The sequence below is a fragment of the Oreochromis niloticus genome, unplaced genomic scaffold, assembly GCF_001858045.2.
Source record: "Oreochromis niloticus isolate F11D_XX unplaced genomic scaffold, O_niloticus_UMD_NMBU tig00000402_pilon, whole genome shotgun sequence".
In the NCBI taxonomy this organism is placed as follows: domain Eukaryota; kingdom Metazoa; phylum Chordata; class Actinopteri; order Cichliformes; family Cichlidae; genus Oreochromis; species Oreochromis niloticus.
In genome coordinates, this window is record NW_020327153.1 from 7,330 (window position 1) to 79,418 (window position 72,089).

Below are 72,089 nucleotides of genomic sequence, written 5' to 3' on the forward strand. Positions count from 1 at the left end.
GCTTGCCAGGTTTCAAACTCATACATAAAACACAGAGCAGGGGCTGTTGTTTTGAAATTTTGTAGGGGCGCTGTGGAGCCATTTTGCGCTGTTCAAGGAAAATGAACATATAAAAGAAATCCCTCATCACATTAGAGGTGTGCGCCAAATTTCAAGACTTTTTAAACTTTTCAAGCCCCTCAAAAGCCACTTCATCTTTCATGGTGAACTGCGTTGCCACCAGGGTGCGCCGTTCAGTTTATAGTCACAATTTTCTCACTGAAGCATCAAGAGGGACTGATGGTGATATTCACCGCTTTTGAGGTGGCCACGATGAACCTGTGAAATCAGTACAACAAAATGAAAGACATGACATTTCCTGGTGCCACTAGGTGGCGCTCTACGTATTCCTGACAATGGGCATATCAATCTGTTCAGGGTGGGTCTGACATCATCCCTGTAAAATCTGGTACTGATCAGATTGGATTTCATTGAGTTACACTAATTTGTTTCTTCATGGCGAGACCTCAATGTTCGCCATGCTGCTGGGGTCACACCCTTCAGCGAAAACTCACAGTTTTCTCTGTAACCCAAGACCAACTCCTTAAGGCTTTCCTGGAGAAATTTGAGGCTGCAGATGTCACCCATTACAATACTGTACCCCAAAGTGTAAAACATGACATTTCCTGTTCCCACTAGGTGGCGCTGTCCCTGATGTCAAATATGGCAGTTGAAATATGTTCAGAGGTGGAGCCTTATCATATGTGTCCACTTTGGTCAAGGTCGGACAATGTATGACAGAACGAGAGGCAATAAGATTTCATGGCGAGTCATCGAAATTCGCCGTGCCGCCACGGCCTCACCGTATCCCGAAAACTCAAAAGCTCCGCAATTTAACATGGCCCAGGTGTGTAGTTGACACTGACCAAATATGAAGCTTGTACGATGAAATTCCAATGAGGAGTTCGAAAAAGTTCGAGGCATGGAAATGGCAAAATTAGAGCCAAAATGTCACCTTCACTTCCAAATGGCGGACTTCCTGTTGGGTTTAGGACATGGCCATAATAGACTTTTTTGTGCGTCTCCGAACGTTAGATATGTGTTCCGAGTTTTATACATGTAGGTCATACCCATCTCGGGGCTCGCGTTTCTCATTTTTCTAGGTGGCGCTACTGAGCCAATTTTCCCTGGACATGTCTACGGACATTAAAATACGTAAATTTTCACCAGACCTGACGCGTCTGCAAAATTTCATGAGTTTTTGAGCATGTTTAGGCCCTCAAAAAGCCGATTCATTTGCCGAAATAATAATAATAATAATAATAATAATAATAATTAAAGCTGCAAGCAGCGATATGAGGGCCCTCGCACCCCGGCGCGTCGAGCCACGCCCAACACGTACAACCAGCGCTTCCGATCTGATGTCACATTGATGGAATTCATGCATTTAACCACCAGCTAAAATTTCATCTCATTCAACCATTATTATAGTCGTCCCACTAGGTGGCGCTCTAACCATTACTGACAAATGGCATAACAAACATTTCCGAGCTCGAGTCTCATCACGCCTGCGACCTTTGGGAGAGATTGGACATTGTGTTTTGAGCGACAGCAGGTTACTGCTTTTTGGCGAGTGATTGAAACTCCACGTGCCGCCATGACCACCCCGTTTCCCTGAACGTAAAAAGCTTCGCAATTTAACATCACCAAGGTCTTTAGATTCCACACACAGGAGATCGCGTAAATCTAATGAAATCCCTTGGAGGAGTTCGTCAAAGTATGAGGCCTGAAAAGAGGGGAAAATGTCGCCAAATTTACACATTGATTTTAAAATGGCTGACTTCCTGTTGGATTTGGGATATTGCTCCAAGAGACTTTTTTGTACATCTTGATATCTCCAATAAGCTTGCCAGGTTTCAAACTCATACATAAAACACAGAGCAGGGGCTGTTGTTTTGAAATTTTGTAGGGGCGCTGTGGAGCCATTTTGCGCTGTTCAAGGAAAATGAACATATAAAAAGAAATCCCTCATCACATTAGAGGTGTGCGCCAAATTTCAAGACTTTTTAAACTTTTCAAGCCCCTCAAAAGCCACTTCATCTTTCATGGTGAACTGCGTTGCCACCAGGGTGCGCCGTTCAGTTTATAGTCACAATTTTCTCACTGAAGCATCAACAGGGACTGATGGTGATATTCACCGCTTTTGAGGTGGCCACGATGAACCTGTGAAAATCAGTACAACAAAATGAAAGACATGACATTTCCTGGTGCCACTAGGTGGCGCTCTACGTATTCCTGACAATGGGCATATCAATCTGTTCAGGGCGGGTCTGACATCATCCCTGTAAAATCTGGTACTGATCACATTGGATTTCATTGAGTTACACTAATTTGTTTCTTCATGGCGAGACCTCAATGTTCGCCATGCTGCTGGGGTCACACCCTTCAGCGAAAACTCACAGTTTTCTCTGTAACCCAAGACCAACTCCTTAAGACTTTCCTGGAGAAATTTGAGGCTGCAGATGTCACCCATTACAATACTGTACCCCAAAGTGTAAAACATGACATTTCCTGTTCCCACTAGGTGGCGCTGTCCCTGATGTCAAATATGGCAGTTGAAATATGTTCAGGGTGGAGCCTTATCATATGTGTCCACTTTGGTCAAGGTCGGACAATGTATGACAGAACGAGAGGCAATAAGATTTTCATGGCGAGTCATCGAAATTCGCCGTGGCGCCACGGCCTCACAGTAACCCGAAAACTCAAAAGCTCCGCAATTTAACATGGCCCAGGTGTGTAGTTGACACTGACCAAATATGAAGCTTGTACGATGAAATTCCAATGAGGAGTTCGAAAAAGTTCGAGGCATGGAAATGGCAAAATTAGAGCCAAAATGTCACCTTCACTTCCAAATGGCGGACTTCCTGTTGGGTTTAGGACATGGCCATAATAGACTTTTTTGTGCGTCTCCGAACGTTAGATATGTGTTCCGAGTTTTATACATGTAGGTCATACCCATCTCGGGGGCTCGCGTTTCTCATTTTTCTAGGTGGCGCTACTGAGCCAATTTTCCCTGGACATGTCTAGGGACATTAAAATACGTAAATTTTCACCAGACCTGACGCGTGTGCAAAATTTCATGAGTTTTTGAGCATGTTTAGGCCCTCAAAAGGCCGATTCATTTGCCGAAATAATAATAATAATAATAATAATAATAATAATAATAATAATAATAATAATAATAATAATAATAATAATAATAATAAGAAACAGAGCAGATACAATAGGGCCTTCGCACTTTTGTGCTCGGGCCCTAATAATAATAATAATAATAATAATAATAATAATAATAATAATAATAAGAAACAGAGCAGATACAATAGGGCCTTCGCACTTTTGTGCTCGGGCCCTAATAATAATAAGAAACAGAGCAGATACAATAGGGCCTTCGCACTTTTGTGCTCGGGCCCTAATTAAAGCTGCAAGCAGCGATATGAGGGCCCTCGCACCCCCGGCGCGTCGAGCCAAGCCCAACACCTAAAACCAGCGCTTCCGATCTGATGTCACTTTGATGGAATTCATGCATTTAACCACCAGCTAAAATTTCATCTCATTCAACCATTATTATAGTCGTCCCACTAGGTGGCGCTCTAACCATTACTGACAAATGGCATAACAAACATTTCCGAGCTCGAGTCTCATCACGCCTGCGACCTTTGGGAGAGATTGGACATTGTGTTTTTGAGCGACAGCAGGTTACTGCTTTTTGGCGAGTGATTGAAACTCCACGTGCCGCCATGACCACCCCGTTACCCTGAACGTAAAAAGCTTCGCAATTTAACATCACAAAGGTCTTTAGATTCCACACACAGGAGATCGCGTAAATCTAATGAAATCCCTTGGAGGAGTTCGTCAAAGTATGAGGCCTGAAAAGAGGGGAAAATGTCGCCAAATTTACACATTAATTTTAAAATGGCTGACTTCCTGTTGGATTTGGGATATTGCTCCAAGAGACTTTTTTGTACATCTTGATATCTCCAATAAGCTTGCCAGGTTTCAAACTCATACATAAAACACAGAACAGGGGCTGTTGTTTTGAAATTTTGTAGGGGGCGCTGTGGAGCCATTTTGCGCTGTTCAAGGAAAATGAACATATAAAAAGAAATCCCTCATCACATTAGAGGTGTGCGCCAAATTTCAAGACTTTTTAAACTTTTCAAGCCCCTCAAAAGCCACTTCATCTTTCATGGTGAACTGCGTTGCCACCAGGGTGCGCCGTTCAGTTTATAGTCACAATTTTCTCACTGAAGCATCAAGAGGGACTGATGGTGATATTCACCGCTTTTGAGGTGGCCACGATGAACCTGTGAAAATCAGTACAACAAAATGAAAGACATGACATTTCCTGGTGCCACTAGGTGGCGCTCTACGTATTCCTGACAATGGGCATATCAATCTGTTCAGGGCGGGTCTGACATCATCCCTGTAAAATCTGGTACTGATCAGATTGGATTTCATTGAGTTACACTAATTTGTTTCTTCATGGCGAGACCTCAATGTTCGCCATGCTGCTGGGGTCACACCCTTCAGCGAAAACTCACAGTTTTCTCTGTAACCCAAGACCAACTCCTTAAGGCTTTCCTGGAGAAATTTGAGGCTGCAGATGTCACCCATTACAATACTGTACCCCAAAGTGTAAAACATGACATTTCCTGTTCCCACTAGGTGGCGCTGTCCCTGATGTCAAATATGGCAGTTGAAATATGTTCAGGGGTGGAGCCTTATCATATGTGTCCACTTTGGTCAAGGTCGGACAATGTATGACAGAACGAGAGGCAATAAGATTTTCATGGCGAGTCATCGAAATTCGCTGTGGCGCCACGGCCTCACCGTATCCCGAAAACTCAAAAGCTCCGCAATTTAACATGGCCCAGGTGTGTAGTTGACACTGACCAAATATGAAGCTTGTACGATGAAATTCCAATGAGGAGTTCGAAAAAGTTCGAGGCATGGAAATGGCAAAATTAGAGCCAAAATGTCACCTTCACTTCCAAATGGCGGACTTCCTGTTGGGTTTAGGACATGGCCATAATAGACTTTTTTGTGCGTCTCCGAACGTTAGATATGTGTTCCGAGTTTTATACATGTAGGTCATACCCATCTCGGGGGCTCGCGTTTCTCATTTTTCTAGGTGGCGCTACTGAGCCAATTTTCCCTGGACATGTCTACGGACATTAAAATACGTAAATTTTCACCAGACCTGACGCGTGTGCAAATTTTCATGACTTTTTGAGCATGTTTAGGCCCTCAAAAGGCCGATTCATTTGCCGAAATAATAATAATAATAATAATAATAATAATAATAATAATAATAATAATAATAAGAAACAGAGCAGATACAATAGGGCCTTCGCACTTTTGTGCTCGGGCCCTAATAATAATAATAATAATAATAATAATAATAATAATAATAATAATAATAAGAAACAGAGCAGATACAATAGGGCCTTCGCACTTTTGTGCTCGGGCCCTAATAAGAAACGGAGCAGATACAATAGGGCCTTCGCACTCTCAGTGCTCGGGCCCTAATAATAATAATAAACAGAGCAGATACAATAGGGCCTTCGCACTCTCAGTGCTCGGGCCCTAAAAATCACAACGGAAGTGTTTCTGGGGAAACAATAACCCGACGGACCAGTTGCAGGAACCCAAAACATGGGGTAGACGTGTTTTATCATGATTCATATAATACTGATTACAGATTTTTAGGCTAATAGTTAGGCTAACACACCTACCTCTCATCTTTCCTCACAAAACCGATAGATCCTCCACTTCTTATAAGTGTCTCCCAGAGCTCCAGGAGATGACGTCACACAGGTTCATGGCAGCAATCGGCTGACTACCGTGGTGAAGGAGGCTAACCATGGTTGATAACTGTTCCACCCCGGGTTCAGTGCTTTAAGTGGCCCAAAAGAGGTGCCGGTACTCTAATTTTTTTTCCGCCTCCCCTGAGGTAACAACAACTATATTGAATGGGTTTTATATACAACAGTCAACAGACAACCTTATACAAAATAATAAATCATTTTATTAGTTTGTGGATTTGCTTGAGCTAGAAAGAGCTACTGAACATAAATAAAATGTGCACAAGGTTATTGAAAAAATACCCTTAGAAAGAGCTACTAGAAAGAGCTACTGAACATAAATAAAATGTGCAAAAAGGTATTGAATTTTTTTTTTAACAAAATGTACATAAAATAAATTATAAACTATTTTGTATTTTGCTCTCTCTTGAGTCACTGCTGCTATCAGCAGCAGCACTTGTAAAGTGTACCTGCAGAGCTTGGTAGTTCTCCCATACTACTTTCACTGTTCTCTCACTTGAAGCAACCCAAACATAATAACCATAGAACAGTAGAACATAATCTTGAGTCTTGAAGATGGTTCATTTCTTTACCCCTGAAAAATATACAATCACAGTACACCAAATGAAAAATGAGAAATACTGTACAAATCATTTTACCTAGAAAAGGCTCCAGCACGTTTTGGGCTTCGCAGTTTGTGGATGCTGCACTTCTCCTCCCTAGTGCCAGCCATGTCTGCACATATGTTTGTGCGTTAAACTGATCCAAGGGTGGTCCATTGCATTTCAGGAAAATCAGATTTGAAAGCCTTTTGATGTCGAGAGAGTTTCTTTTATCTGTCAAAGTATCATTCATTGAGCTGAAAGCTCGCTCGCATTCACTTGTTGATACTGCAATGGTGTGGACAGCTGTAAGAAGCGGCTTCACGGCTGCTGGTGTCTTGGAAGCTTTAAGGTCTTTATACTCCCTAAATCCTAGGACACTTTCCCTCTCCCCAACTCTGAATCTCTGACATAAACGTCTGACCGCTGCATCCCCATATTGAATATCTAGAGATGCAGGCCAGGAGTCAGACTGGAGGACCTTGATGTCTGAGAGGAGGTGACTATCTGTCTTTTCAGATGAGGTTTTACTGACATGCAAGGAAGTTGTTGGAGTCATCCTGCACTTAACATTTTCAGCCAGGCTACGGAAAAATTGGCCATGGTTGATTTTTATAACCCTCTGATTTTCATGCAGGCATACATTTCTGAAGATTTTCTCCTTTTCAGCTTCAATGGCAGTTTGTGTGTAGGGACCAGGTGTGGATACCATTGACTCAAACACCCGGATTTGTCGGTCCAGCTGCCTGTCGGCTTGATCCAAAGTCATGTCCCGTCTCTGGAGCATTCTTGAGAGGTCACTGAGTTCTGTGAGAGCGTCATACATGATGCCAAGATTGACCACAAAAGAAACAGTAGTGAGAACATCATTGAGTCCTTTGTATTTTGCTCTCTCTCTTGAGTCCCTGCTGGTATCAGCAGCAGCGTTTGTAAAGTGTACCTGCAGAGCTTGGTAGTTCTCCCATACTGCTTTCACTGTTCTCTCACTTGAAGCAACCCAACGCACTGATAAAACACGGCCTATCACAAGGAGACGTTGTCCAACATTGTGAGCACTCTCGGTTAACTCCCTTTGGTTTTTTGGTGATGCATGGTAGAGGGAGTAAAGCTGATCTAAGAATATTTTAAAGTGGTTGATTCCTCCTACCTCCTTCAAAACATCACAAACTGCCAGTTCCAGTGTGTGATTGGAACAATGCCAGACAAACAGGTAAGGGAATTTGGAACAAAGCTGCGCAGCAACTCCTGCTTTCCTCCCAAGCATCACTGAGGCTCCATCACAAGCAAATGCCAACAAATGTTCCTGTAGGTAGTGAGGGTCAAAGCCATTATTATGAAGACATCCTAACAGTGCTTCAGTGATGTCCTTTGCTGTGGTCCCCTGCAGCTCAATCAGTTCAAAAAATATTGTGTCTGGATTTTCACTGGAAATAGCTGACCGCAGGCACACGACAAGCACAGACTTTCCACTTATTGTAGTGGATTCATCAATGAGCACACACAATTTTCTTTCATTCATCACTATGTCATTGACTACCTTCTTTTTCATTTCAGCTGCAATGTGATCCAGTATATTTGCACATGAGTTATTAGAGTGCAAAACTCTGCCCATCTTGACACCATTTAAGACTTGCAACTGGACATCTATTGGCATGTCTGTAAAGGGACGCCCATGCTTGCCAATCTTATAAGCTGTTCTAAACACATTGCAAGTTGAAGCGTAGTCAGCCTTTCTCATATCTTCAATGTGTTTTTGCATTGTATTTTGTGTTGCCTTCTCTTTTATTTCAACTGCTTTCTTGTGATAAATTGAGTCTCTGTGCTCTTTTATTTTCTTTCATAGTGAGTTTTGTTGTGCAGCCTTGTCCCTTCCAAAAGACGAGATTAAGCACCCACTCCACTCCTGCGACACTCTCTGCCCTTGCTGCATGTCCACGCGAGCACAAACTTGACTACACACACTACAACTCAACTTTTGATTTCTGCTGATCAGCCACTTGTAATTTGTGGAGAAATACCGGACTTGTGCTTGGGACCAACATTCTGGCCACTCATGCTCGCTAACGCGGCTGTTGTCATCGGTAGAAATGGTGTCATTCTTGTCCTCGTCGTCGCCAAAAGTGCCGTCGTCCGCGGCTGCGGCACTAGTGCAGCTTTCATTAGCTTGCGTCTGACCTGCAGCGATATCATTCTGGCTTGGTGGGGTGTCAGCCAGCGAGTCCTCTGATTCTGACCTTGTTCTTTTACTACTCAGAGTCTGAAGCCAGGAGAGCATATTAAGTGTTCATTGTTTTTGTATTTTAACCGAGCAGCTGTTTGCGCGTTTTACACACCCTCTCCGGACCACGTTGAGTTGTTGACATGACAACGGCAGAAGCGACGCATGCGCTTTTCACTTGTAAAACACATTGGTGTATGGGTAATGTAGTCTCTGCTCTCGGTGGGACGAATTAGGAAGCGTGCTTGTGAAGGGCGCTCTGAAAAGCGGCAGCGCAGCCAAACGATTATAACAGATGTGCAAATGAGAGTACCGGTACGCTAAAAGCACGTTCTGGGCGCATGGAGAGGTGGCGGTACTCTCAAGAGCTATATTTAGAAGTGGCGGTACTGAGTACCGGCGCGCACCGGCCCACTTAAAGCACTGCCCAGGTTGTACAAATAAACAAGGAAAAAAGAAAGGTACGTCGTTTTACCACATTCCCAAAGATATGGAAAGGCAAGCTAAATTGATTAGCGCCATTAAAAGAGGCAGGAGTAAGCAAAACAAGACTAAGAGATGGAACCCTCCAGCCGTCGGATTCTGCTTGTGCAGCAGTCATTTCATATCGGGTAAGTTACCAAATACAAGCTGATGAGTGCAAAACCACATAGTTGGATGCTATAAACGCAGTTGCAGTCATCTTTCAGCCGGCAATGGGTCAGGATTCCATCCGGCAGATCTGACAATGATGAGGCGGTAATGTAAGTAGCTGTATCTGTCATGGTCCTGGGTCACGGACCCAGTGTTTTGAGTTTATTGTTATTATTTTCTAGTTTCTTCTGTTTTTGTATTAGTTCTTAGGGTTTGGTTCTTGTGTTTAGTGTTTCTGTTATCCCTACCTGTGTCCTCTCCCAGTGTTCTGTTCGTGTCTCTGAGATTGTGTTTGTAAAACAGCTTGTGAGTTTTACTTTGAAGGTTTGTGTCTCGTTGTGTCTACTTAGGTTCAGCTGTGTTACCCTCTGGTGTGTCATTCCCTCATTACCTTGTGTGTATTTATAGTGTGTGCCTGCCTGTGTTCCTTTTCAGTTCTTCTGTGTTATTTGGTCATCTCCACATCTCTCTGCTCCACATTCTGCTCTCCATTCATCCCCTCCGTAACCTCATTATGTTTCCCTTGCATGTGACTTTGTGAATTATGGTTTCGGGTTTTGTTTAATATTAGTTTTCCCCAGTTTAGGTATATGTTTAGTTCTGCCCTCGCCTTTGTTATTTATTGTTCACTGCAAATAAACTCACTCACATCACCGCCGCTGTCTGCAACTTGGGTCCTCCTTAACTTCACCACACGACTGCTGCCCAAACCGTGACAGTATCTGTACATTGGTTACACTCTGGACTCATGCACAACGCTAATCAGCTGTAACATGTTATCTGACACACAAAAACAACAACACACTTTATTTATATCAACTTTTATTAACAAAGTTACAAAGTGCTTCACAGAAAGACATTCATAATGTGTTAAAATCAGAGAAATAGCTAAAAAGATAGACAGATCTACAGTACATTAAAGTCCATTACAATTATTATCTAATGGGAGAGAAACAAGCGAAACACACTGAGCGATTCTTTCTGAAGGACACATAAACTCTGTCAGGATCATTGCTTCGAATTCAAAATCTTCTCCTTTTCACTCAAAGTCACTTCGAGTTTTTAAGAGACATTAAAGAGAAAAAGAGAAAAACAGCTAAAGAGCTGCTGTTAGGATTTTAGAGCTGTGGCTGAATTTGGATTGACATTATTGTAGTCAGAGCTCTCCTCTGGGTCACCACGTTGCCCTGTTGAGGTGATCAAATGAAGGCATTTACAAACAAACTCCCTCTGTTTTGTCCACAAATGCATTTATTATCATTGAGAATAATTACCAATGTATATTTTGCATTTCAAATCTCACATTTTGTGCACTCACTTGTCTTGTTAATGACTTTGAGCTGAATCACAGATGTGACATTGGTGTAATCACCTTCTGCTGGACCTGAAATAATAATCTGATTGACTTTAATGTTAAACACAGTTATTGTATAATCATCCAGCTTCCACAAGCTCTATATAAATGAAAGTGTAAACTTTACCATTTTCAGTGTTTTCCCATCTTCTGACTGTCTCATAGACACAACGATCACCTGCAGGTCAGAGAAAATCAGTCACCTCATGTCTGTGATACTAATTTAAACACAAATATTCTTGCAAATAACATTTATATTAAAAGCTGCAGCAGATGTAATAAGTACAGTCTTGTTGCAAATAGCATCAGAATATTTAAAACTACATGAAAAACTAACCATGAAGAAGAGAGGAGTACACTTGCTGCTGATCTTCATCCTGACTGAGCGTCTGCTCATTAACAGCACCTTTATTAGAATATAAAATGTGACTTGCTTGATTGCTTTTATATGGACCTCATGATGCATTTGTGTGTGTGAGTGTTTGTAGTAAATAAAGGAAAAGGTCTCACCATTGGTTCTTCTGCAGTGATACAACAAGAGCAGGAGAATAATAATGAGAGAGACTCCACAAACCAGTCCAACAATCAACCACACAGGAGATGAAGAGCTGTCAGCTCCTGACACAGTTACTGTGACAAGAAAGATATTATTGATAAACTTATTTATTTTCATAAAAGTCTCAGAAAATAGAGCCAGTTGACTTCAAATCTTAAAATAAAAAAATCATTTACAAAAATGCATCAGATGTTTTGATCCTGCTCACCTTTAACTGACATCCAGCTCTGTGCTGACTCTCTTCCTGAGTACTGACACTTGTAGAAACCTTCATCAGACTTTGACACTGCAGAGATCTTCAGCTCCCCTCGGGTATCATTTTGAATAAGTTTGTCATTGTGATAGAAAAACACATTGGAAAGTATTTTTTGTGTTCTCAAACTGCAGCTCAGACTAACAGAAGCTCCCTCAGTCACAGGATGAACAGGACTCACCAGGATAGGACCATTACCATCATCTGTGAAACAATCACACACAATTGTTTCAGTCACATCAGCTGCTGCACACTTTTAGAAAAGCTGACAAACAATAATAAGAACAGATTGTACAAATGTTTTTCATCATGAAGATCTGATCTTGTGTATTTAAAAACTGCTGTTTCTCCAGATAAAATTTCTTCACATACAGCAAAGCTGGGACAAATGTTCACGTGACATTTAAATCATTCAAATCCAAGAAGTAAATGTATAATAACATACTCTGTACAGTGATGTTGACTGCACTGCTGAACTCTCCTGATCCAGACTCACACCAGTACACTGCAGTATCTGACTTTGATGTGTTGATGTTACATGTGGATCCAGTCATTCTCCTACAGTCAGAGTACAGTCGGCCGTCCTCAGAGAACTTCCTTACTCTCCACTCAGTGAAGTTTCCCTCACAGGTCAGTGAGACAGAGTCAGAGGTGAAGTGTTGCACTCTGTCAGGACTCACTGTGAGAGACGCTGCTGAATGAACATCTGGAAACAACATGCAGTGAAGAGACAAAGCTCACAGATGTTAGGATTCAAAATATCACAGTGAAAATATACATATGACTTTTGTGTGGTTCACAGGAGTCCTGCTGGTTATGCAGCCAGATTTACAGACGTTCAAATCATCAACATGAAGATTAAAATTCCTCAATCTGACCTGCAGACCAGACAAACTTTGGTTGACTGTGATCAGTGTGATACTCTGGGTCTCCTCTTCCAGCTCTGCACACATATCCTGCTGTGTGTGTCTGTCCATGAATGATGTAGGAGTCCTGTGCAGTCCCACTGCCATCAGGTAGCAGCTCATAACTGGAGGATTTCTCTGATAGATCAGGAACAGCTTTATACCAGTAGAAGCTCCATCCTGCAGACGGATGTTCAACCTCACAGTTCAGAGTTACTGAGGCTCCAGGACTCAGCCATGATGGAGACACAGTGAGGACAGGACGGGGTTTATCTGTTCAACAAAGATTTTCTCTCAATGTTTCGTCTCTTAACTCTGAATTCAATGTCACTAAAATGTTGACTCACAAATATTTATGATGAACTTTAAGAGTGAGACTATCTAAACATGTCAAATATCTCAACATGTACTAATAAAAACACATTTTTACAAACTGTTTCTATTTCCAGCTTAAATGAACTATGACTCTACTTACTGTCAGAAACTGTCAGTGTGACTGAATCACTCCACTCTGTTGTTTTATGCTGTGAACTTTTCATTCTGCCCTTACAGCGATAGTTTCCACTGTTGGATGATGAAGCAGATCTAATCCTGTATTCATTTTGATTTGGAGCTTTTATCATGCTGTTTGTTTCCCCACTCATAATCCCACTCAGTGTCTCCTTTCAGTCTTATTTGACACAGTCCAGTTCAAGAATTGCTCAACATCATAATGCCAAACAGGTTTAAGAAATATGATGCTGTTGTGTCTTCATCTAAATGCTGAGTCGTGAATTTATTTTGCATTGTTCTTTAAACCCAAAATCAAAACTTCACTTATTCCCTGTTGTACTCTGTGTAGTAAAATGGGTTTCCTCTTCTTCCTCTGCACGAAGGAAGAGACTTTCCTGTGAGACACTGTTTTGTCAACTCGCGTTGAAAACTGCAAGGCTTAAAAGATTTCAAGTCTCATTACCAGTAATTCTATCATGACTCACAAAGATCACTTGTAACAGTGTGAGCTCCAATGTGGATTTTTTTAAATATTTAATTCACTGTTTTAGGAATATACAGTGGCTTGCAAAAGTTTTCGGCCCCCTTGAACTTTTCCACATTTTGTCACATTACAGCCACAAACATGAATCAATTTTATTGGAATTCCACGTGAAAGACCAATACAAAGTGGTGTACACGTGAGAAGTGGAACGAAAATCATACATGATTCCAAACATTTTTTACAAATAAATAACTGCAAAGTGGGTGTGCATAATTATTCAGCCCCCTGAGTCAATACTTTGTAGAACCACCTTTTGCTGCAGTTACAGCTGCCAGTCTTTTAGGGTATGTCTCTACCAGCTTTGCACATCTAGAGACTGAAATCTTTGCCCATTCTTCTTTGCAAAACAGCTCCAGCTCAGTCAGATTAGATGGACAGCGTTTGTGAACAGCAGTTTTCAGATCTTGCCACAGATTCTCGATTGGATTTAGATCTGGACTTTGACTGGGCCATTCTAACACATGGATATGTTTTGTTTTAAACCATTCCATTGTTGCCCTGGCTTTATGTTTAGGGTCGTTGTCCTGCTGGAAGATGAACCTCTGCCCCAGTCTCAAGTCTTTTGCAGACTCCAAGAGGTTTTCTTCCAAGATTGCCCTGTATTTGGCTCCATCCATCTTCCCATCAACTCTGACCAGCTTCCCTGTCCCTGCTGAAGAGAATCACCCCCAGAGCATGATGCTGCCACCACCATATTTGACAGTGGGGATGGTGTGTTCAGAGTGATGTGCAGTGGTAGTTTTCCACCACACATAGCGTTTTGAATTTTGGCCAAAAAGTTCCATTTTGGTCTCATCTGACCAGAGCACCTTCTTCCACATGTTTGCTGTGTCCCCCACATGGCTTGTGGCAAACTGCAAACGGGACTTCTTATGGTTTTCTGTTAACAATGGCTTTCTTCTTGCCATTCTTCCATAAAGGCCAACTTTGTGCAGTGCACGACTAATAGTTGTCCTATGGACAGATTCCCCACCTGAGCTGTAGATCTCTGCAGCTCGTCCAGAGTCACCATGGGCCTCTTGGCTGCATTTCTGATCCGCGCTCTCCTTGTTCGGCCTGTGAGTTTAGGTGGACGGCCTTGTCTTGGTAGGTTTACAGTTGTGCCATACTCCTTCCATTTCTGAATGATGGCTTGAACAGTGCTCCGTGGGATGTTCAAGGCTTGGGAAATCTTTTTGTAGCCTAAGCCTGCTTTAAATTTCTCAATAACTTTATCTCTGACCTGTCTGGTGTGTTCTTTGGACTTCATGGTGTTCTTGCTCCCAATATTCTCTGAGACAACCTCTGAGGCCATCACAGAGCAGCTGTATTTGTACTGACATTAGATTACACACAGGTGGACTCTATTTAGTCATTAGCACTCATCAGGCAATGTCTATGGGCAACTGACTGCACTCAGACCAAAGGGGGCTGAATAATTATGCACGCCCCACTTTTCAGTTATTTATTTGTAAAAAATGTTTGGAATCATGTATGATTTCTGTTCCACTTCTCATGTGTACACCACTTTGTATTGGTCTTTGTTGAAAGATTTTATTATGTTTATGTTTAGAAGTACACTTTGTTTAAGCTTTTCTAGATGTGTTTGCTCTTCTTTATTAGAGAAGTTACGTTGTGCAAGCTTTGTGTGCATTCCAGAGCTCTCTGACTTTCACACACACATCCTGGGAGCATGAGAGAGGTTGTACCTTCTCTTACTGATTTATGGTATAGGAGGACACCTACTCTGTATCTGTTTTAGTCTAAGAGCCTTTTGTTTAGATGGACCGCTAGACTCCTGGCACCAGCTTTGGGGAGTCTTCACGGGGTCATATCTCGACCACACACACACACACACACACACACAAGGTATACGTCATATGTTAATGAACCTATGCATATTCATGTAACCACAATAAAAGAGCAGTGTTACGGGAGAGCGGACGAGAGCGACTGAGGTCAAGCGAAGGAACAGCGCCTGTCCAGTTCTCTCCCGTGCACGTTAATTTGTAAAACCTGTCTGAGTGTCATTTATTCCAATCTGAGTTGCATTACAGGAAAACTCCTTACAGTCTTTCACGTGGAATTCCAATAAAATTGATTCATGTTTGTGGCAGTAATGTGGCAAAATGTGGAAAAGTTCAAGGGGGCCGAATACTTTTGCAAGCCACTGTATTTGTTATATTGATAGTAAATATTATATTTGAAGTGTGAAATAATATACTGATCTGACTCTAAAAGAAGCAGATGTTCTACTGCTAAGAAATGAACACTTTCTAATCCTAATCAACATTTGTGGATTTGTCTGGATGTAAAGCTTGTTTTGACTGTAGGACACTGGGGTACCCACAGAGGCCGTCACAAACTTGGAGAGAACAGTCCATTCAAATCCAGGACCAACTTGCTGCGAGGTGACAGTCTTTACCACCACTGTCATTGTTTGATCATTCATTCATTTGAATTTTTATTGTGATACACACTATTACTATTATTAATAATAATCTAAATTGAGAAAAAAACAAATGATAATAATATAGGCAGCCAGTGTTGGTCAAGTTACTTGAATAGACCTTTCAGCCCAATTCTACTTTTTATGCATCTATCATATAAAATTGAATCAAATGGAAAGCCTCTTTCTACAATTTATGCACATTGCATTAAGCAAAATTAAATTATATGCAACCATATTCCAGCATATTAAATAAAATATTGTTTTTTTGTTTACACTCACTCTTTCAAATAGATGCAAGTAAAACACAGCAAAAAATAATTAAAATCAAATATTCAGTGGCACTAAGTCCTGTCCCTTATAAATCTATTTTCACTTGTTTAGCAGGAGTGGGGAGGTTTGCCCGGTGCTGCAGCGGTCATGTCAGTGGGAGGATCCGGGTGTTTCTCTATGAACTTCACATTCCCGTGGCAGCGTGCTAGGTGCTTGCTCAGATTTTAAGTTTAATTTTCTGCTGTAGAAAGAAGTTTTCTTCTCACGCAGTGTACAGCGGACTGTCACTTTTCATTGAATAAAACTTAAAGTAATGTAAGTACGTCCACGTTTTAAACACTGCATGCAGTGGTAGTGACATGGGCAGTTGCCCAGGGCGGCATTGTGGTGGGGGCGGCATCATGGGCATCAGCAAAAAAAAGTTGCTCGCACCCATGCTGCCCTGACATCATGCCAGCGCATTTTGGGGATTGCATGGGCATCGCATTGCATGAGGAGTAAGGGCGCGCTCCATTTACAAGGTTCACCTGTTGCTTGCTGCACAGGGAGGAGAGGGGTGGGATGGCTGGGGATTCTCTGGCTGGCTGGAGCGGCACCTAATAACCAGCTCCGCGAATAAAACAAAATAAATAAAAACAAACGAACAAACTAGGGTTGTCAACGTTAACGCCGTCATCACCATTAACACAATTAAAAATTTTAATGCAATTAATCCATCTGGAGCGCAGATGGGTTGATTGTGCGCCTGCTTGCTGCTGATGCTGTGCTGAAGTCTCACACACAACCTGTCGAAAGGGGAGGGGGCGGGCTCCTTCCAAATAGAGCACATTTCAGTCATAATGGTGTCAGTCCAAGCCCATTATGTAATAATCATTTTTCCTGGGTTGTGTGAAATCCCAGAAAAGAGGGACCCAGGGCACCAAACAGGCCAGGACCGCCCCTGGCTGCATGGTCATACTCTCTCCCACGCTCCATATTATCTATTGTTGATCTACACATGTCTGTTGCTGCCATGGTCGTTGCATGCACTTATGTCTTTACGTCTTATGTCTTTTTCAACTTTGAAGGAAAAAATTGATCATTTGAGAAGCTCTAATATGCTGCATGACATTCCTCCTTCTCATGAAGAACATGTAGTTGGCCTTAAAGGTAATGTTCTTTCAAATCATATCTATCTGAGAGATTGTTCTTCGTCACCATGGGGAAATATTCTTCCTCTTCTGCCCCTTTTTACTGTGGTGTGCCTCAGGGGTCTTTGTTACGTCCTACGTTGTTGTCCTTGTACATGCTGCCCTTGGGACTCATTTTCAAAAAAACATAACATCTCCTTCCACTGCTACGCAGATGACATCCAAATCTACTTCCCTCTGAATCTGGATGCCCCGTTTTCATTCCTGCCTTTGTTTGACTGTCTGCGGGATATTAAAGACTGGCTATCCCATAACTCTCTTACCTTAAATGAAAACAAAATGAAAATTATTGTTTTTCATAGCCACATTCCCCTGGGCCAGCTAACTGATACACTGGGGTCTTTTGCCAGCCATCTCTCTCATTCCGTTAGAAACCTCGAGGTGCTCCTGGATAGCTCCTTCAAATTAGACAAGCAAGGATTTTAAAATCCTTTTTTTCACTTTTAAAATTTTAAATAAACTGGCTCCTAGTTACTTTACCAATCTCCTTGACCTGTGTGCTGATAGTGTTAATGCAGCTGTCCCTTTAATAGTTTAATAGACACCTGGAGACATCGCAGGATGTAGGAAGTGGAAGGAAGCAGGAAGTAGTAAGGTTTATTGAAGTTTACACATGGCTAAGTGACTGCTAGGAATCCACATGCATCTGCCCCCAATCCTTCATCTTTTGGAGCATCGTCTGTATGTATATTGTTTATTTGATACTCACCTGTAGTTCCTGTAGTATTTTGTGACATGAGGGAAGTTTAATGTGTAACTTTGATAAGTTGTTGAAACCACATGTTTAGAGTGCGGCTATGCTTATTCTCGCAGCTAAAGTGCTACGCTATGTTGATTTAGATTATTGTAGATTGTTGGTACAGTGTATATGGAAGATTTAAAGAATATACTTTGTGATTGTAATTGTGTTATGTTTGTTTCAGTTTCACACTTTCTACATCATTAAACCTGTGGACAAAGAGTAATGGTCTCCAGAGTCTTGATGGAAGAAAAGGGTTAAACCTTGCTGCCTGTTCCTCTTCTGCGCAGTGTGAAGAGGGAAAGGCAGTACAACCTGTATAACCCCAAGAGAGCACTAAGGTCTTCTAGTCAACTGCTTTTAGTGCAACCAAGGTCTCGTTTAAAAGCCAGAGGTGACCGTGCCTTTGCTATTGCTACCACACTGTCACGGTTCTGGGTCAGTTTGACCCAGTATTTTGAGTTGTCATGTTTTGGTTTGATTTTATATTTGGTATTGTATTCTGATTCTTGTTCTTTCTTGACTATTATTAGAATTCTATGTTTCTGTTTATTCGTGTTTAAGGATTTGTTCTTTGGTTGGTCTCATGTTTACTATAGTTTGAGTTCCATGTGTCATATTCTTCCGGTCTCTCTCAGTGTCAAGTTTGCATTTTTGTGAATTGTTTCTTATTTCCTGTTTTACTTTGAAGGATCATGTTCATGTCTCATGTCAGTGTGTTCAGTTTTACTTCTCCCCTGTCTCGTTAGCCTAATTTCTCCCAGCTGTGTCTCCCTCCTGTTGCCCATTCCCTGATTACTCCCTGTGTATATAAGCCCCGTGTTTTCCTGTGCTCTCTGTCGCGTCGTACCCTCAACATGCTGTGTGTTTTGTCTCATGCTCCTGTTTAGTTTTTCCTCTTCCAGTAGTGATGGCCAAATGAAGCTTACTGAAGCTTGTATTGAAAAATGGTTCATTACTCGAAGCTTTTCAACACAGTCCTCTCTGGTGACATCTGATGGCCAAAAAATATGAAGAGCAGCTTCAATCCACAAAATAAAACCAACTGCTTCATAATGATTGCTCACTCTACAGAGCGGAATTCTGTCTGATATTGGGCTGCTGTTGTGTTGCTTTGAACGCGTATTTTTTGGTGTTAAAAATGTAGTTTATGTGTTTAATAAATAATTTTGACCAGTAAACTTTCCTTGTTTGAACATGCACCATTGTGTGGTCTTTCTTTGCTTGTGACTTCTTGATGTTGGTAAATACAATAATTGAAAAATACCACATTACATATAACATACATATAATAATGCACATTATGGAGTATGCTTCTGCTGTGAGGTCCTGCCTCCATGTACTTATGCAATTAATCTCTAGATGGGTATATTTATAAATAATATTATATTAGGGAAATTTTCCTATACATATTTTTGACCTGGGGGTAGAATTGATTATGAAATGGAAAGGGAAATGCTTATGAACTTTCAAATTAAAACCATGATGCATTTAAGGTAACCCTTTTTCATTTTTATTTAAGAAGAGAATTAGTTCCACTGTGCGATGGCCGAACCTGTTCCTTTTCGTGGAGATAATTTCTCCTGCCTTAAGGAAAATCCCTTCACATGGCACAGAAGAGGCTGGAGTGCAGAGAAACTGGTAGAGATGCAGTTATGGCTCCACAAACTATCAGCTAAAGAGAATAAATAAATTAAATTGCTGCACATTTTGTAGACTAACATTTTAAGATTATTTTTTAAAATAAAATATATCTTTGTATAACATTAAATGTTACGGGTCAAATGGAAGTTTTTCTAAAGTTATTTAATGATATTTATATTATGAAAAGCAGATTTTTGACATTTTAAGTTTTTCCCGTTTTCAGATGAAATAAACACGCACAAAACAAAAGCAAACAGCCAGAACACAAAGCTGGAAAACCCACCGATCAGAATCAACTCAAAATACTCCCACACAACAGAATCAAATCTCTCAGTGGAATGATCAGTGGTTCGCTATCTGTCACCATCAAAACACTCCACAAATCCCGCAAATGATTCACTTCCTACCATTTGAATCAGGTACCGAAGCAGTTACGTGCGTAATGAAGCTTCGGACGTCACTGGTCACGTGACTTTTGCCAAACGAAGCAAGCCTCGACACAGTGCTTCTGAACCAGTGTGTTGTTTTTTTCGACACACGCTCCGGAGCGTCAGCTTCAAGCGGGCCATCACTATCTTCCAGTGTTTCAGTCCTTAGTTGCTCTGACCAGAGTTTTGTTTTGTTTTTTGGTCAGCTTAATTTATTAAGAGGTTTTTTCCCAGCAATAAAGCTGTGCTTTAAGTTTAAAGTCCTGTCTCCAAGAGTCCTGCCTTTTGGGTCCTTGGCATATGAAAGCTGAGCAGCACTACGATAGCTAGAAAGCTGTATTAAAGAGTCGTTTTTTTGTGTGTTTGGGTTTTTTTTGTTGTTTTTTTTTTTTACTGATTATAGATGAAACATCTCCAACTTACATGATACAGTCAGTGTGATGATATCACTCCACTCTGAGAAGAAATAGTCCCTTCTGCCCCGGCAGCTGTATCCTCCACTGTCAGACTCAGTAGCTCTGATGATTCTGTATTCATTGGATGTTGGAGGTGTGTTTAACTTGGCTGCTCTCCATTCATACGTCCACTGAGCTCCTTCACCTCCCTGAATCTCACATCTGACAGTGACTGTCTCACCGCTGTATATCTGAGTCCAGGATGGCTGCAGGGTCACAGTGGGCTTACTGGGAACTGTTCACAGGAAAATTTATAAAAGAGAAGCATGAAATCATCAGAGAAATATTAAGAATATATATTTCATAATAATGGTAAATTTGTTGATTTCTACTTAGGAATGGACCTGCACAAAACGAAAAAGATAATTTTGTGTTCATTTAACAGATGGAGAAAAACAGTGAGGCTGTGAGGAGTGATTGACTGTATGACTGCCTTTTCTGGTCTCACTATGACCGTGGGTTTATCTAAACCAGTCATTCTCAAACTGTGGGCTCCTTCTAGCGATACACAGGAAGTCTCCAAAAAATATTTTAAAGATTAAATAATATACCATGTTCTGACTGGGGGATTTCTGAAAAATTAAACGTACAGTCTGCTATCACTTCAGACATAAATGACGACAGAAAAGTAAAGAGGAGTGACGTTTGTAGGGTTACTGAAGTTGAGCTACCTGGTATATAATGTTGTGCTAATCCATCCACAATACGTGGTTAGTCATTAACATACTGCTGCATGGGCTGGACTGTAGTTCGTAAGGTTTTAAAAACAGCTTTAAAACATGCTGCTGAAGAATAGTGGTAATAAAAACCGAGAGAGGCCTACAGTAATCACTGACTGTTTTAAGGGGCTTGTTCAGATTAAATAGAACAAGATACAAAGCAGTAAAACCTGTTTAAAAACACTACAGCCTTAATAAACGCAGAGTAGTTTTGCCACCGAAGCAGGGTTCTTATTTGATCACTTTAAGACCGGATATCCCACCTGCTGTGAATGTTTTTAATGCAGTACAGTTGTTATAATTATAGCTTGTAACATCTTGTTTATGACAGTAAAAATAAATGACATTCATATAAGAAATAAAATTGTCTTGTGTAAACTGTATATTGTGTTAAATAGGCCTATACTACTGTCATTTTTAATAGAAATGAGTAATTACTCTCCAAGTGACAGATCACATTGTGTTACAAAATCAAACTCGCTCTGATTTATTATTCATTGAAAGACAAATATCAGATAAAACAGTTTTGAATTTCTTATCATCTCTGTTTGCCTTTTCATTAATATTTTAATAGTTTCATGCACTGAACAACATCTTTGATTTCTTTTGGAGTGTTATCATGAATTTGTAAAATGTTATTTGGCCATTGTTGCAGGTCTATGAATTATTTAAAATGGAAATAATAAATCACTGTAAATAACTTTCAGTCAGTTTGAATGTGGGAACCTTGTCACTGATGACTGACAATCAGTGTTTGGTGAAAGGCTTTTTATCTTCTTTTTCCCAAACAATCACAGGGTTTTTGAATAAGTTTTCAATAGTAGTAAAAAAAATACAAAAATAGTACTATTAATAGTTCTATTTTATTATATTACTATTAAAATAGTACTATTTAATAGTATTAAAATGACTTTATAAACCGTGATGATGACAAATAGTCTGGGTGTAAGAATGATAAACCTCTCCCACTCCAACAGAAATAAACGATACCATTCAGTGTACTGTAACTATTAAAATATGATTTTCTGATTTTCACAGAAATAAATAGTCTCCAATAAAATGATCTACATTAAAGTCTGTGGTTGAGGTTATAAATCAGCTGATGTAAATGTAAACATGAAAACATTAAATGTCAGCATGAATCATGGTCCAACTCACATGAAACTGTCAGTCTGAAGGCATCACTCCATCCTGTTAAGAGATAGTCACTGCTACCCCGACATCTGTAGTCTCCACTGTGGGACACTGAAACTCTGCTGATCCTGTATTCACTGGATGTTGGAGGGCTGTTTGTGTTGGGTGCTGTCCATTCATATTTCCACACCTTTCCTTCACCTCCCTGAATCTCACATCTGAGAGTGATTGTCTCACCAGTGAATATCTGAGACCAGCTGTGCTGCAGTTTCACAGCAGCCAAAACTGTTCAACAAACAAATAAATACAAATATTTAAATAAATAAATTAAGAGGAAACACAAAACACATAAAGAAATCATAGTTATAAGTGTTACTTTAATTCAATTATAGATTTCAGTTTTATGTCACAACAAAATTTCACCCTCACCTTGTTTCTGAACTGTAACTGGAGCACTGTCCTCTGTGGAGAAAACTGGATCTCCTCTCCCTCCTCTGCAGTAATAGATGCCTCCTTCTGAAATACTGATAGTGTGCTCTGATGTTCCAGCTCCTATTTTCTGAGCTCCAGAAAACTGTGAATCACGTCTGAACCAGTCAAACTTCCAGCCAGCAGAGCCCTCCACAGAGCAGCTCAGTGTCACACTGCCCCCTGCTGGTATGATTGAACTGTGTGCTGTCAGTGTGGCTCTGGGTTTACTTGCTGTTGTAGTTACAGGAAAGACAAACATCAGACTGTCAGTTGCTTCAGGAAAAACTTTGTTACAATAAATAAAGATTTTAAAGAGAAAGTAAAAAATTCAAGAATCATTTTAGAAATATGCAATTTGTTGTTTTTTTCAGTAAGTGCTTAATAGTAATGATCACACTTTACACATTCACTCAGTCATTTAGCTTCTAGCACCAAACAGAAAATATTTACCTGCATGTGACACATTAGACTGTCTTCATGCACAACTACACTACAGATTCCCTCTGATTTATTCTTCATCTATTCAAAGACAAATGTTACAAATACAAAGTACTTTATCCATGTTTAATCCATGGTCAGTCTGTTTGTGTCCGCTCTACATTTCCCTTTAATAATAGTCTAAAGTCACACTACACTGAATGGTGTCTGTTATTGTTCGAGCACCGTGACCATCGCTGACATGGTTCCAACATCAAGTTCAGGTAGTTTTCTATGATCTTAAATTTAATTTTGAATAATGTAAACACCTTATTTACAGAGGAAAATTCAACAATCAGAGAGGCTGACAGACTCCAATGAAGTCTCCAATAAAATAAAACCACACAGGAGTCCTTTGAGTTTAATTCAGCTAAAGATGGAGTCTGTGTTCCTCATGAGACCAAACTTGCCAAAATGTGAACAACCTGTGGAGGGTCTTGTTTAACGCTGCCACTGCCGCTTGTCTAACATCTGATTGGTTACCATGTAGAGTAAGTCAGCACAGATCAATACTAGAGAATCGACTGCGATGAACTGGTGGTACTGTGGACGTGGGGCAGCCAGGTATCCCAGAATGCATTTCAATTCACAAGCAGCAATTATAGTGCTATCGAGTATAAGTAAAGTTTTAAAATACCCAGTTTGTCTGTCACCAAGTGTACTTTTTTAATCCATGGTCAGTTTGTTTGAGTCTGTTTGCATAAGTGCTTCGATGTTAGCTTTGCTAACTGTTAGCTGACGGACTGTTCTGAGCTCTCGATGCCACAAAGCACGACTCCAGTCACACAGTTTAACACCCACACTGAGTGAACACTGGACATAATTCACTGAGGTTTTATCTGTGGGGTGATGTTTATTTCATTGATTTATTTAATGCTGATTAAATCAGTTTGACTCAGATTAAAGTTTCATAACTGCACAGTGTTACTGAAGTTTAATGTCTGACTGGAGCGCATGTTGAACTGAAACATTCACTTGCTTTTTCTTTGATATTCATAAATGTTATATATTTTTAACCAATCATTTTGAATTAAAACTAAAATTACAAATATTTTTATACAAGTAGAAAAGAAAGAATTTCCACCCTGAGAAGAAACGTCTGAACCAGCATGTTGATGCTGTTCATGGACACTGAAGACTGCAGCCTGTCCACAAATGGTTAAATTATCAGTTTTGTAATATAAACGCAAACTGTCTGTTATCATGTTTGAAAGTTTACTAGAAAAAAATAAATAAATTAACATCTGATTTGTGATTTTATTTAATAGGCAGATGACTAATTTTCCCAATTAAAGGTTAGATTAACACAATAAGTAATTTGAAATAATCTGGATGAAAGATCTTACATGATACAGTCAGTGTGATGATATCACTCCACTCTGAGAAGAAATAGTCCCTTCTGCCCCGGCAGCTGTATCCTCCACTGTCAGACTCAGTAGCTCTGATGATTCTGTGTTCATTGGATGTTGGAGGTGTGTTTAACTTGGCTGCTCTCCATTCATACGTCCACTGAGCTCCTTCACCTCCCTGAATCTCACATCTGACAGTGACTGTCTCACCGCTGTATATCTGAGTCCAGGATGGCTGCAGGGTCACAGTGGGCTTACTGGGAACTGTTCACAGAAAAATATCCAGTTAGAGACAAATAGAAACATGAAGTCATTTTGAAGCCTGATTTTCTTTTTGCTGATGTTCAGAGGAGAAAGATTTACTGCATCCTGGTGACATTTTGACTGTAAATGAAGCTGGATTGAAAAATCAGTGTTTACATTTATTTAATGTGTGGTACACGTGTGTGGTGGCCCACCGGTGTATCTGACTCACACAGCCTGTTCTCCACACACTCCACATTTATAAAGTGCTCTACAAATCCTAACATTACAGCTAACAGCTGCATTTTCCCTTTGAAGAACCACTGACTGCTACAGAGACAGGGAGTGAAGGTGGACAGTATATCCTTGTTTTTATGGCAACACATTTACCTTGAAAGTGGTACAACTGTGTATAATATGATTCACAATCATTAAGTAAGATTTACAAATGTGTGCAGTGATTTGTGTGCAACTTTTCAGGTCTCCAGTTCACACAAACTATTTTACAAATGTGTCGACACAAACCTGAGTAACTGCTGATCATTGAGGCACAAATTTTAAGGTCCGGATTGTTTTTCCAGATTTCTTTCTTTAAAATTCATCGTCCATAATTCAGAGATGATAATAAATATACTTAATACAATACAAGATGTAGAAGAAGAGGTTTTTTACCTTTTAAGAACTTTTTAACAAAAACATTAAAGAGGAGAAAAACAGCACAGGCCTGTGCAGGCCTACTTTAAATAAAGCATCATTGTGCAGGTCTGTTTGAGTTCACAATAAGTAAATAAAATGTAGCTGTGGTCCAATAATTGTAAAATAAGAAGAATAATCATGAAAACTATTTGTATGTAATTATGTCTTCAGTCCATTTCAATGAGCGATGATCTTCTGTGCTTTTTCATGCAGCCACGGGCAGCCCTGAGTATAAAATACAATTACATCAGCTCAGGGTCGAAAATATAAAGATATTTATTGCACAATAACAACATATCTGGTGATAATATAAAGGTCACAAAACCTTAAATACATGTGGACGAATCACCTGACACGCACAGATCACGTCTCGTGCCCACGTGGGGTTTTGAGTCTAATTTAACTGCAGCTTCACACAGATCCACAAATGTGAGCTGCTTTCAAGTCACAAATCATTGCTTGTTGATCATATCGTGCACATTTGTAACACTTTCAAGACAAATTTGTCTCCTTATGAAAGCAGACTGTGTCATGTTGACATGAGTGTCAGAATGGCAGGTTTATCTCCAGATCCACGGCTCTGACCCACGGAGACCTCTGGCTGATGCTCAGTGTTCTGAGTTTGGCTCGTAGCTGCTAACTAGCTTTCTGCTCTGGGTCAACTTATGGCAAAGTGCAGAGATGGAGAGAGGCGTGGGAAGGTTACAGCAGCACACTTTCTTCCTCTGGAGGCGGTGAACACAGTGAACAGCTGGATACTAACATCTGGCTCACAGCTGGGCCTGTCAGACTCTCTCTGGCTGCAGTAGCTGCTGCTATAAACACACTTTGCTTTTTCTCACTCTGTAAACTTCCTCCTGCAGATGGTGTATTTAGGGCTCTATGGCTTCATACATGTAGTCTTTCATGTCCACTTAAAGTCTGTTTAATGTGAAGAAGCATTTAGAAAGAGAGAGGCCAAAAATATTTAACACAAATATTTTAAAGACTAACAGCAGCTAATGAGCTATAAATATGCAGTTTTTCTAGTCTTTTCTGGAGTTGATGCCACAATGTTTATTTCTACATTTGTATGAAACACATGAGAAACTTAAATAACAGAAAGTTTAAAACTCACAAGTCTCCACAACTGTGACGTCACTGCTGTCCTCTGTGTAGTAAACTGGATCTCCTCTCCCTCCTCTGCAGTGGTACAGACCTCCTTGTGAGACACTAATAACTCTGTTTGCTTCATTTCCTCTCATGAGCTGAGCTTTAGAAGAGACTGAATCACGTCTGAACCAGTCAAACTTCCAGCCAGCAGAGCCCTCCACAGAGCAGCTCAGTGTCACACTGCCCCCTGCTGGTATGACTGAACTTTGTGCTGTCAGTGTGGCTCTGGGTTTACTTGCTGTTGTAGTTACAGGAAAAACAAACATCAGCTTCGGAAACAAACTTTGTTATATAACAATTATATCAATTTGTATTTTTTTTTTTTTTTAAATCCAGTACATGCTTAATAGCTCACAACCCTGGATAATGGGTTAAGATGGATGGATGGAGTTCAATAATAGATCTTAGGTTTCTCAGGTAGGTCGGTCCCTGATCTCAGTGTGATCATCACACTTGATGCAAACAGGCACCAACAGGACAAGAAAAAAAAGTTTATTCAAAGCAAATTTGATGAGAATCAACAACTGGCAGCAGCACATGAGGACAGCACAGGTATCTCAGCTAACTGTTAGCCAGCTAGAGAGCCAGGAGCTAACGCTGGATGTATATAACATGATGAAAACTTTATCAGAGTGAATCAAGAATCAGGTGAAACTGCTTTTATGCTCTGCCACCAAACTGTACTCCTAAATGCAGAGACAGGTGAACTATACACTGTTAGCTGATCTGAGAGCAGCTGTAAAAGTGGGACATCTGAGCTTCTACTGTTTACCTGTGTTTGTTTGTTTGTTTGTTATTGTTTTTAAATAAAGTGAGTGAAAAACAGCTGATTCAAAGAAAGAAACTGTTAAGAAGAATGAATGTCAACACATATTTACCCTCAAAGTCATAATACAATATAAAGAACTTAAAATGACAGCTTTCACTAAAATCTTCTAGCATTTATGTTGTTTCGTTAATTTTATACTTTTATTTCCTACAAACGAGACATTTTCAGAAATAAGTCTGAATGAGTCTGATTTTCTTTTGTAAACTGACTTTGTGGCAAACAATCAAATCAATGATTTTATTAGGAATATATTCAAAAACTAGAGTGTAAAAGCCATTTTTTTTCCTTTCTTGTATTAAACCCAGTCATGTGTCTGTGTTTATATTAATTGTAACAAACAGCAGTATTTGATGAGATCATAAGAATGATTTTTATTCTTTTTTTAATAAAAATTGTAGATTTGTTGTTTGTTGTTGAGGGAGTTTGAAGAATACTATATCTTTTCATCCTGTATCTTTATACCATTATTGTCCTCAGGTGATGGAGCAGCAGGTCAGCATTGGCGTCTCTATACCAGCTGAAAGTTCATGACACAAAGTGGTGACAAACTGTCTACAATGAGGCTACTATCAGCTGCAGCTCTTTGTCTGACTAACAATGGAACATGCTTTGTAGACCATTGAATTCATCCTGTGCTGACCATTATGACATTTGTCAAATGGAGATCACACAACAAACATGACTTACTTGATCCTGACAATGTGAAGGCTTCACTCCACTCTGTTGAAGAATATGAGTCATCTCTGCGTCGACTCTTACACATGTAGTCTCCACTGCTGGACTCAGAAACTCTGAATGTCACATCATTATTGTGTGTCCACTGTGTGGGTGTCCTGGGTCCTCTCCATTCATACTCCCACTCAGTGGTTTCACCTCCTTCCTGCACCTCACATGTCAGAGTGATCGTCTCACCTCTGAATATCTGAGGCCAGTTGGGTTGTTGTTTTACAACAACTTTATTGGAAACTGTTTACACATATTAACAGTTGAGATACAAATAGAAACATGAAATCAACACAGAAAACTTCACACTGTATGTTTGATAATCATGAGTGAATGTATATTTCAAACTAAATGACTGAACTCACAGGTTATCTCAATGGTGACATCATCACTTATATCAGTGTAGTAAACTGGGTTTCCTCTTGTTCCTCTGCAGCTGTAGATTCCTCCTTGAGATACTCTGATATCTCTGTTATGTTGATCTCTGATTTGACCTTCAGAGGTTGTTTGGGTTCGTCTGAACCACTCATATTTCCATCCATCAGAGCTCTGCACAGAGCAGGTCAGTGTCACACTGCCCCCTACTGGTATGATTGTTGTTCCTGCTGTCAGTGTGGGCCTGGGTTTATCTGCTGTTATGAAAAACAAGGAAACAAAATGTACACCTGATCCATTACAAAGATATCAACAGGTTTTAACTTCATTCAAATTCCAACAAATTAAAATCTACAAATTTCCTCATTTTAATAATTTTTTTCTCTGTAGTTTAAAATGCTTCACATTTTTGCTGATTTCTGTCTCAACATGGTGACAGAGCTGCAGTAATTCAGGTTGTAGATCTGTAAATAAACACAGTGTAAATGTTTGTCTAATCTCTTCTGCTTGTTGCTTTTCCTCAGTCGTGGTTTCTTAGCAGCTGTTTGACCATAAAGGCCTGATTCACACAGTCTCCTCTGAACAGTTGATGTAGAGACGTGTTTGCTACTGGAACTCTGTGTGACATTTATCTGGGCTCTAATCTGAGGTGCTGTTAACTTGTGATTTCTGAGGCTGGTGACTCGGATGAATTTATCCTCAGCAGCAGAGGTGACTCTTGGTCTTCCTTTCCTGGGGCGGTCCTCATGTGAGCCAGTTTCATTGTAGCGTTTGATGGTTTTGCAACTGCACTTGTGACACATTCAAAGTTTTAGCAGTTTGCTGGACTGACTGACCTTCAGCTCTTAAAGTAATGTTGGACTGTTGTTTCTCTTTACTTAACTGATTGGTTCTTGTCATTAAATGAATTCTAGCAGTTGTCAAATAGATCTGTCAGCTGTGTACCAACCTGACTTCTGCACAGCTGATGGTCCCAATTCCACAACTGAACCCTGACAAGGCACAGCTGTGAAGTGAAAACCATTTCAGGTAGTGATGGTGTGATGAAGCCCGGTGAATGTGTCGAATCTTTCTGGCCAATTGCTTCATTAAACAGCAGATCACACGAAGCCCCGTTTAACAGCTCATTTGGAAGTACTGACATCTGCTGGTCATTTAATGTACAGCAGCCCTGCTGTGACAATACGCACGGGCTACATACCAGTGGATATATAGACGTAATGATGTGTCACTTGCTGAATACCTGCATGAGGCCCTAGATAATATAAATATAGACACACACACACCTAACTAACCACTCTCTCTGAGATTGATTTAAGACTCATGTTATTATTGGGCAATAGCATGTCACAATGCTCCCTAACTGCTAATATTTTTTTCTTTTTTGGTGGCTTCTTAATGTGCTAATAATCTCCTTGCAAGCTGTGATCATCCTCAGAATCAGCTCAGATCCAGTTCATGTAAAAAACATCATGTCTGTGTCTTTTCAACTGCTCGAATCGCATAACAAGGCAGTGACATCATATCAGAGAAATGAGGCCTCGTTCACGTGATATTCTGAAAAAACTGATACAGGCCTCCACACAGGCTTCGTTTGGACACGCCCGCTTTACTCGACACAGACCTCAGTGCTTCAGTGTCAGACGTAACATCACTAATTTCAGGTGATACATCATGAAGCTCACTGAGAGAAGGCCAAGGGTTTGCAGCACTGTCAATAAGCAAAGGCTTCCTTCAGTAATCTAAAATATAAAACTTTTTTAGACTTATTTTCCCTTTGCTACATAATTGCATATATCTGGCTTCATATATTTGATGTCTTCAGTTTCAATCTACGATGTAAAAAGTAGTAAAAATAAAGAAAAAACATTAAATAAGAAGGTGTGTCCAAACTTTTGACTTGTAGTTTATGTTATAAAGTTGTTTTGTTTTTTTCATTTTTTTCATTCCAGATGTTTCACTGTTGTGATTACTGTGTACTTTTATCACCACATTTAAAACAGTTTGTCACTGATTTTGTTACTAAATGAAAACAATATTACTGAATGAAATGTGTCCAACTTACATGATACAGTCAGTGTGATGATGTCACTGCACACTGAAAGACTCATGGTGCAGCAGCTGTATCCTCCACTGTCAGACTCAGTAGCTCTGCTGATTCTGTATTCAGATGTTGACGGTCTGATTAACTTGTGTTCTCTCCATACAAACAGCGACTGACTTCCTTCACATCTGACAGTGACTGTCTCACCGCTGTGTATCTGAGGCCAGGATGGTTCGAGGATCACGGTGGGCTTATTGGGAACTGTTCACATAAAACATCAAGTTAGAGATTGATGGAAGCATAAAGTCATTTTGAAGCTGTCCTGATTTTTATTGCTGCTGTTAAGAGTCAAAAGATTTACTGCATCCTGGTGACATTTGGACTTGAAAATAATAAGATGTGAAACAAATTAAAGCAGTTAATTACTATTCTGAGCAAAACCACAGAGTGACTGCACAGAGCTGCAGGATATTAACTGACTCACTGTTAATAAACTGATTTTATATCTTAAATAAAACGATGCACAAACAGAGAAACAGAATGTGATTTAAAATGGTGCATGAAATATGAAATATGAGAGCAAAAAATACATATTATATAAATGTGAAGAAAAGAAAAAGAAACATTTCTCACCTTCAGCATTAACGTAGAAAAGAGTACCGAGCACTAAAGTAAAGATTAAACATCATCAGGATCAAACAGAAAATCAAACTCAAAATGAACAAAAGTGTTTTTTAAAGATTAATTTTTACATGACACAGTTACTGCTCATCAAAATATTTCTGTGCACATAAACTTTAATTTAGTAACAAGTTTGATACATAAAAAATTTTAAAATTATTGATAGCATAAAATACTATTAATATATGAACTTGTACACAGTGGCAATGAGTGAAGTGCAACAAGCAGCGATGTATCCAACACGATACTCCAGACTAAACTGAACCAAGGAACCAGCCAACATTTGTCTGTAACTATCAGAAACATCACAAATATGCTTTGTTCAAACTCTCAGATAAACACTTCAAACCAGTGATACACTCTAATTCTCACACATGAGAAACACTTTCATTAATCAGTGCCATTCAAACAATGTCACAAATGTACTTACACAATAAGCCCGTCATGCAGAGCAAAGAGTGCCCCATCCTCACATCCAGCCCTGCTGCACTCTGATCCTCAGCTGATCTCAAACACTTTGACTTTACATCAATAATAAAAAGAGAAGCTGCATTTAATACAGATAAGACCAGAGTGTTTCTTCTGACTGTGGCCTCTCTGTGCTTCCTTTCCTTTTATACAAACCTCAAACAGCTCCTGTAGCTTTGACCACAGCAGTTGTGTGACATGTTCACATTTCCTGTCCACTGCAAACATGCAGGCTTGCTTCTTGTGTTTTCTTCTTACCTTCTGTTGTTTCAGGTCAGGTGACATATTTTACCAGCTCATAATTATGTTTTGACTTTTATGTGATTTGTGCAGTGCGCTGTGGATCATCATAATGTTGGAATATTTTATCTTGAGTCATCTTATCAACCAATGTTTCTGAACATCCACAGACATTTATTGTGTGATACATGAATGCTGTCTTCCCAAAATGTGTTGTTCTCAGTTTCTGGCCACCACACTCACTCACTCTCCATGTCACAGTCTGGCGAGGGCAGACTGTATGAATTGACGAGAAGAACCCAAAATGCAGACTCCAAGGAACAGGGAACAAAACAGGAATGTTAACAAAAAGCGAGCCGTTTAATGAGGCTGGTAAAAGGTACAAACAAAAGGCAAGGCAAACCTAAACTAGGAAATCTAAACAAACAATACAAAAAAAACCTGGACATAAAACCTAGAAACCTGGTATAAAGAACATGGCGTGAACAACAGACAACCTGACAAGGAATGAACAGAAACACACAGACTAAATACACACAAGGGTGATTAGGGGAAGTGGAAACAGATGGGGAAACAGCTGACACTGGTCTGACATAAGGAGACAAAGGAAGCAAAGCTGACTACACTGACATCGGACACAGACCTTCAAAATAAAACAGGAAACATGAGACGCAGACAAGACAATATAACCTTGACAACATAAGACACGCAGCAGGAAACACATTAAGGGCAAAAGGAGACTAAAACACAGGGGTAGAAGACACAAGGGGAATCTAAATAAACAAATGAACTTGGATAACCTAATGAACTTAAAAATAAACCATAAACATCAAAATAAACTAAAACTCAAAACGCTGGGTCAACAGACCCAGGAACGTGACTCTCCAGGATTATGCACAGTCAATGATCTCAAAATATTTATTTGGTTTCATCTGCCTCCAATATCATATCAAATATCACTCATTTAAAGGTGCCAGTGTTCAAATTTTGAACAGACAAGTATGATAGTTTGAAAGAGGAGTGAAAGAGGCCATCTATGTCCACTGTGAATGACCATCATTGACCAGAGGTGGTGTCTTATGGTGTCAGCTGTCAGTGAACTACAATCCTGTTTTGAGATCTCCTCCCAGGCACATCAAGCCCCACTAGTATCTTTCTTCAGGTGACCTGAATACGTCACGTGATGGGGTGAGGCAACCTCTCACAGCATTCTCACCCAAAATCTCCTGTGATAATTTCTGAATAAGCCAGAAGATGGAAATTCTGAGTTACCAGTTGAAAGGTTTTTTTTTTTCTTTTTTTTGTTGAACTAAACTGACATTTACCGCTTGGAAAGTCTGAGCAGACACACATACTGTGAGTTGGCAATCCAAGATGGCAGCACTGAACTTAAAACAACGGTAAAACTGTAAACTTTCATCTGAACTGCCACTCTTTTGTCTCTTTTTTTTTTTCTGCCTGTCCCGTTTGGATCTTTAGCCATCAGAATTGTTGTCTTAAGGCCAAGAAAGATGCCAAGCGGATTTACTTTACCAAGTGGATCATCATGGCCTTAGCATATTGGTCCGTTTGATTGACCTTTATTATAATTATGTATTTATTTTATTTTATTTTCGGTTGTTACAGACGGGACAGACATGACTGGGGGATAGGACAGGGAGAAAGAATGAAAGACAGAGAGGGAGAGAAAGAAAAATAGAGGGGAGAAGAGATGGTGAGAAAGGGGGGAAGAAAGAAAGAAAAACAAACAAAACACCTGGATCACCTGTATGGAGAAAAAAAACAGAAGAGAAAACAAACAAAAAAGAGCAACATAATAAACACAACACCATCACAATAAACTAGCTAGCAGTAGATAACAGTAGATACTAAATATTACATTTTATTGTGCAGCACGCAAGATCAACAGCGCACAATGTGCTTTGAGGTAGCAGCCAAGAAAGGTGTAGTTTGTGTCTGTGAACACCCGTGTGCACACCTGTGTGGATCACCATGCTTGTATTCCAAAGGGTTTCTCCATGTAACGATCTGCTAGGGAGTGTGGGGAGCCATAGCCCCGTCCCCCAGGGCATGAAGCAGGTATGGAGGAGATCCAGGCCCCAGAGTACGAGGACCCAAGGAGGACCACCAAAGCGGGGGGCAACCGTGCCACCCTCCTGGGAAGAGCTGAGTAGAGTAGAGCCCCAAACAAGAGCAGAGGCCAGAGGGGGTTGCAGTGGCGTGCCCGCGGGCTCTGCTGGCAGCCAGCTGTGCCAGAGAGGACCGAGCCTCAGGCCCAGAGGCCAGAGGCCTGAGGGCACCCCACCCCCGGAAGGGGCTCAGCCGGGCCACAGGCGCCAGGCCCCGCCAATCGGCCACCAGGAGTGAGCCGGTACATACATGAGCGCCCAGCCCCAGTCGACAAGAACCAGCAACACACCAATGTCTGAGGGCATCAGCCACTGGCAGGGAGTGTGGTGAGGGGAGATAGGCCTCCATACTTTGGAGGGCCTGAGATGTTCCCAGAAAGGTCGAGTCTAAGACCCAACCTGACATATAGACACAGACGAACAGGCGCACGCAGACACAAACGTGCATTCCCACCCCCATATACACAACCAAATACTCGGCACTCACCCAACGTGTAGACAGACACAAATAGACACTGCACAGACAATCACACTCCCCAAACATACTCTATATCCCAGGTCCAGGTACCCCCGCCCCCAGAGGGGCAAGCCGCACCTAGACCCAGGAGATGTAACCCTTCTCTCTGGGGTGGAGGCAAGTGGACCGCGTCCTTATCTGCAGGAGCAGGGAGGCCCTGCATCCCAGACCCCAATCTGACGGCCAGCACCTCCTCCCAGCCCCCCAGCCGACGGTTAACAGAACGGGAGTGAGTGAAGACCCCAGAGGTGACACGTCTTCAAGAAAGTTGAAGAAGTTTAGTCACTTTCCTTCCAAACTTCTTAGACTACCATGAGCTGAATGACTGAGAACCTACACAGACATTAAACCAGAAGTAGAAATGTGGCACATAGATACAGCTGTTCATACTGTTGCCTCACAGGAAGAAAGTTGTTGGTTTGAATCCACCAGCTGGGGCTGTTTGTGTGAAGTTTGCATGTTCTCCCTCTACCTATCTGGGTTCTCTCCAGGTACTCTGACTTCTCCCCACAGTCCAAAGTCATATATTATTATGTTAACTGGTGATTCCGATGATTACCTGCAGGTGTGAATGTGAACATGACTGGTTGTCTGTCTCTCCATAACCTGTCTAGGTGATCTTTCACACAATGAAAGCTACTATAGGCTCCACCCACATTAGAGTGCAAAAGGACAGCAGAGCAGTGAATGCTTTAAGGTGTGGTAACTTTGTGATTGGGTAGTCCCCTCCATATGAGAATGCCGTGTACCTCAGTTTCTCACTTCTTATTCTCAATATACAGTCTATAACATTAATAATAGTGAAACGCATGCAAACACAGCATCTATCCTTCATTCTGTCAAACACTTTCTTACAAAGGTTATGATTAAGGTTTGTTGCAGTATCATCTACACACACTCGCATACATGTTGATATCAAAGTGTTTTAGATTGTTTAACAGCAGGTGTGTTTCTCCATCCCTCCACTTTTCTGTGGGAAAGGTAAAATACATTAAGATGTTACTTCATGTTTTTATGTTATTTGCAGCTTATATGTTAACATAAGTGCAAAAATTTCAGTACATATCAATATGTCATGAGGTTGTAATGCCTGCAGATATGAAGTCTAAAATGGCCTAAGAACTTGGTCACTCTGTGATACTGCAGAGTCCAGCAGACAGTTTGGAGTCAAACACTGACGTCATCATCACAGGTGTAGGAACCATTTCTGTAACACCAGCCAAACAGACACAGTATCAGTAGGTATAGATGATTTACTGGCTCCTCTGTTGGTTACAAAGCAGTGATTATACTTTGGAGTTTTGTGTTATACTGTGAGGAACTGGCCTGTTTGGAAGTTGCAGTAAGAAGAAAAACATGTCTGTATATGATTTTGTGGACAGAGAGAGTGATGGATGATTTTATTTATTTCAGAGATAAATGAACATTTACAGCACGTCCATGCAGAGACTCTTAAAGACATGAGCGTGAGAAACAAGCTTTTCACCGTTTCTCTTGATGCCCACATGCTTTATTTATTCTTTAGTCCAGCATGTGTCATCACCACAATAAAGCTACTTTTAACCTGTTTTCACACATTGTCATACCTGCACATTTCCACTGTGCTGTGTTGACTTTAAAGAAGACAAACGTTAGACTTCAGGCTGAAACCACAGGCTGCATTTCCTCTTTTCTTGGAGGCCCAGACAGAAATTTTGTGGTGTCTGATTTTCAGCAGATAAAAATAAACCAACAACAGTCTTTTACACACATGCAGTCATCACAGTCTGCTCAGAAGAACAAAGATGGGTCAGAAAAGAACTAAAGGGTGACCTGAACCACTAGACTCACATGTCATATATACTTTTGTCTACACGCTGAGGCATCTGTCAATTAATATTAATCTGAAACATTATCACCCCCCTTTCTTTTCTTTGTGTGTGTGCTTGTATTCAGATTTGTGAAGTTGTGCCCTTAATCTTCATAATATCAAAACCCGGGAAACACAAGGAAGGTGCATCATGATGAGACCCAGAATCAAAACATTCAAGAAAAGTTGAATACACTAGTGTAGATAACACCCGGCAGTGTGGTAAATTGTGCTCAGAGAGCATCTGCACCCCATAAGACCAAGAAGCCAAGAACACCAGCATGCTGTGTGAGAAACATGCTTGAAAGTCAGAGCCCCTCTGGCATCTTGCCCACAGTCTTGTGGGTTCACATGGTTAGTGGGTCCTCTCTGTGGTTGACTGGCTGTTAACCCAGTGAGTGAGAGTTTCTCCCACTGCATCGGGCCGTATCCTTCTGCTGCACTAAAGGACAGTGCTGCAGCCATGTAGCTCTGCTCATGTCACGTGCAGCCTTCCCACATCACGTAATTTCTGGGCATGACCGTGGAGTCCATCAGAGCCGACATGTCCCTCACCCTGAATTGACAGCAGACCTTCGGGGTGTCCCTAGACCCATTTGGGCTTCACTCGTGGGTCAGCTCCTGAGGCTGAGGGCTCTACGGTCAATAGCTGTTATGTCAGTCATTGGTCGTCTCCTACATAAATATGCTGGAGCTGCAAGCTGTCTTCCTGGCACTCAAGCAGTTTCTGTCGCGACTGTTAGGGTACCATATTATCATCAAGATAGAAAGCATGGTCACAGTAGCCTACATCAACAGGTAAGGGGGCCGAGGGTCTCCCCTCCTCTGCATGATAGCTACCAGACTGTGGCAGTGGGCTCACCCTGTTCTACTCACTGAAAGCAGTTTATGTGCCAGGGCCATTGAACATGACAGTGGACATTACAATATGTCGAGGGGGAGCCCAATCCAAGAGGAGTGGAGACTCCATCCAGATGTGGTCCACCAGATCTGGAGCCGCTTCAGAGGGGCAGAAGTAGACCTTTTTTTCCCCCAGAGAATCGACACATTGCCATATGTTCTTCTCCCTGGAGACAACCTAGTGCACACCTGGCCACAGGCTCTCTCTCCATACTTCCTCCTCCAGTTATTCCTTCACTGGGTACAGACTGGGGAGTTGAGGTTGATCCTGGTGGCCCCTCTTTGGCCCTACATGCTAGTTTTCAGCTATCCTGCCAGTCATGGCCAGGACACCATGGAGCTCCCTGTTCTGATGGACCTCCTGTCCCAGGTGAGGGGGTCACTGTTCCATCTTTCCCCAGTAGGACTCAGGGTGACAGCCTGTACCTTGAGAGTGAGAGGCTCCATGCCTGGCCTGATCTAAAAGTGAGAATGCTGCAGGAGTTTTGTGCGCCATCCACCAGGACTGCCCACTGCTTTCTTTGGGGGCTGTTTGCCTCCTGGTGTGCGGTCCACCAGCTGGACCCCCACAAGGCTGCAGTTGACATGATCCTTTGTGTGCTGCATGCTCTGTTGGTCCAAAGGCAATGATGCAGGTGACACAGGGGTTATCCTCCGGCCTAACCCTGGGTTGCTGCTGATGACCCTGTTTGAATTTCACCTGTCCAAGTAAATGCAGAGTTACGAATATCTCCCACTGGGGACCTGCACAAGGAGACAGCTGGGAGCCAGGTTGCCCTGTGCTATCTCCGTGCTTTGGCACAGCATGTCTTGCTTACCCGGCCGTTTAGGAAGTCAGACCAGCCGTTTGTCAGTTTCCACTCTGGATTTCTGGGCAGACCCCTGTCTAAGTCTCGATTGTCCCACCGGGTTGTGGAGGCCATTCAGCAGGCATATCCCTATGAATGTTTCCCTCCGTTCAGATGTTCCCCTCCCTTTCAGAGTGCAGGCCCACTGTGTCACAATATTAAAAATTTTAATCACTTTCAGCCACTTTCATCAATAAGAAATGTTTCATCCTTTCTAAAAAATAACTTTTATTTTGATCTGAATTTGTTCTTTAGACACAGTTACAGCTACATTTACAACACACAGAGTTTTTTTTATTCTTCTGCAACATGCTGTGATGTAAATAATAGACTCTGAAGTCAAAGTCTTTATCCTTTATAATCACAGCTCTTGGAAATATTTAACACTCAGCCAAGCAGATTAATCCATTGCGATGAATAACTAAATTGCGCCCTATGTTGAATACCAGCTGTAAACACAACCCAATATTTATATGTCACAGGTGTTTCTGTATGGTAGATGGTGATTATATCTGAGATATGTTTCTGTATGGGAAAGGTGGAGAGTGACAATGATCTGACCGTCTGAAGTTACAGATAAATATAAATATACATATAAATTTATATGTGGTTTTGTGGATAGAGAGAGTGACAGATTCTCTTATGATTTCTTAATTCAAATATACATTTACAGTGACATGATGTGCTCTTCAAAGTACACACATACCCAAGGACAGGAACCTTAGAAACAGTACAACAGTATTTTTTTAAATGAAAATTATTAACCTGTCACCATAAGAGAGGGAGAGAGATCAATACACTACAAACAGTCACATGTTAGAGAGCACAGCTCATGCATTAAAAACCTTGTGTGCTGTCCATGGTGCTGAAATAATAACAGTTTAAAGGCCACCAGCTGTAAACACAGTCCAGTGATTGTACTTCTGTATATCTGTATATCCACACTGACACTTACCCTTATTTACTCTGGGCCCGCTGGTGGAAAATGTGAATGGTTCAGAAAAGAAGAGAAGCTGAGCTTTTCGGGGATACTTGGTGTATTACTTTCACAAGCTGCTGCTGTCTGAACACAGAAAAATCAACTCCCGCTGGGTTTTACCATGGCTGATCCACACTACCGTAACTCCTCGAGCAGTTGGGTTAAAAGAAACATTTCAAATGGTTACTGAAAGATGAGAAGACGAATGTTAAGAAACTTTACAGTGCATCATTAGAATGCACATGCAAAGATGGTCCAATCACAGGGAAGAATTGATGACACATGGAACAGAGAGGTGGGTGTGGAGAAGTGGCAACACCCAAAAATGCCTGGAAATTTATAATATAAAAGGGAGGATTTATGAAAAACTGAGTGGAATAGGCTCAAAAACCTTTTTGTACCAATTTAGTAGAGTTCATATTTAAAGTTATGTTGTGTTACATTTTGTTGAATATCAGTTTCAACTTAACTATAAATCTGAAAAAACAGAGTTTGTTTTTCTTTCCCACTTTAAACTGTGGTTCCACTCATAACAATACAATAATGTGAAATGACTGCCAGATATTGAACGCTGAGGTTATTCTGAAAAAAGGACAAAAGCATTCACTTATAGTTTGATTCTGAGAGTCTTACAGCCAAAATGACCAAATAAGTCCAGGTGGCTACTTGGTAAATAAAGGCTTTTTGACAGGACCGACCTTGAACACTGATGTCTCTCTGATGTGGAGAACAGATTACTTCTTTGTTCTGTTGTTTGTTCTGTTAGCAACATGTCGGGCAGCAATGAAGTGAAAACAGAATAACTAACTGAACATATCATAAATAATCAAACAAACAGCTGGTTATCAGTGTGAGAAACACACTCTTCACAGCTTCTCTTGACAACTATATGCTGATATTATTCTAAAGGAGAGTTTTCATCAGCTCTCACAGTGTGGTATTTTTCCCAGTACAGGTAGATGATATAAAAATGTGCAGTCCACACAGAGAACAAGTGCAGTGCTACAGGGGCACACCTGACACTTTATATCCCTTCAACTAAGGAAATATTTTATATTTATATTTGACAATATCAGCATGTAGTTGTCAAGAGAACACCACTGTGCTGTTATTGTCTGCATTTCTTGTTGCCTCTTTGCTAAAATAAGTCATTTACTGAACAAAACATTTTTCTCTTCAACCACAGGCTGCATTTCCTCTTTTCTGCAGGCTCAGACAGAAATCATGAGTCATTTTCAGCGGATTAATAAATAGGATGGAAACAACATCTTTATACACATATAAGCATCACAGGTCACTCAGAGGAACAAAGAAGTGTTGTGATATCATTTTGATTATTTTTTAAAGCACCACAATTATTTTACACACATCAAGCTGTTCACAGCATAAAAGACACAAACATCACCTACAGAAAACAATCATTTTGATCAAACACAATTTTTTCTCTTTCATGGCCTCAGTGATGACATGAATCACACTGTAAAATCTGAACATTGATTATACAGTTTTTGTGCGTCACGATTTGGCGAGAAATAATGTAATTAACATGAAAATTATGTATTATGAACATCTTAAAGAGATTTTTTTTAAATAAGAGACTGAAACAAACTCACAGAACCAAATCATGAAATTGTGTCATGATGGAAACAATGTCCCACACCATCCAACCTCCACTTCTTACAACAGAAATAAACACAATAGGATTTTAATACAAAGATGAACCATATTATCAGTCTTCTGACATTAAACCAAGAACATGTCATTGTTTAATATAACTGCTGTTGATCTGGATGCTGGCAGTTCTCTAAATGTTGTCAAAATGTTCTGAGTTGGATTTTGTTGCTGACGTTGTCCGTGAGTCTTGAGTTTTGCTGAAATAATCTTTTTATGGACCTGAAACAAAATCAGAACAAATACGACGTCAAAAGTGAAAAACAAAGAAATAATGGTGCCAAAGATGTGATGATGCTTTCTGACCTTTTACACTTTCATTCTTTAATCACACAGAACTGATCTCATCAGGGAAACTTACACTTTCTCACATTTTAGCTGCATGTGTTTGAAATTTAAGAGGCTAATTATTTTATTCAGACACCACAAGAGAAACATAACATAACTAAAGCCAATCATATCATGATTCAGCTCATCAGTTTCACAAAACTCTGAAACTTTAACAATGATGTCACACATTTTACTGCACATGTAATCTGATTACTAATGATTCAATGTCTGTAGAGTTCACATTTGTACCTGAGGCTGATTCAGGATTCACATTATTGTAGTCAGAGCTCTCCTCTGTGCCATCATGTCTGCCTGTTGTGATGATGGATTATTGTATTTAATAACATGGAGACTGTCTTCCTCTAAAATTACACAAGTTACAAAAACATTCAAACAATTATTACATTTCATGTTTGTTGTACTCACTCCTCTTATCAAGACCTTCAAGCTGAAATCCAGATGTGGCGTTGTTGTATTCATCTGCTGAGATAATGAAGTTTGATCAGTCAGATCAAATATTTACATTTCTTACAGCTCTGTTATTATCAAAGTTTATACTGTTTGTACCGCTTCCAGTGTTTCCAGAGCCTCTGATTGGTTCATAGACTGAAAGATCACCTACAAGTCATTGAAAATAGAAGTTACAAAAGAAGTTAAATATAATGATTTATTTTTGTTTTTATCTAATAAAAGATTTCTTGATAACAAACTGAGTGTTAAAAACTGTAATAAAGAGAAAAGTAATAATTTCTGGGCTCACCATGAAGAAGAGAGGAGTAAACCTGAGTTTGATCCTGATTGGCTGTTTGTTGTGAAGCAGAGCTTTGGTGCTCTGAGACTGAGTGAGACTGAAACATTTAGCAAATAATGTAAATTTAATGAGGAATAATTCAAAGTTCTTGTTGTGTTTAAAATGAAAATAAACTGCTGCACCAACCTGTTACAACAGGGTTCTGTAAAAAACACAAACATTATTACATCAGTTTGTTTAAAAGTGTCACAGCTTTAAAATAAATTATTTTTCCTGTGAATTGTTAATCAGAAAATCTCACTCTTTATCTTTCTGTAACTGAAACTAGAAAATTTCAGGTCAGAGCAGGAAACAAAGTCACGCTGAGCAGATCACATGATCACAATGCCAGCACAAACTCTGAAGTAACTAATGTGTTTAATTTTAGGTCACATAAAGAAAAAAATGATCTCACCCACTTTGAGTCAACTCCTCCTGTGTTTAAATGACTTGACTCCCCACAACGAACACATCAACACAATCCAGTCTCTTAAAATGTTGACTTCAGTAAATCTGCTTTACAAACTTTTACTATATAAATATGTCAAACATGTCAAATCTTCATATAAAGAAACAAAAACTGATGTTTACATTGAGATTTTCTGTTTCCTGTCAGAAACTGTCAGCATGACTCTGCTCTGTGGTTTCATATTGTGACTCCTGTTCTACACTACTTGCAGTGTTAGTTGTAGAGTTGCTGCAGAACTAATTGTGAATTCATGTTGATTTGGAGTTTGCTGAAAGTTGTTCCACAATTGGCATACCAGTTATCTTCTTGGTGTGCTAACACATTTTTTGGTCGATGGGTCAGTTGAAGGCCCCTGCGTACGAGTCGTAAAGCAGCCCATTTGTTTATTTTCATTAGTGATATTGTATTGTCCAATTAAATCTCTCAACACAACTGTCCCCTATCTTTGCTGTGGAGCAGAGTTTAGAGAGTGTAGAAGAAGTAGTAAAAATATGGAGCTGAAGAGCTGAGACAGAAAACATAAAAATAAATGCAGTAAAATGTGTCAAATTAATGACACGTTAGCTGTCGGGGCTGCTGCACCATCAGTTAGTACTAGTAACAACCAGTAACCAGCCCTCACAGTCACAGGAGGCTGCTGCTGTTGCACCAGGAGAGGAGAAGTGGAGGGACAACAACACCAGAGTGAACAAACAGAGGAAGGTGAAATTAACATGTTAGAAAATAATTAGGAAAGGGGAGATCCAAGAATTCAAGTAAAATGAATGGCTGCTTTGACCATCAGCCTCTGCTAACATTGAAGTTCAGCTCATAATTGTGACCTGCTGCAGAAACTCACTGTGTGTCAGATGGTTTGTCTGATTTAATTTCAACTTAAAGTCCTTCAAGGGTGCACTGATACCAGCATCAAATACTGGGTCACACATCTCTTGTTTAATCCTCCTCTCAGCTGATGCTGTGCTGGTATGTTACAGAATGTGTCCCATTCAACAACTTACCACAGATCTTACTATCACACTTTGGTGTGACGGGTTTGGATGAAACACTCTCTGTATCTCTGCTGGAGATGCAGGTAAAACTGGCAAAGTTCTCTTTGGTGCTGACAAATGCAAAAAGCTGTGCAGAGCTGTCACTGGGATTACTCTTGTTGATGGTGAGCACACTGACTGGTTCAACACTCCAGGAGAGGTTAACACCCTCATCCAGAGAAGAGCAGGTCACCACCATTAAACAGCCACTTTCTACAGATGTGCTCGTGACTATCTGGATCAGGGGTCCCCAATCCCTGTCCACGAGGGCCGGTGTCCCTGCAGGTTTTAGATCTCACCCTGAGTCAACACACCTGAATCACATGATTAGTTCATCACCAGGCCTCTGGAGAACTTCAAGACATAGTGGGCGTTTATCAATATGCGTACTTGTGCGTACTTGCGTTCTCGTGTACTCGTGATACGTCATCAGTCGGAGACCAAGTACTGTTCCAATTCGAAGTACGCATCACACCGAGAACGCGAAAAAGTCCCGGATGTGTTCTCGATCCACCCATTTTATCGAGCATGCATCGGTGTAGACTTGGGACAGCTATATATCCCAGAATGCATTTCGTCCAAAACTCAACAGCGGACTCCCGGCACATCGCCCCCCCCCTCCCCTCCCCGCCCCGCCCGCTCGCGGTCTTCTCACTACTCAGGTTAAAGAAACCCCAGCAGCTGTCTATAGTATTGAGTGTCCACTAAAATAGAAATAAAAGTGTTCTAACATCTCACCTGCTTGTTTTTATTAAGGTATGTACACGTATGTACATGTACACTATTTTTATTAATAGAGGTTTCACTACTGAGGTTAAAAATGATATATAAGTTACTTAGATCACTTCTAAATGTTAATGTTTGGTTTATTTCAGTGTTTTATTTGTTCCTGACTAAACTGGTTTGGCTGTGATTAAAGTTAAGCTTCATAACATGTTACTCACAGTTAAATTAAGAGGGGACGGCAGTAAAAACTCCGGACCTGTGACATCATCACGTACGCTGGTACAAATCACGAGTCCGTGCTCGCGTTCTCGGCAGGTACGTACTCCCGTGCGTTCTCGGCGGGTACGTACTCACCGAGCACGCGAGTACGTACTCGCGTACTTGGGCATTGATAAACGGCCGTTGAGAAGGTAATTTATCCATTTAAATCAGCTGTGATGGATCAACAACACATCTAAAACCTGCAGGGACACCGGCCCTCGTGGACAGGGATTGGGGACCCCTGATCTGGATGGATGGCTGCTGGAGCTTTTCTGCAAGGATGAAAAGTGAAAATGATAAATTCACACAAAGTAAAGACAAGTCTGTGTAGGTTAATTTAAAACCATGCAGTATATTTGATTGTAGATGGCTAAATTTGATATTTATGCAGCATGTATGTATGTATTCAAAATAAAGGCAAGTCTGTACTGTGATAATGGTTGATGTGTGTTTATTATTAACACAGTTTTATTTACACATCACTTACGTTTTGCTGAGAGTTTAATCCTATTTACTTTGCCTTCACCCTCACTGTTGAGGAGGTCTACAGTGTATTCACTGGCATCACTTTCCTTAAGGTTGTGAATTGTTAGGTCACCTATAGAACAAAATACATTGGGGGGAAAAAAAAAAAAAAAAAAAAATCAGTAAAGAAATAAAACTACAATTCTCTTGCAATAAAAAAGCTGATAAATGTCACCTGATGTTGTGTTAAGAGCAGTGCTGGGCAAGTTACTTTGAAAAAGTAATTAATTATAGTTACTAGTGTGGCAGCACGATGTGGGGATAGAATAAATACTCTTCACAATTTAAAAGACAACGCCACCCTGGGAATTTCACCCAGAGAATACTGGATCTAAATAATGCTAATTACCAGGAAGGCAATACAGAGACGTGGTTCAATGATAAAACAGACAATAGTTATTTAAAAGAGCATATAAAAAAAAAAAAAAAAAAAAAAAAAAACACAAACAAACAAAAAAAACAAAAACACCACACCAAAAAACCAAAAACAGCATAAATATCAATATCATACTATTCTCTTTGGCTCTTGGCGAAGGCGGTTGCACTTTTCTCCTCCTCCTCTCCCTTATCTTCCCTGCTTAGCCTCTTGCGTCCTTGTCTAGTCTCGTGTATTTTTGTATTACTTTTCCCTGAAACATTCTCTCACAGTCTGTTCTCTAAAAGAGGAATTATGGATTTGATCAACTGGTCCCTGAATGTGTTACAGGTACCGGGTGGCAGCACCTGTGGACAGCTATATATGTGTCCTGTAAACAGGAAAGAAATGATCAGACAAGGAGACGTGGCTTGCCGTTCCTGAATACTCCGCCATTATTTATTTAAATTCACAATTATGCACTCCTTTTATTACTTTTACAGTATTACAACTGTGTATTTACTTATTCCTAAGCATAGCTCACACATTTTCCATATGTGTTCTGTTACCAACTAGACAAAAAGGGAATTAACACATTCCAACGTCATCAACATGACCAATATCCTTGTAAGACTTTGTTCAAAACGAATCCCAACAAGACAAATCTATAAATCTCATATAGTTTGAAAGAATGGCGTCATCAGCACCATCTTGACATGTGCACTGAATTCACGGAAACACTTCATGGCAGAAAACAAGGGACTAAAACAATACAGAATAACGGTGGAGCCGATCACTAACATCACAGAGCATAAGGAGGTGTGTGACCCAAACTAACATGCTAACCATAGCATGCTACTAAAGCTGGAAACAAATACTTACAAAAGTCTAATTTATTGTACTACACAACGTTGTGCGCTTTCAGTTTACAACCATAATGGTTAATCTATGCTATATAATGGATGTAATTGCTGTTATATTCTATTTCGGGCACGATACGAACCTGTAAACAGGAAAGAAATGATCAGACAAGGAGACGTGGCTTGCAGTTCCTGAATACTCCGCCATTATGAGAAAACAGCGCGGAGCATGCGCTTCAGGCTGCTAACAACAGGCCAAACCATGGTCTCACACTGCCACCTACTGGTACAAAAATGGAGCGTCCGCTACAAATATGCCAGGGTAGTTACCAAGTTTCCTGTTAAAATTACTGTAGTTATTTAGGGCATTCCAAAATGGAAATATCACTTACATTAAAAGTAAAATTACTTAAATTAATTCACATAAATGTGATCATACATTAGTGGGTATCACAAATGCAATTGACACCCTTTTCTCAAAGAGAAGTCTGGGCTCGGGTGAGCCTGAGTGTTGAAGATATCTACCTATTCGGAACCATGATAACAGGGTTCTTGCTGATCGGAGCTGGCTTGGCCCTGGCTTATCGAAGAATTAAGAAAGCGGAATCGGCTGTTCAAAACCCCACAAGGCTGCCCGCTGGGATTGAAACGATGGGACGAGGCGCGAGTTCTCAAAATGGGCTGATTGAGTGCAGCACGGATAAGATCTTGGAGAAGCTTACGGCTGCCGTGAATACTCAGAATAAGACCTCTGAGCGCAAATTGGATTACATCTTGGAAAAGTTCAGTGCGGTCGTGAGTTCTCAGAATCTGCTCTTTGAGCACAAGAATGACAACATCATGAAGCGTAAGTTTGATAACATCATGGAGAAGCTCACGGCTCTCCAACAGGAGATTGAGAGACCAGTGTCGGACTGTTAAGAGCTTTGAAATTCATATGAGTTGTTCGCACTAAAGTAAAAACCACCATCACTTCATGCGGATACCCCTTCGGCGCCAGCTGTGGTCTCAAGGCTGGAGCTGAACAAAAACACCCTGATAACAGACTGTGCTTAAACTGTTTCTTCCTATTCTACGCAAGGACACCTGGGTTGGCTGGAAGACTGTTTACTTAGCCTAGCAGGGCGAAGGACACTGTCTCAGCTGAACTCTGGACACACGGACACACACACACGGACACACACACACGGACACACACACACGGACACACACACACGGACACCCTTTCCAAATGCCTTCGATGCTTGTCCCCTCCCGAGGAAGATGGCGGTCGACTGGACCAGCTCAGACATGCTGCAGCACTGGATGCACTGTCTACACCGGCTCTCTCTTACCCTTTACCCACCCCTGTTGCTTGTCTTGTGTTTCTATGGTGTATTGATAGTCATGTGCTTTGTGCTGAGGTGGGTTTTTTCTGTTATCAAACTGTTCTCCCATTAGGAGCTCAGTCTTAGTGGAGTTTTTTTTTTTTTTTCTCTCCTCCTCTCACCTCATGTTATGTATTTTCGTTGTTTTTTCCTATCAGCCTACCTCTCTGACATGTCTTCCCAATGTGTTGTTTGTGTAAGTTTGGTCAGAAGGTTCCTTTGTAAGTGCGCATGCGCCATTAGCGTGCTGCCTGCTATAACCCTAATTTCCTTTGGGATTAATAAAGTATTCTGATTCTGAATATACAAATATTCTAAGAAGTATTCAGAGCCGAGGCTTACCAGTGGAGGGGCAGGGATGCCACGCACAAAAACAACTCAAAAAGAAAAGAAAACTCACCAATACACAAGTGCAGCACACTATCACACACTCACACTAATAAACTAAAAATGCAGTTGTGTAACACTCAAAGGATCCCACCACCAAGGCACCCCAGTCTCCTCCACCTCAGGCCCTCCGCATCTGAATAAAAGAAACAAAGAAAATTATAATATAGTCCAACAAAACTAATATGCACACGCTGGGGATAGCCCAACTGCAGGAACACACTAGTGATCTGCAGCTAGAAAAAGGGCCTCCTACTAGTGGTGTAACAAAAACCCAAACTACAAATCAAAACAACAGAGAGACAGACATACGAACTAAATAAAACTTTAAATCTGGAGCAGACGGAGTCGCCGTATTACTCCAAATTGCTGTCCGCCCGACTACTTTAATTTAACCATTCAGTCAATCGACATGCACGCCAGCCGACTCCCGTAGCCGGCATGTATGTAGCCGCTGTCCACGCCGACATCCACTCCTGGCGGCAGCAGGAAAAAAGAACTGTCGCAAACGGAAACAGACGGTAAAAGGCAAAGCAGCAGCACTTCTGTTAGCGTAGCGTAGTGTAGAAAAGCCGTAGCGACCCTGCTATAAAGCTACTGGCCGCCCACTAAGGCCCACACTTCCTGCAAAGCATAATGAGTGTTTACTATAAAAGAACAATAAAAGGCAGAGATCGTAACAAAACTGAGTTACATACCAATTAAACAGCGTCGAGAATCGTAAACAGAGTGGCTCATAGGAGGCTTCTACAGCTACGACCTATAAACAACACTGGTTTACCACCGAGTGAAATAATGTACGCACTGCACCGAGTAAACACATACCAGCCACGATGGAGGCTTCAGGAAGGTAATCCGCGGGTGATCTCTGTAACACGAACACCACAATCAACACAAGTACTGCCAATTCAGGCTGAGGCAACTACGACATGTACACAGCTCCTACCGGCAACACCGGGGGAAGTCGGGTGACCGAAAGGAGATAACAGGTATGCGATTCGGGGATGCTGAGATGGCCACTATTTATACTAGCACCCCCTAATGCGCCTGACTGAAAGTGGGATGAACCAAGACATAATATTCATCCTGCCACACTAGTTACTTCTTCAAAAAAGTAACTGAGTTAGTAACTGAGTTACAAGATTCTAAAAGTAATTAATTACTTGAAAAGTAACTATTGCGTTACTTAAAAAAAATGTTTAACCCTCTGGGGTCCAGGGTATAGTTGGCGGTTTTTAACTACTTTTGATTTGACCTCTGCCATTTCACCTTTAAAAACTATTTATTTGCCTTGTTTGGTATCATTCTTTTCAGCACAACCTCACGTGTCTGAATTTATTTTGACATACTGTATTAACACAATTGATCTAAAATCAGACAAAAAACATAAAAGTAGAAAAAGTTATATTTTTTACTGTAACAACCACAAACATGTTTAACGAATCATATTTCATAACTTTAAATGCAAATATAAATTGTCAATTTTAAAATCATGTGCACAAGTTTTGGAAACAACAAAGTTATTTGAAGCCATTTACCTTTTACCCCCCTTTTAAATAACTTTTTCAAACTATTTACATAACAATCAGGTGTTCTGCATTCAATAAGATGCCACACAAATTATTTGTGTCACTTTAAAAAAAGAATTTCTGTCCACTATAACGGAGAACATCACAAGCATCACAAGGTGTATCACTCCTGTTTTCTACCTGGAGACAGCACACTGCAAACCCGAACAAGTTGACTGAACTTAAAACTTTTGTGGAAACCGATTACCTCAAAAGATTTAAGTACACAAACTCATCCCGTCTAAGTATGGGGGTACTCAAAATTTGTATTTACACTGCAAACCTGAACAAGTTGACTGAACTTAAAACTTTTGTGGAAACCGATTACCTCAAAAGATTTGAGTACACAAACTCATCCCTTCTAAGTATGGGGGTACTCAAAATTTGTATGTAGTGTTAACCTAAAAATTTAAAATTATATCCTATATTTTATTAATTGAGCGTTACTCAAAGACTGTATACTTTAATTTCAATATTTTTGTGTTTCTTGTAGTTTATTATTTTGATGCAACACAATGCAATTATATTACAACCTAAACTCAAATGATATGATTATTATAAGATATGTATGTTCCAATGTTTGAGTGTAGACTACTAAACAAAGCACAGAAATTTAGTTACTTCACATTTAGTTTATTTAACATTTTTTCATGAAAAAAAAAAACCCATCACAAATGTTTTTATCAAACCACTAACATGGACATGGGCACCGTAAAGTGCGCATTATAAATTCAGTGTAGAACATTTAAATCACAAAAGACGACATCAGTCCTAATTCTCAAAATATACAAAAATGCACAACAAAAAGTCAAATACTAATCACCTTTTTTCAAAAATAGAAATGAAAAACAATTTTTGAAAATGGGTAAAAAGAAAGACGATAAGCTTCCAAATAACCAGAACAGGCAGTCAAGTATAGGAAAATAAGGTAAACTGATGGAGTTAAATCCACCCAAAGCCTGTAGTAAACTTAAAGTGCTTCAAACAAAGTGCTCAGTAACAGTGCATGTCCTAACAAACATCGCCTTATATTCCTTCCAGAACTACTCCTTCAGCAACAAATCATTTTTAAGGGCATGTAGGCAGGGTTTCAGGGGTTTGCCGTCATCAAGCCCCATGAAGATTTTTTGGACAAAGGTAAATGTGTGAACCAGCTTCCTGGGGTAGTCTAAATGCAGAGCATAGATCAAGCCAAACAATAAGGCAAATGCATCTGAAAATCCGGGAATATCACGCAGCACCAGGTCGCCTTCCACCACAACGGCCATGCTTGAGGAAGTAAAATGGACAGGACTGGTCTGGGAAGCACCGTCGGTAACCACTGTGAGAAGGGCAACTGGAGTGTCAAAGAGGGTCGACTCATCCAATGTGTCCGCCTGGAATAGACACAGTATCAATAAGTAAGGTTGGTTTGAGAGAATGTGGCAAGCATGACCTGTAATCTAGCAAAACATTCAGCAGTGTAGTGGGTTACTTTGTAACGAGTTAGGGTACTCTACTTTTTTGACAAATGTACATTAATGTGTTAGCTTCTTGCATTACATAATTAGTATGTTTGTTATTTGTCAATAAAAAAGTAATTTATCATTTCATGACTTTATCCCAAAAAGAAACTAAATCTTGACTTCAGCCTGGTTTTGGGGCCACCTGCAGTCAAATTGTATTTTAAAAATCCATGGTGTTTTATCTCACTAGCACAATTTAAGTAATGCAAAAATACACTTACATTACATGTCTTAAAGAATTCTGGGTCCCCTTCCCGCAGGTATACAGGAAGGGCATGAAGCACTGCAGTCCGTTTCACGTTGACATCAGGCGTCTCCTAAAAAGGGAAAAGAAAAGTTCATTGAACACAAAGTTTTCAGGTGTCATTCTTTGGGGAGAATACATGTTTATGAAACTGCATAGCATGTGACTCTACAGAATTTTGGAGACATTTCGTTTGAGACACAACCTTTCTGTCTCTGATGACAAAGAGTCTGTTTCTTACCCATTTGACAAAAATCCTACACAGTATTTTAAAATACTCTTCTCCAGATCAGAGCTGTAATCTGTATAGAACACGGATGTTCAAAGCAAGGAAAAATTGAGTTTGTATCAGTGAAACTTTTAATTTGTGTTAATTTTATCATTAGCAATAGTCACCTGAAGATCATAATGATTCAGGATGGTTCGCAGAGCCTCCGATATCTTGCCAGTCCGTGCAGCCTTCTGTCTGTATAGAGCCATAAGTCGTGGTGTGTGTCTGTCAAGTTCAGCGTAGAACTGGTTCCGCAGGTTGATGTTTGTGACTCGGTGGAACTCCGCACAAATCTAAAATAAAACAGGAACAAAAACATCCAACATGAAGCCAAATTACTGACCAAATTTACATCTTATAAATTGCCCAACTTCTGTCTAACCTTGTTTTATAGATGTCCTATTAAGTTTTTAAAAAAAATTGGACCAGAACCACAAGCACAAGTGTATCACAAAGCTGAAATATATTTTATTTGTTATCTATTATTTATTTATTTATGTATTATCTGAATCTGAAGAGATCTGCTGAACTTGCATTGTTTCATGTTAAACTGAAGAAGAAGAAAAAAAATATATCAAAGCACAGATACCTGAGAGTCAAATCGCAGAGCAGGCCATTTCTCTAAGAAGTTCTTCACCATTGGGCTGTCTTGAACAATTTCATGGCGACGTAGTGCGAAGGCAGTCTGCATCAGTTTTTCAATCATTACTTTGTTGGGCTCAGTCTTCTCAACCTCATTTTTTATCTGGACTCTCATATCCTCCAAACTGACCTGATCTTCTCCTCTTGGAAAGTTTGGGAGGTAGTTCACCTCAGCTCTTCTGGCTCTTTTTATGTTTGAGCGGGGATGCTCTCTTTCAGGGTTGTTAACACTCCTCCTGCCAGCGTTGACAGACACCTCCACACATCCAGATCTGGCTAGCTTGGTGCGATAATTTCCCATCTTGAATTTTAAACTGGTCTTCCAACCATAACTTCCATTCGTACTTCCAGGCTCTTTAAGACACGGATGAGTGGTAACAAGAGCTTCTGCTGCCAAACCGACATCTCTATCACTCGGATAAGCTTTGAAGGTGTGCATCACTGAAGCCATGGTCTCCAAGATGTTGTGCTTTTGGGCTCGAGTCAACCTCAGATGTTTTCCAGACATCTCAAAGGCTCTATTTCCCTCCTCAAGGAGATGTTCAACTTCGTAAGAAAAGGTAGGTACTGGGAAAGTGTCAGGCCAACACTTCAGACGCTGAGCTAATGGCACATGAGGAAGGATGTCTGTATCAGAACTTGCACATGAACTGACATCACTTTCAGATCTCACTACTTTTAGTGTGCCCTTCTCCGGCAACTCTTGAATATCCAGTAGGCAGGTAAGTTGCCCATCAAAGTCGGGGTCTTCGTATTGTAAGGTAAACTCAAAGTCCAGCCTTGGGTTGAGCTTCTCCCGGAGTATGGTGATTAGTTCTTCCACCGACTCAGGCCGCTTAGTTAGAGAAACCTTTACAGCAACATCTGTGGTGACGTGAACTCTCAGAAGGTACTTTTGGGAAACTGCCATCATCCTATGAACAAGAATGAAACAAGGAATGGAGATGATTTTTAAAAAATGAATAGTCTCATATATAAGAACACTGTACATCATACCATTAACCTTATTATGGTCAGTGATAATTGTATCGAATTGAAAGTACACTGTACATTTCATGACAAAATAAACACTTAGCATGGCAAAAAAACCTTACAATTACTGCTGTTTACTTTGAGTGCAGTCTTGAATTCTATGGCCGATCATCCAACAGTCCAAAACTTAGGTAAGAATGTCAGATGTTACAAAGTCACAGGCCATCATTTCAGTTAGTCATGGTAAACAGTAACCCTCTTTCAGTTTTAAGTTTTTACCATATAATCAACATTGTCTCATTGTCACAAAATATAATAGACTGGATGAAAGAAGTACAAGGTAATGGTAATGGGGGGAGCCATGAAAATATATCTTTTCAACATGATTCAGTGTGACAAAGCAGGGCCATGTTTTTTTTTATTTTTTTTTTAATGAAACAGGTCTTTTAACCTACAAATGTTTTAATGGCCATGAAGGAAGGACTCTTCAATAGATCTTTCAACTCACCTGTGTTTACTGTCTCCACCTGAAATGACTTGCAGTCGGAATTTTTTTTTCTTCGGTCTTTTTTTCTTCGGTCGTCAGCCTTGGAATAAAAAATAAAAATATTGAAAACCTTATCAGCACACTACATATACAACACCTTGCTATATTTCAGTCTGGGTATTACTTTTAATTGTTTAAGATGGAAGTTGCCACTGCTAGCTACGTCACTTTTGAATGATGCTACTGAGAAGACAAACACCTGCCGAACAATGAGGCTGCTTTTGTAAAAACGCCAACTTTCTTGCTTTGGCAAGGGGTCGTTAAAATATCACTAGGACCCGTTCTTTATGTCTGATTCTTATTAAAACTGTGTTTTAATCGGTTAAAACTGTAAAACTGACGACATAATCTATGTTTGAAAAAGAGTGCGAACAACTATTCACCACCTGGGTCTGTGCTTTTTAACACAACAGCGCATTCGAAAAGAAGTTCTTGGCTGCAACATATTAATATACTTGCTTTTTTACGGGAAAAATATACACAACGAAGGATCCGTTTTACTTACAAGTTTCTCCAAATGTGCTCTCCAGTTGCTCGAGAAGGGCAGACATATTGAACAGAATTTTCTGTCAACGTCGTTCAGGTTAGAGAGAAAACGTCATGACGTAGTTGACGTACACATGCGGAGCTCGGAAAAAAACATTTACTCAAAAATCATAATTAAGACAGCAGTATTTACTCTTAACTTCTAAGCCATGTACAATTATAATTGTTTGAATCGTTAACAGAACAGAAAAGTTTTAAGTTGTTTCAACTTTGTGAGAAATTTCAATTGTTATATACACATACTTTATAAGTCAGGTAGACTGTTGGGGTTTACAGTGCAGTCACCTCATTGTTCTGACACAAAACACAAAACTATCCACAACACTACACACTAACTACACAAGACAACACATTAACTACACACTCCAAACACGCTAAACGTCACAAATCTGTCACATCTCAAAACTCGCTCTCTCTTTCTTTTTCTGCTCTCTCTCTCTCTCTCTCTCGCCGTCACTCCTGAAACTTCCCCCTCTCCCTAAACAACCTCATGTCATGTTGCCATATCATTTTTGATTGGTCGACATGGTGCATTTTTCCACCAACATGAAAGGGCTGTTTTTTGTTTTTGTTTTTTTAATTTTTGGTCATAAGCAGAAAGTGCTTGCTAGCGCTGTCCTTAGACAGTAAACGTGACGAAACTATTCAGGAAAAAACGCTGCATATATATTGTTTATCATGACTCTGGTTTTACGTGGCCTATCAACACAATTTTAAAACTGGTATATATCACCTTGTTGCTTTATCATCTTTAAGTGGTCATATGATTGGCTTACCACGACTACTTTATTCTTCCTCAGTCAAACAGCAGCACTCATGCGATTGTTTTGCCCCCTTAGCTCCAGGTGTTGTGCCAGAAAGTGAGTGCGCAGCTGCTTAAAGCTGTAGTGCCCAGATTACTTACATAGACAGCTACTTCCCTGCAACTGATATAAGGTGCAGTAAGCTAAACACAGCTTCAACTGTCTGTTTGTTGAAAAATAGTAACGCGACCGCACCGCATTTTCTTGTTAGTAACGGTTAACGGTAAACGGTATCTTTAACAGATTTATTTGGAATTAAAAAAAAATAAGACTAAGGCTCCCAGATAGCAAGGAAACATTGAAACAACGTTGAGTCAATATCAGGCGACGTCATTGAAGCAACGTTGAAGTGTGACGTTGACCCAACATCACTCTTGCACCCATTTTTAACGTTGAAACAACGTCAGGTTTTGATGTTGAATCAATGTTGAAACCTGACATTGATTCTACGTTATATTTTCTAACACTGTTGACATTGAAACAATGTCAGATTCTGATATTGAAACACTGTTGAGCTATGGTATTGATTTTCCACCTCTTTCGCACAGTTGCTTTTTATTGAAAAAAAAAAACAAAAAAGGTCAATAGACATGTATCATTTGCAAAATACTTTATTAAAAGACAAAGTTTCCTATTTACATTTCTATGTTTCACGTCACTTTTTATTATTTACTCCGGGATGGGGATGGATGATGTGCGTCCTGCGCGCCACCCGTACGATCTGGAGCATATCTGAGCCATTTCTGGACTGCTTGAGCAAAGACCAACTCAGACATAGAGTTCGCCCCTACCTGCTGCGCCAGGCCATCTAGGACAAAAATAGACACACACACAAAAAAACAAAGACAAAAAAAAAGGGAATTAGAGCACATGAATAAGGTCTTGTTAATTGTCTTCAGCAGGGAGAAAGTATGTAAACTCCTAGGCTGATAAACATGAAAGTCACCAGGCGGAAATCAGCAAACTGTCGCATTTGATTCCCAAAGAGCTATAAGCTGAAAATGTGATATGTCTTAGCATGGTGTGCCGTGTATCCTTTAAAAAAAAAAGAAAACATGGGGTCCTCGGGCTGTACAAAGTGTACATGTCATGATCCTGGGTCCTTTTGACCCAGCGTTTTGTGTTTTCTATTATTGTGATTTTGGTTCTGTCCTTCCTCTGTGTAGTGTTTATTCAGTTCTGCCCATGTGTTCCTGTGTTTAGTCCGCGTTTCTTAGTCTGTGTCCTTGCTTGTGTAGTTCCTGTTTTATTGTGAAGGTCTGTGTCTGACGTCAGTGTGTTCAGTTTACTTTTCCCCTGTCTCGTCAGGTCGGATTACTCCCAGCTGTGCCCTCCTTTTGTGTCTCATTCCCTCGTTATCCTTCTGTGTATTTAAACCTCGTGTCTGCCTCTGTTAGTTGCTGTTTCGTCTGTGTTGTTCCCCTAGATGTCCCTGCGTCTCTCCATATGTGTTTCCTCGGACCTCCCTGCATCTTCGTTTCTGGTTTGCTTTGTTAGTTTTCCCAGTTTAGGTTACCTGTTAGTGTCACTCGCCATTTCTGTTTACTGTTAATAAATTCTTACCTGCACTTGAGCTGCTGCTGCCCGGTCCTAATTTACTTCCACACGGCTTGCACCCGCAAACCGTGACAGCACGAAACAGCCAACATGGACCCAGCAGCTTGCAACCCTTCGGAGGAGCTGAAGGATGACATCATTTTCTCCGTTGAGAACCTTCTCAGCCTGTGGTTGGAACATCCCCCGGAGGAGCTTCGTCGCGCTGTGGAAACTCGCCTACAGCGGCTCTTCTCTGGTCTTCCGTGGCCTTTTAATTGTTTGGCTCGCTCTCTCCGACCATTCAGGCCTTCCTTCAGCGCACACCTCACCTGCTCTCTGCCACTCCGGCCTCGCCGCCCGACTCGCCGAATGTGATCTTGCCTGGCCCGTCGGAGCCGTCGGCGGGGAGGAAATGTCGATCGCGCCGCCGGCGCGCCACCCCACAGCCGGACATCCGGACTTTTAATTCGCCGGTTGTGGAGAGTGAGGGCTCTTTTTCGGACTATGTGACTGTTCATTCTGGGGCTGTCTTCTGTGCGGCAGATGATTTTGAGAACAGCTCATCGCCTGCTCAGCAGCCGCTCTCTGCTCAGTTTCCTGGTGTCACTCCACCGCTGCTTTCAGAAGCCAGGCCCTGCAGGAGGAGCAAGCAGCAGCGGCGAAGGAAGGATTATGTGGTGGAGGACACTGGGCTTACTCCGCTACAATCCTTTGCTTTGTTTTTGGGACTTCCACGTTCGGAGCTACACAAACTTCCCACCTCCTCGTCCCAGCCTCGCTCCGCCACTGCTGCCCAGCCTCCAGTGGCTCACTTAGCTGCCCAGCCTCCAGTGGCTCACTTAGCTGCCCAGCCTCCAGTGGCTCACTTAGCTGCCCAGCCTCCAGTGGCTCACTTAGCTGCCCAGCCTCCAGTGGCTCACTTAGCTGCCCAGCCTCCAGTGGCTCACTTAGCTGCCCAGCCTCCAGTGGCTCACTTAGCTGCCCAGCCTCCAGTGGCTCACTTAGCTGCCCAGCCTCCAGTGGCTCACTTAGCTGCCCAGCCTCCAGTGGCTCACTTAGCTGCCCAGCCTCCAGTGGCTCACTTAGCTGCCCAGCCTCCAGTGGCTCACTTAGCTGCCCAGCCTCCAGTGGCTCACTTAGCTGCCCAGCCTCCAGTGGCTCACTTAGCTGCCCAGCCTCCAGTGGCTCACTTAGCTGCCCAGCCTCCAGTGGCTCACTTAGCTGCCCAGCCTCCAGTAGCCCAGCTCCCAGGGTCATCTGCTCACTCACACTCAGTTCAGTCTCCAGTGCCTCCAGTGTCACCTGCTCACTCACACTCAGTTCAGTCTCCAGTGCCTCCAGCGTCGCCTGTAGTTCAGTTTCCAGTGCCCCAGCGTCGCCTGTAGTTCAGTTTCCAGTGCCCCAGCGTCGCCTGTAGTTCAGTTTCCAGTGCCCCCAGCGTCGCCTGTAGTTCAGTTTCCAGTGCCCCCAGCGTCGCCTGTAGTTCAGTTTCCAGTGCCCCCAGCGTCGCCTGTAGTTCAGTTTCCAGTGCCCCCAGCGTCGCCTGTAGTTCAGTTTCCAGTGCCCCCAGCGTCGCCTGTAGTTCAGTTTCCAGTGCCCCCAGCGTCGCCTGTAGTTCAGTTTCCAGTGCCCCCAGCGTCGCCTGTAGTTCAGTTTCCAGTGCCCCCAGCGTCGCCTGTAGTCCAGGCCCCAGTGCCGCCTGTAGTCCAGGCCCCAGTGCCGCCTGTAGTCCAGGCCCCAGTGCCGCCTGTGCCCCCCGTAGCTCAGGCCCCTGTGCCCCCCGTAGCTCCAGTCTCACACTCTCGCTTTAGGCAGGGAGAAGGTCTTAGTTCCACCCAGGGAGATTCTTGCTCTTTAGCTGCTTCAGGCGAAGTTATGCACTCCAGGGCTTCCCCAGAAGCTAGGTTTCACCCCCCAGCTATTACTGGACCCCTGAAGATTAAGCAGCCCTCAGAGAACTCCTCCATGTTAGTGTTGCCTGGGCAAAGCCAGTGCTCCGTGCAGTGCCAGCTGCCTTTATGTCGTATGTAGACTCTTTGCCTCGTGTCTCCGCTGGAGGGTCCGAAGGACCGCTCCGGCCTTTGCCTCGTGTCTCCGCTGGAGGGTCCGAAGGACCGCTCCGGCCATCGTCTCTAGTCTCCGCTGGAGGGTCCGAGGGACCGCTCCGGCCTTCGTCTCTAGTCTCCGCTGGAGGGTCCGAGGGACCGCTCCGGCCTTCGTCTCTAGTCTCCGCTGGAGGGTCCGAGGGACCGCTCCGGCCTTCGTCTCTAGTCTCCGCTGGAGGGTCCGAGGGACCGCTCCGGCCTTTGTCTCGTGTCTCCGCTGGAGGGTCCGAGGGACCGCTCCGGCCTTCGTCATCAGTCTTCGCTGGAGGGTCCGAGGGACCCGTCCAGCCTGCAGCGCCTCCGGCTTCCACGCCGCCGCCAGCTGCAGCGCCTCCGTCTCCGGCTTCCACGCCGCCGCCAGCTGCAGCGCCTCCGTCTCCGGCTTCCACGCCGCCGCCAGCTGCAGCGCCTCCGTCTCCGGCTTCCACGCCGCCGCCAGCTGCAGCGCCTCCGTCTCCGGCTTCCACGCCGCCGCCAGCTGCAGCTTCACCATCCACGCCAGCGGCAACCTCACCATCTACGCCGCCAGCTGCAGTGCCTTCGTCTCCGGCTTCCTCGCCGTCACCTGCGGCCTCTTCGTCTCCGGCTTCCTCGCCGTCACCTGCGGCCTCTTCGTCTCCGGCTTCCTCGCCGTCACCTGCGGCCTCTTCGTCTCCGGCTTCCTCGCCGTCACCTGCGGCCTCATCAGCCCCGCCTGCAGCACCCTCCGAGTCTTCAGCCCCGCCTGGTCCAGCCTCCGAGTCTTCAGCCCCGCCTGGTCCAGCCTCCGAGTCTTCAGCCCCGCCTGGTCCAGCCTCCGAGTCTTCAGCCCCGCCTGGTCCAGCCTCCGAGTCTTCAGCCCCGCCTGGTCCAGCCTCCGAGTCTTCAGCCCCGCCTGGTCCAGCCTCCGAGTCTTCAGCCCCGCCTGGTCCAGCCTCCGAGTCTTCAGCCCGCCTGGTCCAGCCTCCGAGTCTTCAGCCCCGCCTGGTCCAGCCTCCGAGTCTTCAGCCCCGCCTGGTCCAGCCTCCGAGTCTTCAGCCCCGCCTGGTCCAGCCTCCGAGTCTTCAGCCCCGCCTGGTCCAGTCCAGCCTCCGAGTCTTCAGCCCCGCCTGGTCCAGCCTCCGAGTCTTCAGCCCCGCCTGGTCCAGCCTCCGAGTCTTCAGCCGCCTGGTCCAGCCTCCGAGTCTTCAGCGTCGCCTGGTCCAGCCTCCGAGTCTTCAGCGTCGCCTGGTCCAGCCTCCGAGTCTTCAGCGTCGCCTGGTCCAGCCTCCGAGTCTTCAGCGTCGCCTGGTCCAGCCTCCGAGTCTTCAGCGTCGCCTGGTCCAGCCTCCGAGTCTTCAGCGTCGCCTGGTCCAGCCTCCGAGTCTTCAGCGTCGCCTGGTCCAGCCTCCGAGTCTTCAGCGTCGCCTGGTCCAGCCTCCGAGTCTTCAGCGTCGCCTGGTCCAGCCTCCGAGTCTTCAGCGTCGCCTGGTCCAGCCTCCGAGTCTTCAGCGTCGCCTGGTCCAGCCTCCGAGTCTTCAGCGTCGCCTGGTCCAGCCTCCGAGTCTTCAGCGTCGCCTGGTCCAGCCTCCGAGTCTTCAGCGTCGCCTGGTCCAGCCTCCGAGTCTTCAGCGTCGCCTGGTCCAGCCTCCGAGTCTTCAGCGTCGCCTGGTCCAGCCTCCGAGTCTTCAGCGTCGCCTGGTCCAGCCTCCGAGTCTTCAGCGTCGCCTGGTCCAGCCTCCGAGTCTTCAGCGTCGCCTGGTCCAGCCTCCGAGTCTTCAGCGTCGCCTGGTCCAGCCTCCGAGTCTTCAGCGTCGCCTGGTCCAGCCTCCGAGTCTTCAGCGTCGCCTGGTCCAGCCTCCGAGTCTTCAGCGTCGCCTGGTCCAGCCTCCGAGTCTTCAGCGTCGCCTGGTCCAGCCTCCGAGTCTTCAGCGTCGCCTGGTCCAGCCTCCGAGTCTTCAGCGTCGCCTGGTCCAGCCTCCGAGTCTTCAGCGTCGCCTGGTCCAGCCTCCGAGTCTTCAGCGTCGCCTGGTCCAGCCTCCGAGTCTTCAGCGTCGCCTGGTCCCAGCCTCCGAGTCGAGTCTTCAGCGTCGCCTGGTCCAGCCTCCGAGTCTTCAGCGTCGCCTGGTCCAGCCTCCGAGTCTTCAGCGTCGCCTGGTCCAGCCTCCGAGTCTTCAGCGTCGCCTGGTCCAGCCTCCGAGTCTTCAGCGTCGCCTGGTCCAGCCTCCGAGTCTTCAGCGTCGCCTGGTCCAGCCTCCGAGTCTTCAGCGTCGCCTGGTCCAGCCTCCGAGTCTTCAGCGTCGCCTGGTCCAGCCTCCGAGTCTTCAGCGTCGCCTGGTCCAGCCTCCGAGTCTTCAGCGTCGCCTGGTCCTACCCTGTCGGGGTCTGCAGCTGACTGGCCACTTTCCAGGCCACTGGCCAGGCGACATCGCCGTCGTGGGCGGCCCCCGGACCGCCTTCGCCTGAGTCGCCGCCATTGCCTCCCTCACGGCCGACCCCCTGAACTGTTGGGACTTCTGTGCGGTCGGCCCCCTGGCCGCCTTCGCCTGAGTCGCCGCCATTGCCTCCCTCACGGCCGACCCCCTGAACTGTTGGGACTTCTGTGCGGTCGGCCCCCTGGCCGGCCCCCTGAACTCTTCTGTTTTGGACTCTGTTTTTTTGGGGCTCCAGTGTGCGTCTTTTGTTGTTGTTTTTTGGTGGTGGCTCGTGTTGTGGTTTTTGTCCCTCTTGTGCACTGGTTTTGTTTTGCCCCGAGCCCTCCGTCCTGGGCCCCCACCGCCCGCCCTGGTCGGGTTTTCTGTTTTTCTGGCTGTTTTGTTTTCTTGTTGGGCTGTCTGGGGCCAGCCTTTGAGGGGGGGTACTGTCATGATCCTGGGTCCTTTTGACCCAGCGTTTTGTGTTTTCTATTATTGTGATTTTGGTTCTGTCCTTCCTCTGTGTAGTGTTTATTCAGTTCTGCCCATGTGTTCCTGTGTTTAGTCCGCGTTTCTTAGTCTGTGTCCTTGCTTGTGTAGTTCCTGTTTTATTGTGAAGGTCTGTGTCTGACGTCAGTGTGTTCAGTTTACTTTTCCCCTGTCTCGTCAGGTCGGATTACTCCCAGCTGTGCCCTCCTTTTGTGTCTCATTCCCTCGTTATCCTTCTGTGTATTTAAACCTCGTGTCTGCCTCTGTTAGTTGCTGTTTCGTCTGTGTTGTTCCCCTAGATGTCCCTGCGTCTCTCCATATGTGTTTCCTCGGACCTCCCTGCATCTTCGTTTCTGGTTTGCTTTGTTAGTTTTCCCAGTTTAGGTTACCTGTTAGTGTCACTCGCCATTTCTGTTTACTGTTAATAAATTCTTACCTGCACTTGAGCTGCTGCTGCCCGGTCCTAATTTACTTCCACACGGCTTGCACCCGCAAACCGTGACAGTACAACCCGAGCACAAAACAAGCCGAAGACCAAAGACTCCATCTCCAGATTAACCAGACATGAAAGTCTTGTTATTAAGAAAGACAAAGTAATATAGCAAAAAACAGACAGGAAATGTGAAACGCACCCAGCACATCAATTGATCCCTTTATTGTTCACTTTAGGCTCATAAAACTACTATAAATGTTAAAACTTACCAAATATGCATCTGCACAGCGCTGTCTCTTTAAATGCCCTTTTTTGCTTTGTCTGGTCCTTGGTTTTTTTTCCCCTGCCCAGTTGAGTACAGAGGCCAGCTCCTTTGTAATGGCATAAACCATTACACGGCAGACTCGCACCTCCAGTGTGGTCCAGCAGCACCAATCAACGCAAAGCGTCTCACCTATAGACACATTTTATGAGATGGAATTAGCGTGTCTCATGTCTTAAATGTGTATGCAAGTGCTTGTGTGTTTACTTCATGTAATTGATGATAGAAACATGTCATTTAGTTTTCCCTAAAGCCTGATTTTCAAGTCATACAAAGAATAAACCAAAGTATTGGCAGTACAATGTATTTCTATTCCCTTTTGTTGGATATTCATTTGTTAGTTCTTGTAACTGCTAAAAGTGTTTACTAGTTTTTGCATGTCACATATATTTGTTATACCATGTAAACTGTGAAATTCCAAGATTTTCAAACTTGCCTTGTAATAGTGGCCTCACAGAGTCTCTGGAATCTACAGAAAAAAAAAAAAATCACAACAAGATGACATTCAGGAGTATAAATTGGGTTTTTTTTTTAGATAAGAGTACAATGACATTGTGATGCAGCTTTAAAGCTTTTTTAAAAGCATACCATCTATAGGGAAGACATCAGACTCTGCATGCTGGCGAGATCGCAAAGCTGTGTCGGTTTGTGCCGGAGTGGCGAAAGGTGCCGGAAGCTGGGAGGGGCATTATGATGGTTGCTATCAGTGGGCTGGGGGGCAGACTGCGGAGTGATGAGGGCTGATTAGAAAAAGATAATTTTTTAAGTATTTAAGAATACAGACAACTTGTCAAAAAAGTTTCCTCGTGTCAGACACAGATATGTACACAGACACTAGACAGTATTTTATTACCTGGTATTTTCACTCGAGGGGCCTGGGGAAACCGTTTTTTTGTAGGCTGCTCATCCTCTGAGTCCGTATATGTGTACAGGGGATTTGGTCTAAAGAAAAGAAATTAAAAACGGTCTTAAGTAATTGTAAATATGCTTTTGGCATATTGTTTCCTAAAGTTAGTTTGATTTCTAACAACACACACAGGAAACAGAGACGTGCAAGAAGGTACAATATACAATGAATTTTTGAAGTGCACAAGTGTACACTGCTTTGCATTTTTAAAAAGTTTACAAACTTCCACTTTTTGGACTATATTATGTGGTGATATTGCAGTATGCAAGCACCACAGATATGTATAAAAGACAAGATCATAAATTCTTAACAATCAAAGATATGTTTGTGAATAAAAAGGCTTTACTTGTGCTTTCTTTTAAGACTGGTCTGGGTTTCTTCTTCGGACTGAAGGTCAGACGTATCACAGCGTTCACGTGGATATCTCTGAAGACTGCGTTCTGCTTCGTGAAATGTGCCTGGAAATACAAACACAATGTACGGCCAGACATACATTACGTGTGGACAAAAGGTGCAAACGCATAGAAAAATCAGCGGTTTCAAAAATACGCTGGTACGTGTGGACGTAGCCTTATTCATTATTCAAGGCACAAACGGAAAGTCGTGTACGCGTGCAACGTACAGTCACGTGGGCATGCTGCGTGAGCATTCAAACTGAGTCTAAAGTTTTCATGTGCGAATTGAAGCGAGTGCTCTCCAATCATCAAAAGTAACAAAGTCATTGAACACGTTTATACAGTTAACTTTACGTTTATCAATCATATATCACAGATTTAGAATTTTTTGTAGTACTAAGCAACTACAGAGCGAAAGTCTGGGTCAAGCGCCGAGGCGACGGCAAGAACAAAGGAAACCTCGAAGCGTTAAAGCTAGCTTTGTAAGGGAATATAACGAAGAAATTATGAAACGAAAATGTTTTCTTTGTTGATATACTTTGTTCGCAGTGCAATTTATTTGTTGCCGGATTGTAAGAAGTAGACACAATTTCGGGCTCCCACATTTTGTGGGAGCAACGTAAATAACAGTAAAAAAAACTCGTTAATGTACAACATTAACGAGTTTTTTACTGTTATTCAAATGCAAACATGGAAATAACGAGTAGGAAAAAAAAATCATTCATACCTTATACTAATCGTGGTGCGGGCCAGTGCAGTGCATGAACTGATGCCTTCTCCGGTCAATTCCGCTGAGAGTAAATCAAATGTCCCGCTCTACTGTAGAAGACAATGAATACCTGGGGGGATGTACCAATGTGAGAGGGGTGCTGCGGAATAGTCCAAGTGATCGCTGCTTTAATTTCCCGGTCAACTATACATAAATTGCACGTAGACACGATTTTTTAAAGCTGGTGAACTAGACCAAGTCATTGATAACAAATGAACAATAAATCTACTTTCTCTGGTACTTTATACCCGATCAGTTGCAATGCAATTTAATGCTCAACTACAAATCGATGGTTTTTGATGGTGACCGGAGCCGAATGATCGTCAACTATAAATAGACGTTTTCTCGACGTTGTTGTTGTCACCTGGTCGACTATAAATAGATCAAATATCAATGACAAAAAAACAACGGTGAATCAACATTGTTACAACGTCTCTATAGTAAGACCGTCGGTTTACCACAGTATTTCAATGTTGTTACAACATTGGCATTTCAACCCCGACCATATACGACGGTTCGGATGAAAAATCAACATAGATTCAATGTCGTCTTGCTATCTGGGCTACGTTCACACTGCAGGTGAAAGCGCATCAAATCCGACTTTTTTGACGCTATGCGACCCATATCCGATCATGGTATGACAGTGTGAACAGCACAAATCCGATATTTTCAAATCCAATCTGGGTCACTTTCGTATGTGGTACTGAATCCGATACATATCTGATGTTTTAGAAAGCGACTGCTGTTTGAATGGTCATGTCGCATTAAATCCGTCTTTTACGTCACTGACACAAGACAGATGCCAATTATCAGCGCCCGAGAAGACATCGTGAACGCTTCCTGGCCATCCAGTGTAGATATTAGTGAAACTGTTGGGAAGACAACGTTGGGGAAACGTGAACATTTTATTTGTACTGTATAATCTGCAGATTCTGACAGAAATCTGCAACTATCCTTTGAAGCACCGCTCCTCTAAAACAGCAATAAGGATCTCCAAAAGTTGAATCTGTTCATCTGGACGTAACGTTTTGTGGGAGAAACGTTTCGTCACTCATCCAAGTGACTTCTTCAGTCTCAGCTGACTGCAGGTTTCCCCAAACCTTATAAACAGTACATTTGCATAATGACTGAAACCAGCCCACTGAAGGAACAATGGGCTGGGAGGTCAGTTCCTTAATCATAATTATGCAAATTCCCATGACCATTGATCAACAATCACTGACCAAAACCCACTGATCAAAGAACATTGATCAATGGCCATGAGTACCATTCACAGAGAGTTGGGGAATGGCTGCAATCACAGCATTGTAAGATGGTGACAGATGTACCCTTAGGCCCCCTCCTCGATTCAGAGATGGTCTTTCCCTCTTCACGTAAATGGCCTCCTTGACTCCGCGCTCAAACCAGCGTTCCTCCCTGTCCAGGATGTGAACATCCTCATCATTGAAAGAGTGTCCACTGGCCTGTAGGTGTAAATAGACTGCAGAGTCCTGGCCTGATGAGGTAGCTCTTCTGTGTTGTGCCATCCACTTCGCTAGAGGTTGTTTGGTTTCCCCGATGTATAAATCCTGGCAATCCGCCTGCCACTTAACAGCGTACACTATGTTACTCTGTTTGTGTCGGGGGACCCGATCCTTGGGGTGGACCAGTTTTTGGCGCAGCGTGTTTTGGGGTTTAAAAGCCACAGAGACCCGGTGCTTAGAAAAAATGCATCTCAACTGTTCCGATACTCCTGACACATATGGGATCACTACAGGTTTTCGCTTGGGCAGCGGTTGTCCTTCTCTCCTGGATCGGCTGGAGCTTTCTTTAGGTGCCTTTCCCGCTTTGACAAAAGTCCAGCAGGGGAAACCACATTTACTCGGGGCCTTCTTGATGTGCTGTTCTTCTGCCTCCCTGGCCGCTGTGTCAGTGGGGATGGTGTTCGCTCTGTGTTGTAGCATCCTGATGACACCCAGTTTGTGCTCCAGTGGATGATGAGAGTCAAACCTTAGATACTGATCCGTATGTGTAGGTTTACGGTACACGTCAGCCTTTAGATGTCCCCCATTACTGATGGAAATCTAAGAAGGAATTTGCATAATTATGATTAAGGAACTGACCTCACAGCCCATTGTTCCTTCAGTGGGCTGGTTTCAGTCAATATGCAAATGTACTGTTTATAAGGTTTGGGGAAACCTGCAGTCAGCTGAGACTGAAGAAGTCACTTGGATGAGTGACGAAACGTTTCTCCCACAAAACGCTACGTCCAGATGAACAGATTCAACTTTTGGAGATTTACTTTCCTGGATGATTGAGAATGCATCAAGAAGCAATAAGGATCATTATTAGGCCATATGTAAATAACAAAATAACTTTATAACTTAAAGCAAAATTGGGAAACGTAGAGTCTGAAACAGTCAAACAATACTGTTTGCTCTGGGTCTAAACAGAGCGCCTTGTGTGTGACGTCTTCTTTTGTGCATGCGGGCAGCTTTCAGGGTTCACACTAGCGCGTTTGCTGTCACATTTTATTTGTAGTGTGAATGAGCAGACAAATAAAATCAGATTTGATCAAAAAATCGGAAGTGAGCATTAAGACCTGCAGTGTGAACGTAGCCTTAGATTTCGCTTGTTGTACCTGCCACATGAAAGAGGGGGGTTACAAGTCCCTGATCCTAGACTGTATTCGTGGTCTGCACAACTGCGCTCAGTTCCACTTTCCGCTGAGACACCCCCAGCCTGGATACAAATTCAACTTCAACTAAATCTGTATTTATATTCTGCAAGCCCAAAAAACCCCACAAAAAACCCCCACAAATAACCCCTTTTTTAAAAACTCAATAGATGTTTGGTATAGGGCCTTTCAGTATATGTGAGATAAGCCTTCTATCTCTTGTTTTTCACCTATTTGGGGCAACACATGTTTTAAAGCAGGAAGAGCTGATGGAGGTTTCAAAATCTGGGCAGATAAAGGTGTACAGATGGTGGCAGATCTTAATAAGGATGGCAACCTTCTTACATTTGATCAGTTATGCCAAATATACAGCATCCCCCAAAAACATTTTTTTAAATATCTACAAGTTAAACATTTCATTATGTCAAAATATAAACAGATTGTATCTGAGCCACCATTAGCACACTTGGAGAATGTCATACTTCAAAGGCCGGTGGGTAGAGGTCATAATTCTTTATTCTATACAGCTCTATTAACACATGATAAGGAATCCGCCACTGACAGGTTGGACGCATGGAGGGCTGACACCCAAGAGGAGATACAGGAGGCAGACTGGGAAACTGCATGTTTAAAAGCCCAAAGACAATCAAATAATACAAGGATGAAAGTCCTCCAATATAAGTGGTTGATGAGAACTTAGATAACCCCAGTCAAACTGAATCACTGGTCACCTGTCATCCCAGATAGCTGCAGTAAATGTTTAGACGAGAAGGGCACTCTGTTTCGCTGTGTATGGAGCTGTCCAAAATTACGGCAGTGCTGGAAATCAATCATGCAAACTCTAGCTGTGTCCCAAAACGTCGGCTGCATCCTTCGGAGGACCCGGCCTTCGCGGTCTACGTTGGCCGGGTCCTTCGAAGACCGAGAAGGCCGGAAGTGCGAGGCTGTGAAATTGGACGGTCTAGCCTTCAGATTTGCGTCACCGCTGTGTCGGTGGAGTTTAATAAACTCGGCCGTCTGTTCCTTGCTATCTAAAATATAACAGGACACTGCCATAAATTCTCGACTGTCTCACACTTCTGTTTAATCAGTTTTCTGTTTGACGTTTATTCAGCTGTGTGAAAATCCCGGAGGAACCCACCCGATGGATTAATAAAGTTTTATTTAATCTAATAATCTAATAACTTTGATCTCAGCCAACCCGATTTACTCCGGAACAAATAAAACACCGAAAAAAGGCAAACAATTACATTTTTAAGTTATCCGAGTGACTTATATATCATGTTTAACCTGAGTAGCGAAAGAGCGGGGGTCTGAAAACGATGAAGCCAGGAGTCCGCTGCTCTCGCCGGCTCGAGCGACCATTGAATCCCCCGGTTTGCTATCGAGCGGGTGGGTAACAGACGTCTCCGAAAACGTCGGCGCACTTTTGCAAATATGCGATGTCTTGATAAACCAGGCAGATATTTGAAATTTACACTGCCACTTTCTCGCCTGAAAATATGTTAAAAGTTTATTTTGTGACCCAGAAAGATTAATAAGACTAATTTTAAAACTTAGTAGCGGCCGCCATTGTTGGCAGCTGAAATTTGGCTGGACCGCGCTATGAATTCTGGGATATGGTGGGCCACGAAGGACACACCCAACCCATCCTTCAAATTTGGGGAAATGAAGGATGCATTTGTCGGCCGCATTTGAAGGAGTCGACGAATTGGGACAGCCTTCGTCGCCTGGCTGTGACGTAATCGGGCTTCAAATGCGGCCTCCGGAGGATGCAGCCGACGTTTTGGGACATAGCTTCTATCTAAGATTGTTGGAGTAAATATACCTGTTGAAGCAAAACTGTGTGTGTTGGGTATATATCCAAAGAACTGTGATTTTAGCTCCAGACAGCTAAAATTTATTGACTTTGGATTCCTGCAAGCCAGGCGGTTAATATCTTTGTATAGGAAGAAAATGGATGTACCCTCAAGTCATATGTGGATGAAGGAGATGGCGTCATGTATTGTATTGGAACGACTTACTTATATTGTCAGAGGAAAAGGAGTAGATTTTAAAGAAATATGGTTACCTTTTACTGAGTTTCTGAGACATTATGAAGGGAATTAATTTAGAAAATGATACTTGGTGCTGAGGGTTTTTTTTGTCATTTTTATTTTTCATTCTCATCTTGCTTTGTTTGTTTTACCATTGCTGTGCATTGGCTTTATTTTATTTTATTTATTTTTTTATTATTATTATTTTTAAATGTATATTGGTTTATTTTGGGGACTATGTTGCTTAATATAAATCTTATGTTAACTCTACTATTATTCATTGCTTGTTCTGTAATATAAAACTCAATAAACATATTGTTAAAAAAAACACTGTACATTGTGTGAGTGTTTAAACTCAGGTTTAAACACTAAAACCTTGACTGAACTTGACTAAAAATAATCATAATAAAATAAAATTAAATTAAATTAAATCATAATAAAATTAAACCGGCACTCTAAACCCACTGTACATTTCAAATTCCTTTAATTTTAAATATGTTCATATTTTCTATTCTGTAAAATAGTCAGATTGTCTATTCTTATTTAATTCACTTAATGTACAGAATTCACCTGCTTGCTGCTTACATGCTGCTACTACTGCACATTCACCTAATGTATATATTATATATAATGTTCTTCCTCACTTTGGTAACGTAAATATAATATGGTCAATATTATATTTATTGTCAGATTATTATGATATATTACAGCAGTGAGCTTGAACTCTGTGTCAAAGATTCAAGTTGCAGTTATTTATATTTCCTATCACGTTAAATCTTCACTCAAAGACAAGTATCTTCGACAGTGCATATATAGATGTATTATAAATAAGAGACAAATATTGTTCGTTTAATTTGTTGGCATTATTACATTTGGCTCAATGCTTACATATATGTGTAAAAAGAAAATGTACGAGCTGTGATAACTGTTTCTGATAGAATGAAGAGTAGACTGATATATGAAATATTCCTTTTAGGGATGCACCGATCCCGATACTGGTATCGGGTATCGGGGCCGATACTGTAAAATGTGTGCGTACTCGTACTCGTAAAAGTCAACCGATACCATGAACCGATACTAATGTAGCCCGGATGGGAATTTGGGAGTAGATACTCATAATTCCCATGGACTTGAACGCCACATAAGGTGTTCACAGTTCACAGAAGAGAACGGCATGGAGAGATGCACGAGGTTAGCTGAACCAAAGTGAGAGACTCGGCTAGTTTTACTGAGGTTAACTAGCACAAAAGAGTGTGTGACTAGAAAGCTAACCGTGTGAGAGCTTCGCAACAGAGTGTGGGTGAAGTGACTTTTTGTTTCAACGGTCGCACCACCGTCCGTGGAAAACTGTGTTTCCAGCCATGACCGCCGAGGCTAAAGGCTAGCCCGGACTGCTTGGCTGTGCCACGGAGGCAGCTGCTATGGACTGTCGGAGAGCTGGACAGTGACTGGCTAACGCGCTGTAGCAGAGACAGCATCGGGTCCGCAGGGAGTGGATTTAGTGTGGGACTGGTGAATGGCGACCTACCGAGCAACGGAACTGTAAGTCAGACTTTTGTGCTCTTACTGGGGAAAAGAGGATTTTTCTCCATCGTCCGGCGTGAGCAGCAAACAGGCCTGCAACAAGTGTGAATGTGAGTGTGTGTGGGGCCCATGTGTGAATATTGTATGTTTAGTGGATTTATATAACGTGTTTTGGAGTGTATATTAGTGAGTCACTTACCAAAAGGTGATAACATAAGTTGGGTTGTTTAATATAATTTGAAAGGGAATTATTTCATTTATACAGTGTATTTCATTTGGTTAAGGAATTGGAATATCATTTGAGTTTAAAAAAGGGATGTGTTGTACAGTATTTGTCTCTGCCCTTACGTTCAGTAAACGTTTCGTTTGTGTTAAAGAGTTGTCTGGGGTCGTTTCTTTACTACTGGTTAAGTTTAACTTGTGTGTGGTAGAAGTATCGGTTTTTGTACTCGGTATCGGCAAGTACTCAGATCCAAGTATCGGTATCGGATCGGTTTGAAAAAATTGGTATCGTTGCATCCCTAATTCCTTTATTGGGTGAGAAAATCAGACCATGTCATAACTGCTTTAAGTCATACAGAATAGATATCAGAGCCTTAAACAGGCTGACTTCTGCTAAATGGGTCAAACTGGGCAGAAGGTATACAAACACATAACATCCTTATAGAATATGATGTAACAATATAGATCAACTTACCTCAAAATATATAAAGCATATAAACAATTACAGCAATATGATGCAACAAACACAACAGTGCTACTAATCCAAAATACTCAAAGCTTCATAGAACTGAAACAAACATTTATTTTTAGCTCCATTCTGGTGCTGATACATACTTTAGGTTTCTGAATATTAAACTTGTTGCTGCCTTTCATAGTGTGTAACTTGAAGGCCCTGAGTACTTTCTCCCACACTGAAAACACTGGGATGATAACATTATTTGAACATTACCTAATAAGACTGATTCAGGACAGACAATTAGTTATGTTAAACTTTCCTAGCAGTCCTTCACAAACAGGGAACAGTCTGTCTATTCTCTCCATCTGTCAGCTGCTGCTGGCTCTTCCTCCTCCTCTTCCTCACACACTGCTGAGTTTGTCCTGGTGGATCATCAGGGGTGCAAAGCCTCACAGATGATGTGCAGCAGTGGGTCCCTCAGTCTGTCCTCACTCTGGACACTTGCAGTTGTCACACATGGAAATCAAATGTGTGATAAGCTGCAGGATTCAAACACAAGTGTAACTTATAAATACATGTTCATACTTTTATTCCACAATCAGAGAGAAAGAAACAGAGA

General features: G+C 42.1%; 2 protein-coding genes and 3 long non-coding RNA genes across 5 annotated transcripts; all 5 read right to left on the bottom strand.

The window, feature by feature from the left end:
* Positions 1-11,493: 11,493 nt before the first annotated feature.
* On the bottom strand, positions 11,494-12,386 carry LOC109200077 (uncharacterized). Its single transcript, XR_002060288.2, has 3 exons — positions 12,338-12,386; positions 11,905-12,165; positions 11,494-11,663 (listed from the first exon to the last, which is right to left on the bottom strand). It is a non-coding gene; the product is annotated as an uncharacterized LOC109200077 (long non-coding RNA).
* Positions 12,387-12,587: 201 nt separating this feature from the next.
* LOC112844595 (putative high affinity immunoglobulin gamma Fc receptor IC) lies at positions 12,588-22,639 on the bottom strand (the record flags this gene model as incomplete). The annotated part of the gene is made up of 3 exons (XM_025904223.1): positions 12,588-12,637; positions 20,526-20,792; positions 22,435-22,639. Coding segments are annotated over 3 exons (522 nt in total), but the record flags the coding sequence as incomplete, so codon positions are not given.
* A 27-nt stretch (positions 22,640-22,666) lies between these two features.
* On the bottom strand, positions 22,667-32,109 carry LOC112844593 (Fc receptor-like protein 5; the record flags this gene model as incomplete). Its single annotated transcript, XM_025904221.1, has 9 exons — positions 32,075-32,109; positions 31,881-31,971; positions 31,403-31,435; positions 30,791-31,030; positions 28,716-28,982; positions 28,315-28,593; positions 24,705-24,971; positions 22,840-23,112; positions 22,667-22,695 (listed from the first exon to the last, which is right to left on the bottom strand). Coding segments are annotated over exons 2-9 (1,425 nt in total), but the record flags the coding sequence as incomplete, so codon positions are not given.
* Positions 32,110-41,625: 9,516 nt separating this feature from the next.
* On the bottom strand, positions 41,626-49,175 carry LOC106097337 (uncharacterized). The gene is made up of 10 exons (XR_003217333.1): positions 49,096-49,175; positions 48,975-49,017; positions 45,143-45,253; positions 44,902-44,927; positions 43,639-43,903; positions 42,319-42,334; positions 42,142-42,229; positions 41,949-41,999; positions 41,808-41,861; positions 41,626-41,693 (listed from the first exon to the last, which is right to left on the bottom strand). It is a non-coding gene; the product is annotated as an uncharacterized LOC106097337 (long non-coding RNA).
* Positions 49,176-53,499: 4,324 nt separating this feature from the next.
* LOC112844596 (uncharacterized) lies at positions 53,500-54,445 on the bottom strand. Its single transcript, XR_003217335.1, has 3 exons — positions 54,404-54,445; positions 53,860-53,938; positions 53,500-53,537 (listed from the first exon to the last, which is right to left on the bottom strand). It is a non-coding gene; the product is annotated as an uncharacterized LOC112844596 (long non-coding RNA).
* Positions 54,446-72,089: the final 17,644 nt, after the last annotated feature.